The sequence below is a fragment of the Macaca nemestrina genome, chromosome 15 (assembly GCF_043159975.1).
Source record: "Macaca nemestrina isolate mMacNem1 chromosome 15, mMacNem.hap1, whole genome shotgun sequence".
In the NCBI taxonomy this organism is placed as follows: Eukaryota; Metazoa; Chordata; class Mammalia; order Primates; family Cercopithecidae; genus Macaca; species Macaca nemestrina.
In genome coordinates, this window is record NC_092139.1 from 59,293,076 (window position 1) to 59,354,023 (window position 60,948).

The 60,948-nt window shown below is 37.8% G+C and overlaps 1 protein-coding gene, 1 non-coding gene and 1 pseudogene across 3 annotated transcripts; 2 read left to right on the forward strand and 1 right to left on the reverse strand.

The window, feature by feature from the left end:
* Positions 1 to 22,657: 22,657 nt before the first annotated feature.
* Positions 22,658 to 26,088, reverse strand: LOC139358844 (cyclin-dependent kinase 2-associated protein 2 pseudogene; annotated as a pseudogene). The gene is made up of 2 exons (XR_011614366.1): positions 25,707 to 26,088; positions 22,658 to 25,266 (listed from the first exon to the last, which is right to left on the reverse strand). The product of XR_011614366.1 is annotated as a cyclin-dependent kinase 2-associated protein 2 pseudogene (transcript).
* Positions 26,089 to 28,651: 2,563 nt separating this feature from the next.
* Positions 28,652 to 59,332, forward strand: LOC105467289 (POTE ankyrin domain family member G-like). The gene is made up of 11 exons (XM_071079788.1): positions 28,652 to 29,617; positions 34,023 to 34,137; positions 34,297 to 34,470; positions 37,325 to 37,431; positions 38,762 to 38,899; positions 41,389 to 41,459; positions 47,271 to 47,341; positions 48,724 to 48,768; positions 49,815 to 49,981; positions 57,300 to 57,423; positions 59,106 to 59,332. Exons 1-11 carry the CDS (start codon positions 29,097 to 29,099, stop codon positions 59,325 to 59,327), a joined length of 1,755 nt encoding a protein of 584 aa, XP_070935889.1. The 5' UTR covers positions 28,652 to 29,096; the 3' UTR covers positions 59,328 to 59,332.
* On the forward strand, positions 40,162 to 40,268 carry LOC139358977 (U6 spliceosomal RNA). Its single transcript, XR_011614477.1, has one exon. It is a non-coding gene; the product is annotated as a U6 spliceosomal RNA (small nuclear RNA).
* Positions 59,333 to 60,948: the final 1,616 nt, after the last annotated feature.

A 60,948-nucleotide genomic window follows, 5' to 3' on the forward strand; every position in this document is an offset into this window, starting at 1 on the left:
ATTGCTTTAATTTTTTATATTTATTTATTTATTTATTTATTTATTTATTTATTTTGAGATGGAGTCTCACTCTGTTGCCCAGGGCCCAGGCTGGAGTGCAGTGAGGTGATCTCAGCTCACTGCAACCTCCACCTTCCTGGTTCAAGCAGTTCCCCTGCCTCAGTCTCCTGAGTAGCTGGGATTACAGGTGCACACCACCATGCCTGGCTGACTTTTTTTGTATTTTTAGTAGAGACGGGGTTTCACCATGTTGGCCAGACTGGTCATGAACTCCTGACCTCAAGCAATGCACCCGCCACAGCCTCCCAAAGTGCTGGGATTACAGGTGTGAGCCACCACACCCAGTGAGATTGCTTTAAATCTTTATATCACTTTTTGTGGTATGAATGTTTTAATATTAATTTATCCAATCCGTGAACACTAAGTTCTTTTTGGTCTCTTCTATAATTGCCTTTACTACTATTTTAGAGTTTTTATTGTACAAATATTTTACCGTCTTAGTTATAAGTATTATTTTTGATGTTATGGCAAATGGCATTTGCTTAATTTTTCCCATATATTTTGTTGTAAGTGTATAGAAATGCTATTTATTGTTTTGTACATTGATGTAGTATCCTGCAACATTACTGAATTAATTTATTAGTTTTAAAAGTTTTTTTCCTGTAATGATGAGCACACGGGACTGTGTTTACACATAAATTAATATTCTGTTAACATATCACAGTGCCTAAAAATGTGCTCTGTTGTATTTCTGTGGTGACAAATTTAGTGGCATCTTTTAGTCCTAATATATTTTTTTCCTTTAAAATACTTTTGTGTGGTATTTTATAATAGTGTGTCCTTTGGTTACTTTTCAATTGTGCTACACATTTATTTCCAGGCAGAGTTAGTCAAGCTTTCTAATAAAGTTATTTAATACCTTTATGTGCATTTAGTTGTTGTAAGCCAAAACAGTAGACTTTAATGATAGTTTTAAAGTTACCAAGTAAGACTGAAAATATGTCAATTTGTCACTGCTCAAGAATCCCTGTGTTCCTCATTTTAAACACTTATGTATGATGTCTCTCTGTGTGTGTGTGTGTGTGTGTGTGTGTGTGTGTGTAACGGCTTAGAATCTTACCTAACGTATTGTATGAGCTAACCAAGTACTAATTGATATGATTCATCAAATTATCATCTTTGTACCATTCTTCAAATAGAATATTATTTTCTATTTGTTCTAATTAAAAATTACGTTTCTTATTTAAATATCAATGAAAATTAAAAGGTCTACTCAGTCTGCCCTCTTGATAAAAGCCCAAGTTAAATGGCAGTTTCACTAATTTTTTAAAATTCAATACCTTATTTGCATCACAAGATAAATATAAACAGTAAGGATAAAATTATATTTTAATTACCCATCCTACAATAAAGAGACTTTGAGTCATTCACTAATAGGGCTGAAGGCTTGCTCTGTATTATTTCTGATTTTTCTATGTTTCTGATTTTTCTACGTTAACAGCCTAGAAATTTTTTTTTTATTATACTTTAAGTTCTAGGGTACATGTGCACAGTGTGCAGGTTTGTTACATATGTATACTTGTGCCATATTGGTGTGTTGCACCCATCAACTCGTCAGCACCCATCAACTCGTCATTTACATCAAGTATAACTCCCAATGCAATCCTTCCCCCTTTCCCCCTCCCCATAATAGGCCCCAGTGTGTGATGTTCCCCTTCCCGAGACAAGTGATCTCATTGTTCAATTCCCACCTATGAGTGAGAACATGCGGTGTTTGCTTTTCTGTTCTTGTGATAGTTTGCTAAGAATGATGGTTTCCAGCTGCATCCATGTCCCTACAAAGGACACGAACTCATCCTTTTTTATGGCTGCATAGTATTCCATGGTGTATATGTGCCACATTTTCTTCATCCAGTCTGTCACTGATGGACATTTGGGTTGATTCCAAGTCTTTGCTATTGTGAATAGTGCCACAATGAACATACATGTGCATGTGTCTTTATAGCAGCATGATTTATAATCCTTTGGGTATATACCCAGTAATGGGATGGCTGGGTCATATGGTATTTCTAGTTCTAGATCCTTGAGGAATCACTATACTGTTTTCCACAATGGTTGAACCAGTTTACAATCCCACCAACAGTGTAAAAGTGTTCCTATTTCTCCACATCCTCTCCAGCACCTGTTGTTTCCTGACTTTTTAATGATTGCCATTCTAACTGGTATGAGATGGTATCTCATTGTGGTTTTGATTTGCATTTCTCTGATGGCCAGTGATGACGAGCATTTTTTCATGTGTCTGTTGGCTGTATGCATGTCTTCTTTTGAGAAATGTCTATTCATCTCCTTTGCCCACTTTTTGATGGGGTTGTTTGTTTTTTTCTTGTAAATTTGTTTGAGTTCTTTGTAGGTTCTGGATATTAGCCCTTTGTCAGATGAGTAGATTGCAAAAATTTTCTCCCGTTCTGTAGGTTGCCTGTTCAGTCTGATGGTAGTTTCTTTTGCTGTGCAGAAGCTCTTTAGTTTAATTAGATCCCATTTATCAATTATGGCTTTTGTTGCCGTTGCTATTGGTGTTTTAGACATGAAGTCATTGCCCATGTCTATGTCCTGAATGGTATTACCTAGGTTTTCTTCTAGGGTTTTTATGGTATTAGGTCTAACATTTAAGTCTCTAATCCATCTTGAATTAATTTTCGTATAAGGAGTAAGGAAAGGATCCAGTTTCAGCTTTCTACTCATGGCTAGCCAACTTTCCCAGCACCATTTATTAAATAGGGAATCTTTTCCCCATTTCTTGCTTTTGTCAGGTTTGTCAAAGCTCAGATGGTGGTAGATGTGTGGTATTGTTTCTGAGGGCTCTGTTCTGTTCCATTGGTCTATATCTCTGTTTTGGTACCAGTACCATGCTGTTTTGGTTACTGTAGACTGGTAGTATAGTTTGAAGTCAGGTAGCGTGATGCCTCCAGCTTTGTTCTTTTGACTTAGGATTGTCTTGACAATGCAGGCTCTTTTTTGGTTCCATATGAATTTTAAAGTAGTTTTTTCCAATTCTGTGTAGAAAGTCATTGGTAGCTTAATGGGGATGGCATTGAATCTATAAATTACCTTGGGCAGTATGGCCATTTTCACGATATTGATTCTTCCTATCCATGAGCATGGAATGTTCTTCCATTTGTTTGTGTCCTCTTTTATTTCACTGAGCAGTGGTTTGTAGTTTTCCTTGAAGAGGTCCTTCATATCCCTTGTAAATTAGATTCCTAGGTATTTTATTATCTTTGAAGCAATTGTGAATGGAAGTTCATTCATGATTTGGCTCTCTGTCTGTCTGTTACTGGTGTATAAGAATGCTTGTGATTTTTGCACATTAGTTTTGTATCCTGAGACTTTGCTGAAGTTGCTTATCAGCTTAAGGATATTTTAGGCTGAGATGATGGGGTTTTCTAAATACACAATCACGTCATCTCCAAAGACAGACAATTTGACTTCCTTTCTTCCTATTTGAATATGCTTTATTTCTTTCTCTTGCCTGATTGCCCTAGCCAGAACTTCCAATACTATGTTAAATAGGAGTGGTAAGAGAGGTCATCCTTGTCTTGTACCAGTTTTCAAAGAGAATGCTTCCAGCTTTTGCCCATTCAGTATGATATTGGTTGTGGGTTTGTAATCAATAGCTCTTATTATTTTGAGATATGTTCTATCAATACCTATTTTATTGAGATATTTTAGCATGAGGAGGTGTCAGATTTTATCAAAAGTCTTTTCTGCATCTATTGTGATAATCATGTGGTTTTTGTCATTGTTTCTGTTTATGTGATTGATTACATTTATTGATTTGTGTATGTTGAAGCAGCCTTGCCTCCCAGGGATAAAGCTGACTTGATTGTGGTGGATAAGCTTTTTGATGTGCTGCTGTATTTGGTTTGCAGTATTTTATTGAGGATTTTTGCATCAATGTTCATCAGGAATATTGGCCTGAAATTTTCTTTTTTTGTTGTATCTCTGCCAGGTTTTCATATCAGGATCACGCTGGCCTCATAAAATGAGTTAGTGAGGAGTCCCTGTTTTTCTATTGTTTGGAATAGTTTCAGAAGGGATGATATCAGTTCTCATTTGTACCTCTAGTAGAATTCGGCTGTGAATCCATCTGGTGCTGGGTTTTTTTTGTTGTTGTTTGGTAGGCTATAAATTACTGCCTCAATTTCAGAACTTGTTATTGTTCTATTCAGGGATTTGACTTCTTCCTGGTTTAGTCTTGGGAGGGTGTATGTGTCCAGGAATTTATCAGTTTCTTCTAGGTTTTCTAATTTATTTGTGTAGAGATGTTTGTAGTATTCTCTGATGATAGTATATATTTCTGTGGAATCAGTGGTTTTATCCCCTTTATCATTTTTTTAATTGTGTCTATTTGATTATTCTCTCTTTCTTTATTAGTCTGGCTAGTGTTCTATCTATTTTGTTAATCTTATCAAAAATCAGCCCCTGGATTCGTTGATTTTTTTGAAGGGTTTTTCGTGTGTCTATCTCCTGCAGTTCTGCTCTGATCTTAGCTATTCCTTGTCTTCTGTTAGCTTTTGAATTTATTTGCTCTTGCTTCTCTAATTCTTTTAATTGCGATGTTAGGGTGTCAATTTTAGATTTTTCCTGCATTCTCCTGTGGGCATTTCAGCACTATAAATTTCCCTCTAAACACTGCTTTAAATGTGTCCCAGGAATTGTGGTAAGTTGTGTCTTTCTTCTCACTGGTTTCAAAAACTTATTTATTTCGGCCTTAATTTTGTTATTTACCCAGTAGTCATTCAGGAGCAGGTTGTTCAGTTTCCATGTAGTTGTGTGGTTTTGAGTGAGTTTCTTAATCTTGAGTTCTGATTTGATTGCACTGTGGTCTGAGATTTCCGTTATTTTGCGTTTGCTGAGGAGTATTTTACTTTCAATTATGTGCTCAATTTTAGAATAAGTGTGATGTGGTGCTAAGAAGAATGTATATTCTGTTGATTTGGGGTGGATAATTATGTAGATGTCTATTAGATCCCCTTGATGCAGAACTGAGTTCAAGTCCTGAATATCCCTGCTGATTTTCTCTCATTGATCTGTCTAATATTGACAGTGGGGTGTTAAATTCTCCTACTCTTATTGTGTGGGAGTCTAAGTCTCTTTGTAGGTCTCTATGAACTTGCTTCATGAATCTGGGTGCTCCTGTATTGGGTGCATATATATTTAGGATAGTTAGCTCTTCTTGTGGCATTGATTCCTTTGCCATTATGTAATTCCCTTCTTTGTCTTTTTTTTAATCTTTGTTGGTTTTAAATCTGTTTTATCAGAGACTAGGAGTGCAACCCTGCATGTTTTGCTTTCCTTTTGCGTGGAAAATTTTCCTCCGTCCCTTTTTTTTTTGAGCCTACTTGTGTCTTTCCACATGAGGTGAGTCTCCTGCATACAGCACACCAAATGATCTTGACTCTACCCAGTTTGCCAATCTGTGTCTTTTAATTGGGGCATTTAGCCCATTTGCATTTAAGATTAATATTGATATGTGTGAATTTGATCCTGTCATTATGACGCTAGCTGCTAATTTTGCCCATTTGTTGATTCAGTTTCTTCATAGTGTTGATGGTCCTTACAATTTGATATGTTTTTGCAGTGGCTGGTACTGGTTTTGCCTTCCTGTATTTAGTGCTTCCTTCAGGAGCTCTTGTAAGTCATGCCTGGTGGTGACAGCATCTCTCAGCATTTGCTTGTCTATAAAGGATTTTATTTCTCCTTCACTTATGAAGCACAAACTGTAGGAAAATGACATTTATGTTTTTCTTTTCTAGAGAGCATAGATTTTCCTTCCTCCCACTTTTTATTATACATCACATATACACACATATGTAAATACACATATATAATCAATTTATAGCATCTACTTGAGTATTGAACATGATATGGTACTGAGATTTAACTGGGTCAGAATAACATTAGAAGCAAAGTCAGAAATGACACTGTAAGTCATATCTACTTAACTTTATTCCTATATCCTTGCCATTCAAAATTAATAAATTACTTTTTAACTTAAATAACTAAACCAATTACAACTTTTTTTGTAAATTATAAACTTGGGAGTCTTTCTTGTCATCTTCATTAATTATATACAATGTTATCACTACTGAATTTTAAACAATATTAATGTTAACATAATAAAATATCCTATATTTAGTCTTACTATCCCTCATTGTTATTCATGTTTATAGTGGAACATCTGTTTGGCTGACATTTTAAAGTGCCTACACTAAAATAGGCTAACAAATGTCATTTAACACTTCATATAACTAAAAGTATTAAGTCTAAAAATTTGTTATAATAAAACAAGGTGCTATTTACATCATTAAAAAAAGCTATGTAAGTGGTATAAACATAATTCACTTTTAAAGACCTTATGTGACTAGAAAATACTTCTCAGCCTAGCTTAGAACTTACATATAAAAATGATCCATTCTTAATGCTCATAAAAAGTCACCCTAGAAGAAAGTGCACATTATAGTATACAATAAGAATCTGACGCAATCAATAAGGAGTAATAGTGTTTCTAAAAGGAAAAAATGGTTTATTCCAGCTTTCTATAAAGGGAAACAAATTGAATAAAATCAAAAGTAATGCCATTTACTTTACCAATGTGTGTTTCCTACATACACATGAGGAATTATTAGAATAATGACATACATTTGTGTTGTTTTATAATTTTCAATATATTTTCACATTCAATTCTAACCTCTCAGCCAAGCTTTAAGTACAGTACAGATCTGAACCCCATTTTATATGTGAGGTCACTGAAATCAGAAGAGCTTGAGTTCCAAAGTTTATTCAGGGATGAAGTTGAAGTTGCATTTCAATTTTCTCAAGCCAAGTTCCCCAAGTCTTGATTTTGAGACATTTATTAATAAATATTACCGTCCACGTACACATAATCATAAGGAAGAAAGCACATATTTCCTATTGGAACCAGCCTTCTGGAGTTCTCTGAATGTTAATGAAGATGAATAATGCTGAGGTTCAAAGGAATACCAAGTAAATATTACCACTCTTCTCTGACGAAGTGTGAAACAACAGAGAAGTATGACAAAAGATCCTGTAGTTAGGAACCAAAATATCACTTTGGTCACTAATAAATTTGGAGAACGTGGCTTGAGCATGTGCCAACAATGGATTTCCTACAATTGATGCCAGAATCAGAGCAACATAACCTCCTGGTCACCCACAGCCTTGGACCACCATAAGCCTCTCCAGGGGACGGAGCCTTTGCATTTAAATGGATCACATGCCTAAGAGCATATGACTTCTGTAGGCAAGCAGATCCCACAAATAAGGAGAAAAGGAACCAGGTTTTCATGGACAGTTTTTTCCAGTACTCAGCAATAGGTGTGTGAGGAAGTGGAGAGAGGCAGCATAACCAACTAGCGGAGCTTCCCTGCTATTTGGAAGAACCATCAGGAGTGGGAAAGAAATGTTTCTTCTCCCTAAAAATGTCCAGTCATCACGGTGACAAGAAATACATGTAAATACAGTTTAGACTTTCAAAATGTCTTGCCAAAAGTCATAAAATGTCCACATTTGCCACAAAAGGATATAAAAAATAATGTTAATGAAGAAATAGGGAAGCCCTGAGACACAGATAGTTATTTTATTCAAGTGAGATAAAATGGTGGAATCTCTTATTTATACTGGAGCTGCAATCCCCATTGGTGCATAGTAAAATAATCTGTAAAGAGAAACATACCTGATTTTTCCTGAAATCTCTTAAACTGATCTAAGGAAGGAGGTGTACAGCTTACTAAAACAACTTAATGAGACTTAATGTCATGTCCCAACTAGGTCTACCTTTAAATGGATTGTGTTCCTTCTTTTTCCCCTGCCATTGGAGGAGACACATACTGAATTTACTTACCTTGATATCTAGTTCTGACTCTTTAATGTAAGAATAAGTCTTATATCCCATAACCCCCAGGACTAGATTTTTAACTATAAACCAAATTTCCCATCTCTTCATTCACATATTGGAATGGCACAGATACTTAGCCCTTGGGACAAACTTTTGCCAGAGCTGGGACTAGAGATAGTTGAATGTATTGGTCCCCATTTGTATCGTTTTGAAAAACTTTATAGCATCAGATAGCTTTGTCTTTAGCTTGGGTCCCCCCCATTAGGTATCATCCCAGTTATTTGCCAATTTCATTTTATGTATGTATGATATGGTTTGAATATATGACCTCACTACAAATCTCATGTTGAACTGTAACCTCCAATACTGGAGGTGGAGCCTGGTGGGAGGTGTTTGGGCCATGGGGGTGGATCTTTTACAGCTCGTTGCTGTCTTCACAATAGTGAGTTCTTGAGAGATCTGGTTGTTGTAAAGGGTAATGCCTTCTCTTCTCTCTTGCTCCTGCTTTTACCATGTGACGTGCCTGCTCCAGCTTTGCCATCCACCAAAAGTAAAGGCTCCCTGAGGATGCCCCAGAAGCTGACCAGATTCCTGGGCCATGCTTCCTGTATGGCCTGCAGAAAGATACGCCAATTAAACATTTTTTTTCTTATAAATTACCCACTCTCAGATATTCATTTATAGCAGTACAAGAACAGCCTAATACATTGTACATGCCTTGATGATAAGTTTCAGGTTATCACAAGAAATATATAATAAATACTTTTCAATATATTCAGCAAACATTAAGCTCTTCCAAATTTTATTAATGTTAAATGTACATAAATAAATTGTGGTGAAATCTTGTGTGGGTGTGTGTTTTTTTTCTTAGAAAAATAAATTTATGCCAATGTGAAAAAGTAGGAATTCATGCTTTTGGAGACAAGGATGGAATAGAAAGAATACACTCTTCTCAGAACGTTTTCTTCTGACACAGAGAAAGGCTCTAACAATTATTGCACTCATGTATCACTACTGAGAGAGTGGTGTATACACCAGCAGCATCACCCAGGAACTTCCTAAAAAATGCAGAATGTTGGGCCCCACTGGACCTACTGAATTAGCCCCTGTATTTTAAGCAAATCCCCAGGCAGCACACGTGCACATTAGAATTGAAGAAGTGCTGCATCAATCCATGAATACAATTGTTCAATGAGCATTTGGAGCCTGGAGAATGCTGGGGTCAGAAGGAAAGCTTTCCGGAATGCAGAAATCATTGTTTTGCCTTTGGTCTAAACAATGGAGCCTCCACATTTGGAAAATGAGATACAGATGTTTTTTATCTTCCTCAAAAGAGAACGGAGTTGAAGAAAGTCTGGTAGTCATGGTGGCTCAGACCTGGAATCCTAGCACGTTAGGAGGACAAGGTGGGAGAATCACTTCAGGCCAGAAGTTTGAGACAAGCTTAGGGCAACATAGGTAGCCCCTGTCTCTACAAAAAATTTAAAACTTTGCCGTGCATGGTGGCACACGTCTGTAGTCTCAGCTATTGTTCTGGAGGCTGAGGTAGGAGGATTGCTTGAGACCAGGAGTCCAGGCTGCAGTGAACTATGGTCATGCCACTGCATTCCAGCCAGGGAATAGAATGAGACCCTGTCTTTGAGAAATAAATAAATAAATAATATCATATATATACATATGAGGAAGAAAGTTGAATTATTGAAGAGTTGAATTATTGAAGAGAGAGAGAGATGGCCACATGTGGAAGGGCAAAAGGATCACTCAGTCTGTGAGCATGAAAGATGAAGCAATGGTGATCAAAGTTTATACAATCATGAAAGGCGCACAGAACATGTTCACTGATATTAGTGTCAGGGAAATGCCTATGCTGGAAAAATATGTCTGTCTTTGACTATAGCAAGTGTGGATTAAGTGTGTGCTACTCAGACAGCCAGCCACCTGTTTGTAGTTATCGAGGGCTTACCTCTAAGCCAGGTTCAGTCCTTCACTGCAAATGGGGTATGAGGCCAGTCTTCAAATCAATTCTATGGAAAGAATAAAATATACTAAGTTTTAGCTTTTAACATGAAGTCTATTTTTCTTTCCACAGTGTGCAAGGAGATTTTTAGTGACTGAATAAAGGATAAAAACAAGAAGTAGCCTTATGACATCTGTATATAATGTCTCATTTTGATGATAATATCAACTGTATCTTAACATGCTTCCATAGATTTATTTTGTATTGTGAAAGGAAAATACAATACTGGGACCCCAAGCTCACTATGCCAAAAGAAAAAGTTAAGCTTGGGAACTTGGTCATGCAAAAATTGCCTTCCTTTTACTCTCAAACAGATCACTATAATTTTACATGCTTAGTTTATCATGTGTAAAATGTAGATTTACTGAGTGGGAGACAAATGCATGATTGACTTTTCCCCTGCTCCTTTCTTTTCACAGGCAAAATGTAGATTCATTGAGCATTAGAACCTCAGGAGAAAGTAACCATTCACACCATTGGCTGCCCCCTCTCTTTCTTCTTGTTCCTTTTTTCTTTCCATCTCACTTCCTCTTTTCCCCAGTAAATACTAAAGTTCTCCAAATCTTCTTTGGAAAAGTACAGGACATAGTTCCTACTGTAACTTGTGTTTCTTTTTTCCATGTGTATACTCAACCTTGGCAAAATGAATCTCTAAGTCTATTGAGATCTGCCCTCGTTACATTTTGGTTGATAGTATTTAGGTTAGTTAAGGCTAAGAAAAACTGAGAAATTGTCTTAAATGTGGCCTGTGTTAATTCATTTTGTATTGCTATAAAGGAATACCTGGGGCAGGATAATTTATAAAGAAAACTGGTTTAATTGGCTCATGGTTCTATAGGCTGTACAGGAAGTATCATGCTGGCATCTACTTCTGGTGAGGGCCTCAAGAAGCTTTCTATCAGGGTAGAAGATGAAAAAAAAAAAAAGAGGCAGTGTGTAACACGGCAAGAGCAGGAGCAAAAGGGGGCAAGTCTTAGATTCTTAAACACCAGATTTCCTGTGAACTCAGAGTGAGAACTCTGTCATTACCATGAGGATGCCACCAAGCCATTTGTGAGGGATCCACACCCATAATCCTGAAGCTCCCACCAGGCCCCACCTCCAACACTGGCGATTACATTTTAATGAGATTTTGAGGAAAGTAACATAAAATCCATATCATTCCATCCCTGGCTCCTCAAATGTCATGTTCTTTTCACATTGCAAAATAAAATTATCCTTCCAATAGTCAAAAAATGTCTAGCCTCATTCTAGCATCAACTCAAAAAGTCCAGTCTCATTTGAGACTCAAGACAAGTTCCGTCCACTTGTGAGCATATAAGATCAAAAATAAATTATTTATTTCTAAGATACAAGAGTAGCACAGTCATTGGGTAAATATTCCCATTCCAAAAGAGAGAAACTGGCAAAAAGAAAGAGGCAAAAATCCCCATGGAATTCCAAAAGCCAGATAGAAAGACATTAAATTGTAAAGCTTCAAAATAATCCCTTGACCCCATGTCCCACATCCAGGGCACACTGGTGCCAGGGGTGAACACACAAGGCCTTGTGAAGCTCTCTCCCATGATTTGGTAGCCTCCATGGCTGCAGTCACGGGTTGAAATTCTAGTTCTGTTGCCTATTCTGAGGTTTTGTTGCAGGATTCAGGAGGATGAGGGAGATACCTTTTCCATTCTGAGGTTTTGTTGCAGGATTCAGGAGGATGAGAGAGATACCTCAGGTTAAAACAGGAGGATCTTTATTGAGTGCACTCAGGCCCAGCAGACTCACTCCAAAGACTGGGCCCAGAACAAAGACAGCACTTGACTTTATACACACTTCACCAAAGGGGCGGGCTAGCTTAAAGCAAGTTTATGGTGGTGTGAAAGCAGGGATACAGAGGCAGGACAAACTCAGGATTGCACATGACCATTGCCAAGCAACACAGATGTCTGTTATTTAGATTTTGCTCTAAAGTTCCTTGCACTGGTTTATCTTGTAACCTTCACTATGATGCCCAGGCAGCTGTGTAGTCCAGGCCCACTCAGGCTTCTCATGACCTTCGTTGTACTTCTTAGATAAAACAGAACACTCGAAGTCACTAGTTACAGAGAACAGGAGTCTACAAACTCATTCCATAAAACAAAGGAAAATTTGTTTTTCTTCTCCCTGTGTTGAGGGAGTGCTGGGAGAGTCTCCAGAGCACATCAGATAATATTATCAAGACGTTTCCTGGTTCTTGGCTGTGCCTGTTGCTGCCTCTGGTACAAGTCAGCCTAAAAAAGGAAAACTTCTTTCTCTTTCTTTTTAATTTTATTTTTCTTTAATTTCTTGCCTCAGTTTCAAGATGCTGGTGGCTGTACCATGTGGGGATCTGGAAGGCAGTCGCCCTGTTCCCACAGTTCCACTAGGAAGTACACTAGTTGGAACTCTGTGTGGGGCTCCAGCTTGTGATTGGTCACCCAGACTTTCCTATACATTCTCTAGCATCTAGGTGGAAGCTGCCAAGGCTTCTTCACTCTGGCATTGTAATGGCATGTGCTGCGTGGTGGCAGCATCCACTTCTGGTTGAGGACCTCAGGAAGCTTAATCATGGCAGAAGGTAAAGAGGGATCCAGCACATCACAAGCCCTGAGCAGAAGCAAGAGAGACGGGAAAAAGTTCCCAGACTCTTTTAAATGACCAGATGTCCTGTGAACTCAGAGGAAAATCTCCCTCATTACCATGAAGATGGCACCAAGCCATTCATGAAAGATCCACCCCCGTGATCCTAACACCTTCAACCAGGCCCCACCTCCAACATTGCTGATTACATTTCAACATGCAATTTGGAGGAACAAGCATCCAAATCACATCGGGGTGAAAATGTTTTTACTGTTTTGTTTATGAAAAGGAAAAGAGGTAATAAAATATTAACTTTGCTGAAGCCTGTAATCCCAGCACTTTGGGAGGCCGAGACGATAGATCACGAGGTCAGGAGATTGAGACCATCCTGGCTAACACGGTGAAACCCCGTCTCTACTAAAAAATACAAAAAACTAGCCGGGCGCGGTTGCCGGCGCCTGTAGTCCCAGCTACTCGGGAGGCTGAGGCAGGAGAATGGCGTGAACCTGGGAGGCGGAGCTTGCAGTTAGCTGAGATCCGGCCACTGAACTCCAGCCTGGGCAACAGAGCGAGACTCCGTCTCAAAAAAAAAAAAAAAAAAAAATTACCTTTGAAAAGTGGAAGCCATATTCTGAATTTAGCTCGAGGATACTAGATTATACCAGTTTCTTGTCTGAATGAAACATGTTATAATATGACATTCTCTTAAAATTTTGAAGGAGATATGATAAACCTTTATATAAGATTTTATGAGAATAGCAAGGACAGCTATTTCTTGACTACAAAGTTCCTTAAGAAAATTTTACCACTTGTCACTCATAGAGACCAGAAATAAACACTTTTTGCCTCTTACCTTCATCATTCCCTTTGTTACGATTACAAATTGTGACTGATAATTATCACAGAAATTTTTAAATATATAGGCCCCCCTAAGGGTTATTTAACAGCAGGCTTTTAAAAAATGAAATAAATAGGCCGGGCGCGGTGGCTCAGGCCTGTAATCCCAGCACTTTGGGAGGCCGAGGCGGGCGGATCACGAGGTCAGGAGATCTAGACCATCCTGGCTAACCTGGTGAAACCCTGTCTCTACTAAAAAATACAATTAGTCGGGCGTGGTGGTGGGTGCCTGTAGTCCCAGCTACTCAGGAGGCTGAGGCAGGAGAATGATGTTAACCCGGGAGGCGGAGCTTGCGGTGAGCCGAGATCGCGCCACTGCACTGCAGCCTGGGCAACAGAGGGAGACTCTGTCTCAAAAATAAATAAATAAATAAATAAAATAAATATTCAAAGTAATTAACAGCACATTTCATGTCAAGCAACATTTTTGAACCGTAGCAGAAGAACTGAAACAATGAGGAAAAGGAAAAGAATGATATGCCCATGCTAATACAAGAAAAACCTCCTTAATTTTCAAGATTTAATTGGTCAATTCCTGGAGGTTATGGAGTCCTTGTCACTTCAATTATTTCAGTATAGGCTGGAAATACATTTATAGTACAAGGCTTTAAATATCTGTGGGATAAATTCCTAATAAGTACTCAGACCACTTTTCATAATGCTAATTTTGTATACACTTTGAAAGAAACTTGTAATTAGAGCTGGGGTTAGGGTAAGACAAAGATATAACAAGTTCATTATATGAATTACTGCTTTTAAATACACAACAAAATTGTTTGCATTAATAATATTTGATTTAATTTCCATAGCAGAATTTCTTGTATTTATTAGTTAATTTTTATTTATTCATCTGTTGCTTAACAATGTTCTTGTTCATTAAAAATAGGTTTAACATTACTCCAGTAAAACCTATATTCTGTTCTTCAAGTTTATGACCATTTTCAATTATGTATTCTGTACAGATGTCAGAGTGACTTTTACAAAACACAAAATAACTATGTCAGTCTTCCGCTAAAAATTATACAACAGCTCCATATAGTGTTTCAGATAAAGTTTAAATATGATAACTGGGACACAAAACAGTTCATGATCTAGCCCTTGATGTCTGAGCAGTACTGATTTGACAACCACTAAGGGAAAATTAGTATGCCAAAATATACTGTGCCAAACCCCACTATTTTTGCCATTTACACTAGGCAGGTCTCATTTTTTTCTGGTCTATTCTCATAACTGCATCATCTTTATCCTGAGGGCTTACCCTGACTTTCAATTGAATTCTAATTATGCCTTTCCATCTGTAGAATTTTTAATACGATCTTCAGCATTTTGCAGTATTCTGTGGTTTGGCTTACGTTTGCCTCTTTGAGGTTTTTCCATGGCTGGCTACCCCAGTATAACTTATGACCCTTTGTTCTTGCCTCCAGACCACACCCATGACATTCACTTACAAGGGGGCATTTAAATGTTATTGTTTCAGCCTCATCTTTCTACTTGCACCTCAACTTCAATTGCACAGCAGATATTACTTCTTGAATTTTAAATTCTTCTTCTCAACTTTTAAAAATAAATCTTTGTTAATCTCACTCTCTTGAAAACATTTTTTTCCTTCTCTCTCCAGGGCAATCTACTTGCTAGCTACATCAATAACTTTCTTAAGTAGACACCGACTTTGTTTCTTTTTTTAATAAATATTTATTGAGCACCTATGTTTTATATCTTTTTGGGAGTGACACTGTGGAGAGTTAATTCATCAAATCCCCACCCAGTGAATTTTGTATTTCAAAGTGTGTTAGACTTGGCATACCTCTGAATTAAATACACATGTTCCTACATGGGTTTATGATAATACAGTTCAAAGGCAGATTGCAGAGTCTGAAGGCCTCTGTCTTATCTCTTATTAATCTATTATAAATAAAAATATCTTTCTAATGATATTGTATAAGTGATGTGTGTTAGTTTCTCTATATTAATATATATTTTACAGTTGGATTTGGGATTTGGAATAAAGGTAAATATAATTAGACCTTATATAAAGCCTCTACCAATAATATAATGCTCAGGACTAAAGAAGCTGTCATTCTAGGTTAGAATTTGCAAGTCCAAATGACAAAATAAGTGCTATTTATTTATGTAAAAACTTGTAAATTGCAAATACAAAAAGACTTAGTGATAGTGATTAAAAATCAGAGGTTTTACATAAAAAACTGATATTCTAAATTCAATCCATTAGGTTGTATTCTTTCATATATGAGACATGATAATAGAAGAAACAAAACAGAAACAGAGCAAAATAAAATATGTACTTTTACTTGTAGTATGCTTTTAGGATAATTTTGAAGCTCTACTCTGATAGTTTTTGCATGTCTAAAGTTCTCTTTTAAAATAAATTTACTTGGACTAAGAATTTTTTAAATCAAGAAGTACATACTCATTGATAGTTTTTATGTAACCTTAAGATACCAATGAAATGACATGAATACATTTGTAAAATGTGCCCAAATATAAAAGATAGAAGTCACATGTCCATTAAAAAAAATGGAAGTATTAAAAGACTGAGAGCTTATCTGTTCTGAGTCATTCAGGAGGTAGAGCCTATCCATTTCAGTTTAGATGGATAATATGCAGGGAAAGAGGTGGCCTGATATTTAACTCCCTTATGAAAGCATGGTCAGTACATTAATATATAATCCTCAGGCACATAGAGTATTAAAGGTAGGCAATGTACAAGGAGGATTGACTCAGACAGGCTTAGTGGAAAACCCATTATATACCACTTAAAAATTTGTGCACATTTGGCAAATTGGTTGAATTCCCAATCCATTTATTCATGCAGCGAACAGTAACACTTACATTGTCAGAATCTGTCCAATTGGAGCTCATACTCTGGCAGGAAAAAAAAAAGATTTGAATAATTTAGTGCAGTTGTGATGAGCATTATGACAGGGTAGAGCTTAATATTCTCATGGAAGAAAAAAAGGAACCAGCAGAGTCAGTGTCCTCATTTGTAAAATGCATTTAATAGATGTAGTATACCTAATTCATAAGGCTACAGGATGATTTTTAAAATGACTGTATATAATGCAGAATATTTTAACATCTTTCACTTGGTAGCTAATTACAATCCTTTCTAAATGTAAAACATATAAATTATCAAAATGTGAGAATGAGATTTAGACAGCCGAAATAAAATCGTCAGTTAATAACTATTATGACTCAGAGGTGCATATTTCTGCTTTTCAGTGGAGACTCGGGGTGCCCTCGCCATTGGTTCCTTTAGCCTTAACAGCAGAGGTTTTTTCTTAGGGTAATTAAGACTGGGCACGTATCATAGTTAATATTCATTGATAAATTAGGTAAGTAAAACATAGAAAAAAAGCTGAACTCATGAGAAAAATTTGAGAAGACAGCACATAAACAGGACTATAATTCACAATAACTTAGGTTTTGCTAGAAAAAGAATCTCAAAATCTCAGTGACTTAATAAAGATTCAATTGGGCTACATATTTATGAAGAGTTGAGACACTGCAGAGTGCAAAGTAATCAGATTCCACCCCAGTGGAGTTTGTATTCCGATAACATGTCAGACTTCTCATACTTCTAAATCAAATATGTATGTTCTTAGATAGGCTTATGAAGATGCACTCCAATAGCAGATTGAAGAGCTTCAATTCCTTTGTCTTACCCTTATTAAGCTACCTATAAGTGAAAATAACATTCTATTGCAGTGTAAGTGATATAAGTTATACATCTCTGTATTAATATATATGTTAATTTGCTCCATATATTCTTTAATCTGGGACACAAGCTGAAAGGATAAGAAATTTCAGTTCTTAAAAGTTTGTATGCCCAAAGGTGGCACACATAATTTTCCTTCATATTTCATTAGCTAAATAATCCATATGGTCAAGGCTTTGTCCTTTCAGATAAAACATAAAATTAACTCCAAAGCTAGGAAGAAAATAAGTATAAACAATATTTGTCTAACATAAAATTATAAAATTTTCAGTGTCTAAACTAACCAAATCTACCTCATTTCATGAGGTATAAAATGTACTTTAGTATTATTTCTTTATAATTTATTAAGTATTTATGATTTTAAAGGCATGCAGAAAAAATGAAATAGAAATCTCAAGTTGCTCTGGAGCCACAAAAACAGAGTCCACATGTTCCATATGGCATATGGTACTTGCATTGAGGATATCAATGGTCGACATTAGACATGATGTATGCACATGACCTTGGGAAAATGTTGTATTTATAGAAGGTATAAAATCTTTTTCCTCTGACTTTCTTTTATAATCTTTTCAAATCAATAAGGCTGAATTATAATCATATTTTATAAATAAACTTAAATTTGAGCTTCAGTTATATAATAAATTCATTTGAGGTAATGCATTATGAAGGTATGGAACAAATATATTTAAATAAAATTAAAATGCTACTACTAATAATTATTATTATTTTGAGATGAAGTTTTGCTCTTGTTGCCCTGGCTGGAGTGCAATGGTGCGATCTCGGCTCATGGCAATCTCTGCCTCCCAGGTTCATGCGATTCTCCTGCCTCAGCCTCCCGAGTAGCTGGGATTACAGGCATACACCACCTCGCCTGGCTAATTTTTGTATTTTTAGTAGAGTCGGGTTGTCTCCATGTCGGTCAGGCTGGTCCCGAACTCCCGACCTCAAGTCATCTGCCCACCTTGGCCTCCCAAAGTGCTAGGATTACAGGTGTAAACCACTGTGCCCGGCCAAAATTATTTTTAAAAGAAAATACTAATAAAAAGAAACAATCGATATTAAATAAAATTTAACTATTAACTATAAATATGTTTCAAGAGATTTGAGTGAAAATACCATTCTATGTTAAAATAAAAAATATAACGTTCGATAAATATAGTAATAAAATGTTCTCAAAGGTTCAAGGGGCTAAAACTAATTAACAAAAGTTAATTATAAACATCTTAACATTTATCTAATTACCTGAAATAGAAACTTCTGTTCATTCCTGTGTTTCTCCATTTTCCCCATTTCTAATGTCTACTTCTATTCATTTTGTATTTACTTGTATTGAGACCATTTAAAGAGGATATGCCAGGTGTTCAGAAAGCCAAGAGCTGAATGTAAGCGTTCTAGAATCTATCTGAACTTAATTTTGTCTAAGATTTTTTTAATGTTTGAAAATTTGTTCAACTGGGCATACTAAGAGGAAACATCAGGGGCAAAGGGGATTTGGATTAAACAGATCTAACAGGATTCTTACTGAAGACAGGCCAAGCTGGTCAGAAATCATCTGGAGGGTGGTGGGAGATAACAAATTTGATCAGATATCAAAGGTGATCAGTATTGAGAGTGGGGGGTTCTTTGCAAGTTTCTTCCTAAACCTGAGAGATGTGGGCCAGACTAGGAAGAACACTGAAGACTGAGGCCTAGAGGAGGCCTAGAGGATCCTGACTAGAGTTTGCCCAAGGGGAGAGGCTTTGTCAATATAAACATGCATTCAGCAATATTACTGAGTACTGATGCATGCATATAAAAATACTGAAAGGAAATATAAGAAAATGTTTAAAAAATTGTTAGTGGCTTTATTTATCTTATGTAATTTAAATATATATATAAAATTAAGGTATACTTTGAACACAAACTAACACATTCAAAGAGTTAAGTATACATATGATAATACATAATAGTTACAAAATAAGCAAGGTCTTCCTGCAATGATTTTAGAATTTCCAAGGTTTATTATTTAGCATTTTATTAGCAGCCTGTAACTTCTTCTGCTGCCCATTCATTGCCCATTTTATCAAAAATTCCTGAAGTGGATGCATTGGAATGGAAGAAACACTGACTCTTTCCTTCAAAGAAGGAAACAAAAAACCTTGTTTGACAACCCTGGTCAAACAAGACAAGGATCAAGTGGCCAGTGGTAAAGAAAGTTGGTCAAATTAATGAACGACATTTTAGATTAAAAGTGACTTTTATTTAACCCAATTATTCTTACCCTATGCTCACAAAGTTGAGTTTAAGGTAGTTCAATGCAGACGGTCACTCCATTCCAAAGCCTGGGTCCAAATACCCTGTTTCCAGGAGGAGCCAGCTTTCTTCAGAAGGTGGCAAGAGCATTGCAAAGTACTGAGGAAAACTTTCTTTAAAGTATCTTTTTTCATCATTCCATATTTTTGCTCTTTATAATTGCAACTGCTCTCCTTATACATGTCTCTTTTGAGACTTCTCACTTCTCTAAGGTGCTATTTTCCCTCCTCATCTATTTTTTTATGTGTAGCATGTCCCTCCTTATTGTGCTAAAAAGGCTTCAGACTTGCTGTTCTTGCCAGGAAACATTTCTGCAGTGTATATGGGAGTGGAACGACTTACAGAGTGTCAGGGCAAGTCCTTACATTTGTTTCATGCTTAGGACACAACACAGAAGATAATTTTCTAAGTTAAAGATTGTATGATTTTGTCTTGACTTCAGAAACTGGTCATACTTTTTACTTTAGTTTCTAAGAACCTCAGAGCTGAACTTGAAACAACTTTAATAAATCCAATGATACATTTGTTATTTATCCTTTTTTTAAAAAGACTTCTCTAATTTAAATCATTTTATTATTGCTCTAAATTTGCCGGGTTCATTTTAGAGTTTTATAAACTGTTTTAAAACTAGTTTACGGCCAGGAGCGGTGGCTCATGCCTGTGATCCCAGCACTTTGGGAGGCCGAGATGGGAGGATCACGAGGTCAGATCAAGACCATCCTGGCTAACACGGTGAAATCCTGTCTCTACTAAAAAATACAAAAAATTAGCTGGGCATGGTGGCAGGCGCCTATGGTCCCAGCAACTCGGGAGGCTGAGGCAGGAGAATGGTGTGAACACCAGAGGCAGAGCTTGCGGTGAGCCGAGATGCGCCACTGCACTCCAGCCTGGGCAAGATCCAGACTCCGTCTCAATAAATAAATAAATAAATAAATAAATAAATAAAATAAAAATAAAAATAAACTAGTTTACATTAAGTTGGAATAAAGTTAACCAAATTAATACAAACATGTTTTATTGCACTTCTCTTTATTCACAGATATGGCCTTTTATTCTTTTATTTACAAATGAAATGTTTGTGACAACCCAGGTGAAACAAGTCTATTGGTACCATTTAATAAACAGCCTGTGCTCACTTTGTGTCTTGGTTTCACATTTTGGTATAATCCTCACAATTTTTTAAATATTTCATTATTATTATATTTGTTATGGTGATCTTTGATCAGTGATCATTAATGTTATGGGAGGCGGAGTTTGCAGTGAGCAGAGATCACTCCATTGCACTCCAACCTGGGCAACAGAGTGAGACTCCATCTCAAAAAAAAAAAAAAAAAAAAGAAGTTTTTATATGTAGGGTACAAAATAATATCTGACCTTAAGGTGTGTGCAGATTTTCCCGAATTAATTAAGACTTAAATATTAACACGAGTGATTGTTTTTGTTACAATCACCAGGTTCGATACTTTCCCCAGAAAAAAAGCATATACAAAATTTTCACATAATTTAAAAAATCCACAGATATGCAGCTATGGATTCAGTTTATGGATCAATAATTCAGCTCTTCAGAAGTAAAAGACGACATGAGAAAATATCTGATATTGAGGTGGCAAGGAATAATAATGTGGAAATGTACCTTGTTAAAAAGTGCAGACAGTTATGCCTATCTAAGACATTGTGTATTACTGAGATGCATCCATGTGCCGAGTGAGAAGACTTGTAAGAATCCGTTTGGGAATAATGAGAACATGAGCATTCCCCTCCCTACCTCCACCACTCCCCTCCTGCCATTTGGATGTTGTGAATTTACCAAACACGGTGATTTAGGTCACTTTTATTATTTCAGAAATTCCAGATACTTTACTATTCCTATTAAATAGCCCTCGAAGGGACGTTTTCCATTAATTAACATGTAATACGAAGAAAAAACCAATGTATGTGATCTGTAGTGCATAGTAATAATACAATCTGAAAAATACATTTAAAATTTTTACTCCACTTTCCAAGTAGTAAAGCATTGATTCTAAATATATTCTCTATTTGTCAAAACAAATAGAAATTATTTAGTGTTTCATTTATAAAAGAAATTAATTAATGATGTCTCTAAGTTAATTTTTTACTTCTTTCCCCCATATCATTTTTATATTATATAAGAGAGCATATTTTTCTGCTCTATCCTGGAATTAATAAACAAAATATAAAGTATGATATTTAACCCAAGGCTACCACATTTTATTCAGTGTGTTTAGTAGGCTCTCATATATCTGGAAAAGAAAACTTAAGATACAAACATAACCAAACTAAAATAACATCTTTTTTTCTTCTATTTACTTTACTTCTTGAATCCAATGATATAATATGGCTTCATCTACCTCTGAGAATACACTTAAAACTACAGAAGCAAATTAACATTCTCCCGATTCACAGGTAGTGCAATATTGAAGATTTCATCTCGTTGAACACATGTTGGATCAAATTTACAATACTAAAGCGCTCTTCTAAATACTGCAATGTGTAGATGGAAGACGAGCTAGTCAGGTGGCAGAGTGAACATCATGCTGGTAGGCCTTTTCAAGCTGTCACTTGCAAGATGTTTGACTGCTGAGAATGTTAGCCATAATTAATCACAGAGATAGGAGGCTACAAATGCGTGAGGTAATGTTCAAACGCATGGAATGAACACTAGTCATGGTAAAAGAAAACAGATGTGACCGCATTGCTTTGAGAAAATTTAGAGAATATTTTGGGTCACACGGATACATTTCTGCCTTATTTGTGAAATGTATTCAATGAAGTTACATCACACATGTAGACTTCCAGATCCTGTGTCTAACATACTTTCCTTGGCTTTGTGGGAGAACACATATTCTAATGAAGCCCATTTTAAGGCAAATATTTTTTGAAAATCTGAAGCTGATAGATATATGTATGCAGGATTCCTTCTTATATGTTTTTTATAAACAGTGAGGTGGTATTTCTCCTTCAGTGTTTAATGTGTTTCATCACATAATGTCCTAGAAGTTTTATCAAATTTTTCTGTCCACTTTTTGAAGGTGTATGAGAGCAAAAAAAATGCAGTCTGCTGCTTCACTAATAAAACTAGGACAAAGGCCATTCCGACTGAAATATGTGAAACACTCAGTTTTATTCATTTCAAGCATTTTAAACCTCTAAATTTGGACTTGAATAAAGACACTTCATAGAAAAACAAATATTTTTTATTTTTTAAATCTTTATAACTTTTAATAGTTTACAGCCACAGTGGCAGCTTTTATATGTGTACATGCATTTAAATACAGTTTCGTACCACAAATAGCCATGTGGAAAAATATCTGCCTCTAGGCAAAAAAAAAAAAAAAAATTTGCCACTACATAAACACCTTTAAGTAATACTGAAAATAGACATGAGGTAATTTTTTATCTAAAGTGACTGTAGCCTATATTAAGACATATTCACTGTAACAATTCAAGTTTTAAAATCCTTGTTTTATAACTCGAAAATGTGTCCTTTTTGGAAAACATCTTTACATTTATCGCTATTGTACATTTATTTGGTAGGAAACAGGGATGTTTGATGTCTTGCGATGATAAAACGATCATATTCAATAGAAAATTATCTGACATTCTGCATAACTTCTGAACATTCTATAAGACAATTACAGAAGTGAAAAACCAATTTGTAGATGACTGAATGAGTACGACCATTTAATAAATGTGAATAAAGGCATTTCAGAACATTTTAATGTACACTGCACTTTCCGATAGTAAGATTTTAGGTTAAAATAAGATTATACTTTAAAAAGTTGACCATTTTGAAAAAAATCATATCACTGTTGGCAATGCCATTTTCATACTTGAGATGCTAGTCCAACATATTGCTTATCCATTTGCTTCTGTTTGATTTTATTGTTATTACATTCATGATAATGCTAAAATACACACACACACAATTACTTGGGTTTTTTTTTTTTTTAATAAAAAGCCCAAAGAAAAATGTTGACAACGTTCAGTTGAAATTTTGAAACTGGGTTTTATAATTCTGACCACACAGCAAAAGCTGAAATGGTCTATGAAGATGTAGTTTTTGAAATAATGAAGCAAGTAGTAAAACTGACAAAACCGAGTGAAAATTATACAAGGAAACACAATAATAAGTTAATGAATGAAGTATATATAATACAGTTTTTCTTCATGTTGACATCATTTAATCCTTTTAAATATTTTCCCTTCTCTTATAAATAAATAAGCTTATTTGTTAATACTTTGTCTAACTCTAACTTTTATTCTGTTACCAATGTCAGTAATACTTTATTTTTCATTATTTGTCTTATAAAGTGACTTCTGATCTTGCTAGTTTGTTTAAACTATCACAAGGTCAGAAAACCAAACACTGCATGTTCTCACTCACAGGTGGGAATTAAACAATGAGAACACTTGGACACAGGGCGGGGAACATCACACACCGCGGCCTGTCATGGGGTGGGGGGGTGGAGAGGGATAGCATTAGGAGAAATACCTAATGTAAATGAGGAGTTAATGGGTGCAGCAAACCAACAGGGCATATGTGTACATATGTAACAAACCTGCACGCTGTGCACATGTACCCTAGAACTTAAAGTACACTAAAAGTAAATACGTAAATAAAATAAAATAAATAAAAAATAAATACAAACATTAATCATAAGTAAATGAAATATCTGATGATCTCATTATATCTGGTAGTAATGTCATCTAAGTATTTAAATATTCATCGATATATTCCTTTGCTAAATTTCCTTTTATTTCTCTTTTATATTAAACTTTTTTTAGAGAGCACAACTCCAAATCATCTTTTATTAATATAGAAAGATCATATTTAGCAAAAGACACAAGGCAGGGAAGTGTCAGGCCTGAGGCCTGAGCCCGTGCTGAGGGAGAAGGGGGCTCGGGGCACGAGGGAGAAGTGCTGGGAAGGGCTGAGTGGTGGGGGCCGCAGAAAGTTCCAGTGGGCAACACTGTGGGCAGGTCATGGGTGGGACTCACGGGGACCTCGCTGCTAACTCTTGTTGCGTTGGCGGGGTGGGGTGGGTGGAAGGGAGGATCCTTAGTGCTGCCACCTGGAGTGAGAGCCGCCCCTTGGTTCCTGGAGGGCACCATCAAGGGACACAGGACAGGAAGCCCAGGATGATTAGTGCAGCTAGGGATGAGGGCCAGGGAGAAGCAGGTGCTCTGGAGTGGCCGGGAAAAGTCCAGACACAGAGGCTTAGGAGCTTCCTGTTAAGTGCGTGGGTTCCGCCCCGTCTCTGCCAGGCACTCTGACTAGGGATGGATGATCTCTCTCTTCAGGCGCTCCGTGGTGCTCTTGCTGCCAGCAAAGGTGGTCCGGATCCCTTTGCCCATCTCCCCTGTGACCGACAGCAGTTCCGTGTGGGTGCTCTGGGAGCCCTGGGCGCCAGGTGGTTTCAGGACCTGCACGCAGCCGATGGAAGGCGGTCCAAAGTCGTTAAACAGCGGTCTGAAAGGGGCAGCGGCTCCTGGCACTGAGCCCGACAGGGACGGGACGCTTCCTGTAGAGACCGGGGTGCCTGGCCCGGGGATGCTGGAGCGTGGGGTGCTGCTGGGGGCAGGTGTGATGGGTTTGTAGGACATCCTCAACTCCTGGGCGCTGCGGAGCCAGCAGGCCGCTCCTCCGGGGTTGGCTGCCTGGCCGCTCAGCCGAGATCTGATTTGCAAGCTGGCTGCACACCCCCTACTAAATCTGTGTTGAACTTTTTAACTGCAATTTTTATTAATCTAAATACAGTTCAGATATTCTCGATGAAAATTTCACATTTGAGTTGAGATGTACTAAAATATAAAATACACAACGGATTTCAAAGATTTCATATGAAAAAATAATGCAAACTATCTCTAGTAATTTTTACAATGATTACATGTTGACACAGTATTTTGGGTATATTGAGTTAAAATATGCAATTATTTTTTTAAAAAAATGTATGTTACATTTTTGTTAAAAAATTTAAATAAACTATGAAATTACTTCTTGGGATAGAAAAGGGGACATTATTAAATATTTACCTAAATTTTTTTCAAAAATGTATCTTTAACAAAAACACATTTTCAAACAAAACAGAAGTATTTTAATTTTGAATAGGTAAAATAAACTTATTCCTGTTGAAATTCAATCCTGGCATGATTTCTTTTTTATGCATTTGAGGACTCTGTTTATAACCCAGATAAAACATAAAGCTTATGAAACTCCTCTGAGAATGTCGAACACAAATTACCTGTATAGATATGAGGGTGCAGATGATGCTGAGGCCGGGCTGGCTGAAGAAGAGCAGGATGAACATGCTGTACTGGCACAGGGGCTGGCCCCAGGTCACCTGCCCTTCATGTATGTGGCGATGGTCACCTGGCTCACCAGCAAAGTGAACAACAGGTCGGTGGCGGCCAGCCGCATACCAGTGTGTAGAAGGCGGTCTCCTTCTGCGCCTTGCGCAACTTGCACAGCAGCACGATGGCCACCAGGTTGCCCCCCCACCCCGAAAATGGACGGTCCCAGGCTGTCCAGCAGATTGGGCTCCAGATGAGGGACACATTGACCTGGGAAGGGGTTAACATGACGGTGGCTGGTGGTTTGCAGCCCTGGAGTGTGAAGCTGAGTCTGGGGTGATAGAAGAGAGACAAAGCCGCCGTGAGTGAAATGACCACCTGCAGGATGTCAGACCTGCACCCCAGGAAACGGGATGCTAACATGACAAGGGAGGACCTCAGTCCCATCCTCTGGATTGCAACCACTTACCAACTGCAGCCACCCAAATCTCCAGGCTCCCTCTGCTCTGCTCCTGCCTGCGGCACACCATTGCTGATCTTAATATTTATAAACTGAGCCTCCCATTCCTCTTCCTTCCCCCCCCCCCGCCCCCCCCAAGCCTATCTCACTACTCTGACATGAGCCATCTTCAGGGAAAGGTAACTCCCTAGTATTATTCCTGACAGATTCTGAGTTAATAAAATGCTCACGGAAACCCTGGAAGACAATTTGGAGAGTGTTCTCTTTCCTCCCTGGCTCCGCCGGCAGTGCCCCATCTCCACGCCTTCTACCCAATGGCCCAAATCCCATGTCACCTGTAGCGGCCCCAGTGGTGGCCTCTGCACGACCCCCCATGGTCGGCCCTCAGCTGTCCGGGACCAGCCTCCAGCCTGCCTTAACCTCGTCCCGTTCAGCCTGGAAGGTGCCGGGGCTTTGGCTTCTGAGAGCCGGGTCTCAGTGGCTGCCGATTTAGGGATCTGAGGTCAGAGTGGCCAGTTTTCAAAAACGTGGGAAACAAGAGGGCCAGCGGGATGGATCTGGAAAGAACAGTGCTGGGTTACTCGTTGGATTTTTTTCCTTCCTTCACACATGAGTCCCAGCTTTGCTGTGCCCGCCGGTGTAGGCCGCTGGAGGACAGCGTCCAGGTGTGCGCAGCAAGCGCAGGTGGCACGGAGCCTGAGTCCCGGCTCTGGCCGCCCTCTGCCCCAGCCGCTAGCAGCGTCAGCAGCTACTGAGGTTGGCGGCTGCCACTCACTGGCATTTATAAAGTACTCCACCCTTGGCTGGGCGTGGAGGCTCACGCCTGTAATCCCACCACTTTGGGAGGCCAAGGCAGGTGGATCACCTGAAGTCAAGAGTTGGAGCCCAGCCTGGCCAATATGGCAAAACCCTGCCTCTACTAAAAACACTAGAATTTGCCGGGTGTGGTGGCGGGTGCCTGTAATCCCAGCTACTTGGGAGGTGGAGGCAGGAGAATCGCTTGAATCCGGGAGGTGAAGGTTACAGTGAGCTGAGATCAGGGCATTGCATTCCACCCTGGAAAAAATAAGCGAGACTCTGCCTCAAAAAAAGAAAACAAAACAAAAACAAAACAAAACAAAAGAAAACAAAAACAAAACAAAACAAAAAAACCCCCCTGCTCCTCCACACCCTAGCATCAGAATACAGCAGAACATTTAGGTACCCACAGAACATAAACCAAGATGGTCTGTATCCTGGATTTTAACAAACATTAGAGTTTTAAAAGAACTGAAATCATGTAGAATGTATCTTCCAGCCAAAACGGCATCCAATTAAAAATAAAAAAGTAAGATAATAGCAAAATCTTAAATACTTGAAAGATAAGCAGCACACATTTTAGTTTTGTTGGTTTTTTTTTTTCATTTTTATTTATTTTAAGTTCTGGGGTACATGTGCAGGATGTGCAGGTTTGTTACATAGGTAAATTTGTGCCATGGTGGTTTGCGGTACCTATCAACCCATCGCCTCGGCATTAAACCTAGCATGCATTAACTATTTTTCCTGATGCTCTTCCTCTCCCTCCTCAATCCAGGGGCCCCATTGTGTGTTGTTTCCTACCCTGTGTCCATGTGTTCTCATTGTTCAGGTCCTACTTATAAGTGAGAACATTAGGTGTTTCGCTTTCTGTTTCTGCATTAGTTTCCTGAGGATAATGGCTTCCTGTTCCATCCATGTCCCTACAAAGGACATGATCTCATTCTTTTTTATGGCTGCATAGTATTCCATGTTGTATGTGTACCGTATTTTCTTCATCCAGTCTATCACTGATGGACATTTGGATTGATTCTATGTCTTTGCTATTGTGAACAGCGCTAAACAGCAAGCACACTCTTAAGGGAAACATCTCAAGGGAAACAATTAAATATATTAAAGTGAATAAAAATACAACACATCAAAGTTGATTTAACACAGGTAAAGCCAGTGCTGACAGTAAAATGTATTTCACTAAATGTGTATAATGGAAAAGTAGAAATTTCTCAAATAAAAATTTCAGCTATCACATCAAGAAAGTAGAAAATAGTAGCAAAATAAAATCAAAACAAATATAAGAAAGAAGCCCGAGCTCTGAGCTGCAGCTGTGGCCACTGGCAACAGCACCGCCACGAGTGTCTTGTGGGCTTTCCTCAGAGGAGCCTGTCAGCATCCTCCAGTTCCAGGCGCTCTAGCCCCAGTCCTGCTTCAAGAGGCTTTTTCCAACCAGAGGCCTCTCCTCGATGGCCTGAAGGCTCGGCCAATTCCCACGAAGTTTGCCGGGAACGCAAGGCTGTCACTGATATTCGTGGCACCAAGGCTTGTGCGCAGGTTGCATACATTGGCCACTGTCTGTGCCACGTGCAATGACGCCGACTGAGGCGCGCACACCGCACGCGCACGCGCATAACGGCTTGGCTTGCCTGTAACGGCTAGGCCTGGCTCTGCGTTCCTGGCTTGGCTCCGCGTTCCTCGCTTGGCTGGGCGTTAATCGCTTTGCCCGGTGTTTCTCGCTTGGATTGGCGTTTCTTCCCTCGCATTCCTTTGCTGGGCTTGACATTTTCTCTGCTGGGCTTGGCATTCCCTTGGCTGGGTTGGGTGTTTCCTTTGGGCGGTGGGGGGCGGGGGTTGGCCCTTCCTGGGGGGGGCGTGGGGTCACCCCGGGTGGGCGTGGGCTTTCCCCGGGTGGGTGTGGATTTTCCCTGGGTGGGGTGGGCCGGGCTCCAGTGCTGGGGTTGGCAGGTTTTGGCTGGGATTGACCTTTCTCTTCAAACAGATCGGAAACCCAGAGTTTCCTGCTAGTTGGTGAAACTGGTTGGTAGAGGCGATCTGCTCGCTACTACCGGCCTCCCCTGGCTGTTCAAAGCAGATGGTGGCTGAGGTTTCTTCAATACCCGCTGCCTCCGCTGTGAAGAAGCCATTTGGTCTCAGGAGCAAGATGGGCAAGTGGTGCTGCCACTGCTTCCCCTGCTGCAGGGGGAGGGGCAAGAGCAACGTGGGCACTTCTGGAGACCAGGACGACTCCGCTATGAAGACACTTAGGAGCAAGATGGCCAAGTGGTGCCACCACTGCTTCCCCTGCTGCAGGGGGAGTGGCGAGAGCAACGTGGGCCCTTCTGGAGACCAGGAGGACTCCGCTATGAAGACGCACAGGAGCAAGATGGCCAAGTGGTGCTGCCACTGCTTCCCCCGCTGCAAGGGGAACGGGGAGAGCAACGTGGAAGCTTGGGAAGACTACGACGACAGCGCCTTCATGGAGCCCAGGTACCACGTACGTGGAGAAGATCTGGACAAGCTCCACAGAGCTGCCTGGTGGGGTAAAGTCCCCAGAAAGGATCTCATCGTCATGCTCAGGGACACTGACGTGAACAAGACGGACAAGCAAAAGAGGTAACCGGGCCTGGGCTGGGAGGAGGCGGGACGTGGGGGGATGATGGGGACATACCCTCCTGACTGGGTAGGGGTCCTGGTTTTCTCTTCCTCCGCAGGCCTCACACCACCCTGGGTGTGGAAACCTCAGAGAGGTCAGGGCACAGGCCCTTTACGAACAGCAACACAGAAACAAAACTTTAGCTGATTTCCAATCCGATTATAATTTCCCTCACAGAACACTAATAGACTGTTTTAAAGTGACTTAACTCGCAAAATTAAATCCATGCAGCAGATTATTTTTAATGTACATATTTTAAAACAATGTTCTATACATTATAGAAAGGTGTATATTGAGAACTAAGTCCCATAATGTATCAACTTCTGGGCTAAATATTTTTCAATTAAAATCCAATATGGATTTTATATCAATGTACTCTATGTAAATATGTCCTTTACTGAGGAACCTTACAAGGAAACTGAAATGGGAAGATGGTTCGTGTCCTTGAATAGGAAGATTCATTTTTCTTAAGATGTGAGCTTTTTCTGTGTTTATCACTTTTACATAAGCCAAATAAAAATAGCAAAGTTTTAGCATTTTTAAACTGCACATCCTGTATTTTATTGCTGTAATAAATTAATTTTTTGTCACAGAATGGAAAAAGACTTGCTTTTCCAGATATCAAAATGTGAATGTGCTATTTCCACAAATTGTTTACTAACAGCTGAAAATATATCAATGAATAGAACAGAATAGGAAATCCAGAAATACCCAAATATATGTAAGAATTTAGCACTTGATAATGGTGATGTTTCATATTGATAAAGCAAGATTAATCATTAATAAATGAAATGCATGCTGTTTGGAGAAAACTAGCTAGATTTTTATGTCACAAAAGTAATTTCCTGGAGTATAGATTAAAAATTTTAAATATACAAAAGGAGAAAAGTACCAGAAGAAAACACAAAAGCCTATTTATATATGCAACTATTTATTTATTTATTTATTTTTCTGGGACAGAATCTCACTCTGTTGCCCAGGCTGGAGTTCAGTGGCGCAATATCATCTCAATACAACCTCCGCCTCCCGGGTTCGAGCAATTCTCTGCCTCAGCCTATTGAGTAGCTAGGATTACAGGTGCCCGCCACCACACCCAGCTAATTTTTTGTATTTTCAATAGAGACAGGATTTCACCATCTTGGCCAGGCTAGTCTTGAACTCCTATCCTTGTGATCCAGCCGCCTCAGCCTCCCAAAGTGCTGAGATTACAAGCCTGAGCCACTGAACCAAGCATATATGTGCAGATATAATAAATTAAGCTGAATTTGAGATTGGGCAAGGTACTTTTTTGCATATCTACCAGTGACCTGTGCACATAGGAAAATGTAGTGTTCCTGGTAAGATAAGGAAGGAATTTAATTTAGAAGAGGAAAGAAATACTGTTTTCTATTGAAGTTAGAAGAGGAATGAAAGGCCGGCTGTGGTGGCTCACGCCTGTAATCCCAGCACTTTGGGAGGCCAAGGCAGGTGGATTACGAGGTCAAGAATTTGAGACTAGCCTGGCCAGCATGGTGAAACCCCGTCTCTACTAAAAAATACAAAAAATTAGCCAGGCATGGTGGCATGCACCTGTAATCCCAGCTACTCAGGAGGCTGAGGCAGGAGAATTGCTTGAACCAGGGAGGTGGAGGTTGCAGTGAGCTGAGATTGCACCACTACACTCCAGCCTGGGTGATGGAATGAGACTTCATCTCAAAAATAAATAAATAAATAAATAATAAAAATAAATAAATAAAGGAATGAAATACTGTCTTCTATCCACAAAGTTTGTGAGGGTGAAGAACAGTGGTACTTATGTAGTTGCTGAAAGTTTAAGCCGCTGCAACTTTTCTAACACACTTTGATGATAAGAACCACATGTTAAAAATGTATATGCCTTTTACCTATCAACTCTATTATACTGAAATATCTATATGAAATAGACACATATGTTTTTCTTAGTATTGCTTAAAATAGCAGTGTATTAAGAAGAGCTCACATAAAGATTTTATGCAAAAATTTCAGTGCATCCATAGGATGGAATAACATGTAACCATTGAAGGTGTCAGTAGATACAGAGATATGTTGACATGCAAAGATGTGCTTTGCTATATCAAGTGAGGAAAAAATCAGTTTGTTATACACATACACAAACAGAATCTGCTCTTGTGTTACCTGAAAATATGTAGAAAACATAATCAAATTTATTTCTGGGGATTTGTAAGTGAAGTTCTTCCCTTTTTCTTATCTGTGATTTCTGCAATGAATATCTGAAAAGTTTTAGTTAAGTTTCATTAGTAATGAAATAATCCTTGGAAAGAGAAGGAATGTGCTACTTGCATAGATACAAATAATTTCTCACATTTTATTATTTATTTTTATTCCTGTGGATAGCTATCTTCTGTGAACTTTTACCCTCTTGAGAAGTAGAGGGTTTCTGTTTACCTGTTCCTGTAGATTTTATTGTATATACATTTTATTATAAAATTATCTTTTCATTATATATATAAACATGTGTAAAAGGTATGAATTATTTTAGTTTAGTTATATATTTATGAAAACTAAAATAGCAAATATAAATGATCATTACTATTGTAAATGTATTGCTCTGCTCAACAGGAGCATTCTTTAAAAATATTGAACTCCTAAGCTGTGTTTATGCATTCTTTCAATCCGTTTAGTCATCAAACATAAGCCAGACACCTATTATGTGGAAGGCATATTCTACCATCTCTCAGGATCCTTCCGTCTTTGAAAACTTAATATTTACCTGCTGCTCCCGAGCAAGTTGAGAGATTTAAAATTGGGGCATTAGGAGGTAATCTCAATTGAAACTTTTCCTCCCTCCTTTCAAACAAAAGCATTTCTGAAGGTAGACAATAGTAAAAGATAACCCTCAACTACCCTTCTGAAAATGTATAAGTCTTGGGTAAAGACTGTTTTAGTACTTTTAAGAACCAAAATGTGGTACACAAATTGCATGGAATACTATGCAGTCATAAAAGAAAGAACGAGAGCATGTCCTTTGCAGGGACATGGATGGTGTTGAAGGCCATTATCCTTAGCAAACTAATACAGGAACAGAAAACCAAGTACCACACGGTCTCACTTATAGGTGGGAGCTAAATGATGAGAAAGCACAGACACCTAGAGGGAAGTGACACACACTGGGGCCTATCAGAGGGTGGAGGGTGGGAGGAGGGAAAGAAGCAAGAAATAGAACTAATGGGTACTGGGCTTAACACCTGAGTAATGAAATAATTTGTACAACCAACCCCCTTGACACATTTTTACCTATGTAACAAACCTGCACCTCCTGCACCTGTACCCCTAAAAGTAAACATTGAAAAAAAGCTCCACAAATAGTTTCATAAATCCATTTTAAAAGGAGAAGAATTATAACAGTCTTAAATCCTAATATGAATGATTGGAAATATCTGATGTACATACATTGTATAAATCTTAAGTATTGATAAAAATGAGCCCATGCCATTCATTTGAATTTCAAGTTTTCTTCGCCTTAAAGTTTTTGAAAACCAAAGTAAGAAATAGATTATTTTAAAACTTTGTTTGTGTTTTCACCTCAGCCCTCTTATTCCATAGTTCTTTTAAGAACTAACATTTATCTAAATGCTAGTCATCTGACTGGAACCGCCCCAGACCTGTTATATTGTAACATATTCTACTTAATGTAAGGCACCAGGGATTGTATGATGCCCCTTTATTGTATGTCTCAATAAGAGAATTATTTAAATCCTGCCAATTATAGTTATAGTAAATCATGAATTATAAGTGGTATTTCAGTGTGAGAAATGGTAAAACATAGAGACAATGATCATCTTAGAATCACTAAAATACATCGTTACCTGTAATCTTTAAAACATACCTGAAAGTGTAGGTATAATTGTATTATCTCACTGAATTCAAATGTTGTCTTTAGTGGTATTAGTAAAAATTATAATATCTTACAATTACTGAGCTGTTATTTGTGTTAGGAACTATTCTATATCTTTTGTGTAGAGTCTTATTTAAGCATTACTGTGGTTTCCTCTGAGAAATCGACTCTTTTCATTCCCATTTTATTGATGAGGAAATTGAGAGCCAAAAAGGGTAAGCAACAGCTGGGAAGCATCAGAGCTTCAAGTAGGATTCCAGCCCACGTTGAATGCCATCCAAGGGCTCTGCTCTTCCTGTTCAAATAGGCTGCTCTTTCATTCATACAGTGAGTCATGAGGTAATAAGTAGTGTGCTTTCTTCAAAGGGAAATTAAGTTTGTTTTGAAGGCAGAGCAACAGCAGGCTATTCTGTGTTTGCAATTGCATGAATCATTGATGTAGCTGTAGATAGTGCACTACAATTTCCTAAAAAGTCTTCTCACTCTCATAGGACTGCTCTACATCTGGCCTCTGCCAATGGGAATTCAGAAATAGTAAAACTCCTGCTGGACAGACGATGTCAACTTGATGTCCTTGACAACAAAAAGAGGACAGCTCTGATCAAGGTATGCAGTAGTCAACTATATCAGCATGAGATGGCTTTGATTTCAATACATAGCATAAAAATGAGTTTTCTCATTTAAATGGAACTAGTTGGTGAAAGCTGTGGAATGTTGTTTTTAATTCCCAGGACTTATAATTTATTTTTGGTCTAATACTGACAGGCTGTACAATGCCAAGAAGATGAATGTGCATTAATGTTGCTGGAACATGGCACTGATCCAAATATTCCAGATGAGTATGGAAATACTGCTCTACACTATGCTATCTACAATGAAGATAAATTAATGGCAAAAGCACTGCTCTTATATGGTGCTGATATTGAATCAAAAAATAAGGTATAGCTCTACCAATTTTATCTTCAAAATACTGAAATGCATTCATTTTAACGTTGACCTGGGTAAGGGCCAGTTTTCCATATTTGGAAGCTCAAGCATAACCTGAATGAAAATATTTTAAAAAGACTTAATTATCTAAGACTTTGTTTTAAATATTCCTACTTTTAAAGAAGCATTAGAGGTTACAGTTTTTTTTTAATGCACTTGTGGTTAATATTTTTTTTAAAACACTGAATTTGCAAAAGGTAATACTTTTTTCTTTCAGTTTTTCCCTGCCAGGTTTTCTTTTTTTTCCCCCTAATGAATGTAAAATAACAAAATTTGCCCTGGAAATAGGTTTCACATTAAAACTCCAAGAAAACTTAAACATATTTCGGTGAATGGTAATCCTGCTACTTTGGCAAGTTCAAAAAAAAAAAAAAAAAAAAAAACAAACCAAAACAGTAATAGATATGAGGTGATGTATCTCTCAGTGGCAAGGCTTAAGATATTTCTGATTGCTTGTGAGGCAGAAGCGGAAAGGGAAAAAGACAGCAATCAGAAATATCAAGGCCAATTTGGAAATTAGGTAATGGAGGGAAAAGACTGTGAAGAAGTTTTGTGTGTGTGTATGTCTCTGCATGCGTGTGTGTGTGTGTGTGTGAGTGTGGTTGTTGTTGTTCATTCATTTGTTTCCTTTGTATGGTGAGACAAGGTTCTTTTAAATTTTAGAAAATGACAGTTTTCAGTTTGGGAGAGGGAGTTAATGGGTTGAAAAATGCCTAGAGATCAATTTCAGGAGGGCTCTGAGGATCCAGATAGGCAGTGAATAGGTGGTAATGTTGTGGGAAACCCTTGAGCAGAGGGAACGACAAGTTATTAACTGACTTAGTGTCCTATTCTGGTAAAAATGGCCAATTAGAGTCTCAACTCTGCTTTCAACTCTAGCATGTCTTGATGGGAAGGTGGGAGACAAGGGGCTTATAAGGAATGAGATCAGGTTGGATTTTGAGTTTACTAGACCTTGTTTTACTCTTACTGGGGAAAATTATGTGGTATTTTCAGCAAACGAGTCTCTCTCCTACTCTTTCCTCTTTTTGGCCAAATCCTCAAATGATAAAGGGAATTGGTTATGTGGATGAGAGATGAGACTGAAGTAATCGTCTATTGCACTAGCTTCCAGCTAGAGTTGTGCATTCCAGTTACCTCAGGAAAATTTTTAAATAGTCCACAAGTCTAGGCTTTCCCCTGAAGATTTTGATAGAGTAAGTCTAATAAAGCCTGGATATATATGTTTAAAAATGTTTCCTTGAAGCCAGGCATGGTGGTGCATGGCTGTAGTCCCAGCTGCTAGGGAGGCTGAGGTGGGAGGATTGCTTGAGCTCAGGAGTTCAAGTCTAGCCTGGTCAACATGAGACCCTCTCTCTAACAATGACAACAACAACAAATTTCTCAAAATCTGGATACACTCCTGCTTAAGAAACACTGAATACATAAGTGTAATATGTAAATTCTTATATCTCAGAAACGTAAGATATTTCTAGAAGAGTTGGAGTTGGATATGTGCTAATTCCTTTAAATCTTTCTTTTCCAATAACATTAATCTAACTTTTTTTGTTTGTTTGTTTTTGAGATGGGGTCTCAATCTGTTCCCCAGGCTGTGGTGCAGTGGTGTGATCACAGCTTACCACACCCTTGACCTCCCCAAGCTCAGGTCGTCCTCCAATCTCAGTTTTTGTATTTTTTTTTTTAGTAGAGATGAGGTTTTTGCCATGTTTCCCAGACTGATCTTGAACTCCTGGGCTCAAGCGAATCACCCACCTCAGCCTCCCAAAATGCTAGGATTACAGGTGTGAGCGACCATTCCTGCCCGATTCTGACTTTTATCAGTGGTTGAGACATTAAAATGAATATTATTGGCACTATCTATCAGCTTACGGAATAATACCTTTTCCTTTATACCTTCAGTTATTCCCTGCCATTCAGAAGGTCTTTAGAAATTTGCAGTGAGTGGTCTTTCATTAAGTAGAGAATGGCCCTCTCAGGATTTTGTGTCTCTTTGTTCACTTATTCAAGTGCTTAGGTCAGTAAGTCATTGTTAAGAGCAGAGTTTTCTCAATTAAAATTGTAGCAAATTCTAAACTTTTTCTGTCAATTGAAGCTGTATTATGGACTATCCATTATGTCTCTTAAGTTTGCAGAGGTTTGACATAATCAGGATGGCAGGTTTAAACACTAAAATCCATGGAGTTATTAAGAATACAGACAGGAATTCTGTTAGTTTCAGTAATCCTGTGAACTGATTACCTATTTAGTTAACAATCTGGAAAAATTAAATACAAATAGATTTTAAATGAATAAAAACAAAAATTCTTAAAAGGGGCAGTATGAGTATTAATAGCAATTTTTATTGCACATTGGAGCTTGAACTTTTGGTAAAACATGTGAAACTAAAGAAATATTTTACATTCAAATTCTTGCTTTATACACAAGAATTTTGTCTTAGGGTTGGATAATATAGAGATAAAAGATACATCCCCTGCCCTCAAGAAGCTCTTTGTTTAAATGGAAAAAAAATCATCATCCAAAAGTGCCATGCCAAATGCTGGGTTAGAAGCAAAGAGTCTTGGAAGCAGTAAATGTTGAAAGTGAGTTTTTGAGATGATCAGAGTTGATGTGGTCAGGCAGCGAAGGGGTGTTTCCAAGGGAAGCAGCAGCATGTGGGAAAGCACAGAAGAGTGAGATGGAAGCAGCTACATTTGATTTACTTTCTATGAGTGTAAGTCCATGGGATCTTATATAAAGTTTCCAGTTCAGCTGAGAAATACATAATTTTTTGAATTACATATTGTTTTTATTTTATATTGTTTTACAGCATGGCCTCACACCACTTTTGCTTGGCGTACGTGGACAAAAACAGCAAGTGGTGAAATTTTTAATCAAGAAAAAAGCTAATTTAAATGCACGTGACAGATGTGGAAGGTATAGTTATTTCTTTTAATCTGTGTGTTGTTCTAGATTGATAGCAGTCACTCAAGTCATAAATAATAAATTAATAAGATTAAATTATACTTATTGGGACATAGTGATCAGTATCAACACAAATCAGTTAAGCAGAAAAATAATTATTTGGACTGGGCAACATGAAGAACAGTTTTAGTAGGATTCATCTTCTCTTATTGTATTGACTGATGTTATTTGTTGTATGACATTTTGGTTACCTGATATTATGTTAGCTAAAGGGATTTCATATTAATTTTATGAAATGTAAACTTTAACTTTTAGTTTACTTTATGACTCAGTATTGAACTTCTTAACCCTTTCTAGTGGTTTTTAACCTGTGTCTTCTATGCTTTTCTGATAAATATGCTGTATGGAACATAAATAGGAGTTGAGAATCCTTTTGTCTTTTCAATGACTCTACTTTAAGTTGCCTTGTTTGAAGAATATTAATGTTAGCTTATCCCTACATGACAATTAATTGCTATTCCCACACACTATGGGTTCACAGCTTTTTTCCTTTTTTATTGCCAGTGTATTTTGATGTTTTTATTTTTAATTGGTATGGAGAGAGGGAGTGAAGATAGTTTTAAGTGGATACACTTTTCCTTTAATGAAGGCAAGCCGTAGGTGGGTGATAAAGAGAAAAGAGCTAGGCTTTGGATTCACACAAGACTGGGTTTAATCCCTAGCTTTCTTACTTGCTAGGTGTGTGACCTTGGGAATCTTATTTACCACCACACATGTTGTCATATATGAAAAGTAGGAGCATACATCCTTCAAAGTTGGCTGTGCATAAGTAAGGAAGATATATATGGCATTTAATTCAGTGCCTAGCACATGCTTATTGGCATCAACTGAAACTCCTATGACTACTATTCTTACCATTATTATTAATATTACTGCTTTCAGCAAGCAGAGAGCCCTTATTTATCTTACCCCCTAGCTGATTTTCTATTACAGCATATCAGTCTAGGGAAGCTGTAAGGAAATCTTCACTTAAACCTTTGTCCACTTCAGATAAGTGACACTAGCATTGTTTCTTGCCCATTAAAGGACTTTAAATTAATGTCTTCTACTACGCAATACCCCACTGAGATAAGAGGTTTCCTTGTTGTCCCTTCCTTTAAACCTTGTTGGTATTTTACAAAGATGAACACTTAAGCACCCCAGACGCTTATGTGTTTTAGTGCATGTAAATCTTTAATTCTGCATGGACAGGCAAGATGTTAAATTGATAAAGTATATAAAATTAGCTTTTAAAATAAGTTTATTACAGTTCCTAAGGGAGAAATTATCTCTGTCATTTTAGAAATGCTCTCATACTTGCTGTACGTTGTGGATCAGCAAGTATAGTCAGCCTTCTACTTGAGCAAAATATTGATGTCTCTTCTAAAGATCTATCTGGACAGATGGCCAGAGACTATGCTGTTTCTAGTCATCATAATGTGTAAGTGTTTACATTAAAAGGCTAGTTAATGCTAAATTGAGGATTAAAGTAATTATAACAATCGCATCTTACATATGAGGTGACATGTCATAGTGTGGTTCAGGTAGTTTTAGAGTGGCAGTCAGTTAGTCCCCTTTATCAGCCAGAAATCAGACAAAAAGCAAGACAAGTTAGAGGTACCAATGGGTACAGGATTCTTTATCTCAGGACTTTTAGACCTTGATACTTAGAGATCCCAACATCGTTCATTTCATCCAAGTATAACACCTATGCATGGGATTAAAGAATAGTGTCATATCTTTGATTTTTCTGATTAGTTATTTGGGTCTTGAAATGTCCAGTTTAACAGAAAGCCTTGGACTGTCTTCTGGGTATCATCTCCTACATACTCCTTGAGTTTTTCAATAACTGAAGGGATTCACTAAATCCAAGGAAGACAGTCCCTTTTATCAAGTCAGAAGGAGGAGGGAAAAAAAGGACATTCCAGTCATTCTGATGTTTCACTTGCTCCTGTTGCTGCATTGTTGCCACTCAAATGGTCCTGCTGCCTGGTAATGGTTGATCTTTGACACAAAGATGCCCTTACTGATTCAGAGTCCTCAAGTCTTCATGGCAAGTCATACAGCGACTTTGAAGTTACAACGTTTGTATGTTCCCATACCCATGCTTATTTGCTCAGCCATTGTTCCCAAAGCACCAGCACCCTGCTCTGGCCGCTGAGCATCCTGCCTTTATCCGCAGACAAAGAGAGCAAATTGACCCTTCCCCCTATATTCAGAACCTAATGTGGAACCCGCGTCTTAGCCAAGAGTTAGCTGAGACCTTCATGGTACGAGATCCTTTGAGGCCGTTGTTGGTCTTTTCTCTGGCAGATATTAATTGGGCTTGTTCTAAAGGGTCAGAGGGGTTCAAATAATATGGCAGAAAGAGATCAGTGTTTGTTTCTTCTTTGCTACCAGATCTGTACTGTGAGGCACCTGTATATCCTGTAGAGAACCTTAGGCAGTAGAAAGTTCCATATGAATCTTCCCTGAGCAGTGGCTCCCAGTTGTGGTGGGCCCCTTGAGTGATTTGTTTTACACGGTAATGAAAATCCTCCAAGCTACTTTCATCTGTAGCTCAATATTTTAAAATATTTTTAAATTCTACCTCACAGGAAGCCATTGAAGAGAATTCTCAGAGTCTCAAGTAGGTTAGTTGGACTTAACAGAGCCAAGCCCTGTCCATGACTCATCACTAATCATGTGTAAAAGTAGGGCTTTGTGCTTGCTTCAGCAGCACATATCCTAAAATGGGAACAATACAGAGAAAATTAGCATGGCTTCTGCGTAAGGAAGCAGCACAAATTTTTGAAGTGCTCTATATTTTGGGCAGTCACTGGAAGGTTATTTGATTATTTGCTGACTAGCTCTAAGGAAACAGTGTGAATCAAAGCAACATGGGTGCCACCAAAATAATGAAATTGTGATTTGCACTAAAAAAATAGTCATGTAAGATGGTCTATGAGATGACTTGGAGCTGAATAACATGTTCAGTGCAAAATATGTTGTTAGTATGTATGTCAAAAATTAGAGAATGTCAACTTGCAACTTCTTCATGGAAACTAAAAAAAAAAATAAAGATAGAGTTTTGGTCTCCATGTCAGCTGCAATTGAACATCAATATAAAGCATTATCTTAACAAACATCTGCTGGCTCAGAGTTGGAGTCAGTAGAGAAGGATCATTGGTTCAAGCCAGGTCTTAACATCTATTGGTTTTTCTGCCCTTGGTGTGATTGGTCAACTCTGTAATAGTGGACAATCACATTAGCTACTTTAATGAGATATTTATGAGTAAATTTAGTTACAAACTATGACATAGTTGGGATGTCCTGAATTATAAGCCATAAGGAGCAGAACAACTAAGAAGTAGAATTAGGACTTAATAACATTTTCTGAAAACTACAACATTTGCATATTAGAATCTATGAACAAAATACACACTGGGTTTTATTTGGGATTCCGAGATAATTTCAGTCATGAAGTTTAGGAACAGATTATTCCATTGCTTTACTATTTCTCTGAGCATTTAAAAAATGTCACCTTGTTAAATCATTATAACAGCCTAGTGAAATAAGGCAGCAAAGCCGTCACTTTGTAGAAGAAGACATTGAGCCTAAGAGAAGCAAGTTGTCCAAGAACAAATAGCTGTTCATTATGGAGCCAGGACTTAAGCAGAGTTGGAACGCTTTCTATTATGTCATGCTAATGCAAGCTAATTTGCTGGATCATACTGCTCTCGATTTGTGAGCATTTCACCTTACATTTTTTTCTTCTTTAATTAGAAGCTTCAAGAGAAGTTTATAGAATGTACTCATAAGTGGATGGGATAATACTGTTAAGTTCTGATATTATGATATTGTTTGAAATACTCTAAGAATTTTACATTTGCTAAGTTTTTTATATCAGTATTAAAATAGTAATTTGGTTTATTACATTTTTATATATAGAATTTGCCAATTACTTTCTGACTACAAAGAAAAACAGATGCTAACAATCTCTTCTGAAAACAGCAATCCAGGTAAGACTTGTGATAGTGAATTCCATTAGGTCAGTTGTCCCCAACCTCTCTGGCACCAGGGACCGGTTTTGTGGAAGACAATCTTTCCATGGGCTGGGGGAAGGTGGGGATGGTTTCAGGATTATTCAATCATGTTACATTTATTGTGCTACTTTATTTATATTATGATTACATTGTAATATATAATGAAATAATTATACAACTTACCATCATGTAGAATCCGTGGAAGCTCTGAGCTTATTTTTCTGCAACCAGATGGTCTCATCTGGGGGCAGAGCAATGTGAGACAGTGACAGATCATCAGGCATTAGATTCTCATACGAAGCACACAACCTACATTCCTCAGATGGGCAGTTCACAACAGGGTTCATGCTCCAATGAGTATCTAATGCTATCACTGATCTGACTGGAGGCAGAATTCAGGCGGTAGTACAAGCCATGGGGCTGGCTGTAAGTACAGGTGAAGCCTCCCTGGCTTGCCTGCTGCTCCCCTCCTCCTGTGTGGTGCGGTTCCTAATAATCCATGGACTGGTACAAGTCTGTAGACTGGGAGTTGTGGACCCCTGCTCTGGGTGGTCCTACCATAGATAAAAAAGTAACAGTAAGGAATTTTTGATCACAAAAGAACGCTGAAGCACAAGTCATGTTACATATGCTTGTCCCCACAAGGTCTCACTATTACTGACTTCATTCCTCCTCATTTGAAGTTGGAAAGAGACACATTTACTTCGTTGGAACAAGGTTAATTGGTTAATTGTCATGATAACAGTAATTTTGTTAGAACAAGATGCTGTGCTACCATTTGCCAAAAGATTGTCAAAATAAATATACAAATTGCCCAACTCTAGGCTCAGGAGATTATAATAAAAGTAGAAAAATGTTTCACAATAACAAAAATGCTAGTATGCTACCTGGTTGTGGACACCTAATACATTGTATAACCGAAACGGTGTGAGGACAACTTTAATTTAGCCACCTATTTATCAAAGAGCTTTTGTAAGTTAGGTTTTATTAGTTTCAGGAGACAAAGATGAAATAGATGTAGTTTTGATCCTTAAGGTGTTCGTAATAGAGCTGTCTCCATTTCATTTCTGTGCTTTTTCAACAGAATTTACAAAGAAAACATTTCTATTTATGTTTTCACTTGTCCACTTAACAAATAACTATCAAATGTCTTTTAGATACTAACCACTTGTCTAACGCTATGAAACACAAACAATTAAAAATACAGACAGGAGCTTGTTATTATCATTGTCATTTTTTAAAATTTTACTACTTCATTCAGTGCTTACTGTGTGCTAGATGCCCACTGGAATCTTATAATTATAATTTATTATATATTGATTATGTGCCAGACATATGTGATGAGGAATGAAAGTTTTGAAAAAAAAAAAGTAGGTATGATTCAAGGGAAGCATGCAGAGTGAAAAGAATTTTTCTAGGTAAAGAAGCAGAAGAATAATGTTTGGCAGAAGGAACATGCAACAAGATTGTGTGTTGGCCAGAAGGAACATCTAAGGAGATTGCCTGTTTGGCAGGAAGAGCAGCAAGTGCAAAAGACAAGATGCTTGAGTGAACTTTGCAGGGTTTCTGAGCAGTTCACTTTTGCTAGCACCAAAAGTGTGAGATACCAGAGGTTGGGAATGAGGTGAATACTTAGCTAAGGCAAGTTTATGACAGACTTTTTAATACTACAGAAATGAGCAGGTCTTATCCTGTGGGCCATGAGAAGTTTACCAGGTGGAATGCTTTGGACTGCAAATACTGATGAGCAGTGGCGAAAACAGTAGGAACCAGAGTTGTTTTGTTTGTTAAGTGATATCCTAGGGATCCCTCTTGTCCCTCTTTCTGTGCTGTTGACAGTGTTTTATTCATGTCTCCTTTCATGGTTGGCTAATCTGCAACAGCTCCAAACATCTTGTTCTCACAACACAACATCTCAAGGGCTTCTTTTCTTCACCTGTTTCTTCTAAACAGGCAGAAAACTTAGAAGCACACAAGGGGCTTCCTGTAATATTTCATTGGCTGTGTTACACTACCTGCTCATTCCCAAACCAGGTACTGGGAATGCAAATATGTGAGTAGCTTAGAATTAATGTTTCTCTTTCTGAGGCTGAGGAGGGAGATTGGGATAATAAATATCCCAATAGACTTGTGTTTCTTCAGCAAGAAAGAATAAGGAATGGCTATTGGTAGGGAGCCGACAATGTTTGCTGCAGGGGCTCATTGGAGACATGGGAGCAGGGGAGTCACAAGATTAAATTTGAGTATTAAGGCATTCTGGTTATGGTGTAAAATGGGTTAGCAAGCTTTTTCTGTAAAGGACCAGGTGAGAAATATTTGAGACTATGTGGTCTCCGTCATATCTACTTACCCCTGCTGTTGTCTGCTGTTGTAGTGTGAAAGCCACCATGATTCTTTGTAAGCAAACAGGCCTGACTGAGCTCCTATAAAACTTTATTTACAAAGCCATGAGGCAGATTGGATTTGGACTGTGGCCTATAGTTTGCTGGGATTGATGGAATATAACCTTGTAAAGAAACCAGGAGACAAAGGAAACTTTTGCAGTAGTCAGCTATAGTTTGCTTGTCACACATCCTTGGACTAGTATCAATGTATTATAAGGTTTTCACCCATCCGTGGTGAAATAAAGTTAGGAATCTCAGTTACTCATTTTAATATGTTGGCCTTTGTTTTTATTGTGTTATGCCTTTTTTATTTGTTTTGCTTACTTTTTATTTCATGTAAGAGCTAACATTAATAGCTGGCGGTTTTCTTTTAAATAAGAGCCATTTTGTAAAGTTTATGTACCCAGTGGCAGTGGGAATATAAAGCAGAGGCAGAAGAGAGGTATAATTAATATGATTTAGTGATAATTGAATGAGAAAGGCTTGGGGGACCGAGAGAAATGTCAGATGATTTACAGGTTTCCAGGTCGTACACTAGTATTTAACCTGGACATGAGGAAGGAGTAGGAAATTTTCTGGTGAATACAGAAGAGCAAAGAGCTGCAGGTCAGCAGGAATGACCATTTTTTTCCTATGCATGTTTAATGGAATATTCATGTAGGATATTTTGAGTAGGTAATTGGATAACCAGCATTTATAACTCACATCCTACTAGTTTGACTCTCAGTAACAAGACTTGTCAAAGACCCAAGAATCTGAAAGTTGATGAAAATGTCCATGTGTATCACCATCAGTGACCGAAAGTCAGCATCCACAGAACACAGAATTGGGACACATGATCCTAGTAGATAAAGATGAATATCAGAGTTATGTTCCTCTTAGGGAATGATAGTCTCCATGACCTGTGTGAGTCATGGCTGCCAGAAAAGAAAGAGATCAAGGAGTGTATCAAAGAAGCACAGCAAATTCAGCCCTAGAGTGCCCTGCTTGACTTCATGTCATAGTTCTGACTTCTAAAATACCATTTTCTGCAAAATATGCTTTCTGTTTTTCCCCTCTTGACGCCTGCAACCAAACAGAATCCCTTTAGCAGGGCATTTTTGTGTTCTTTCTTTAAGCAAAGCAACATATAAATAACAAAAAGAAGTAAGAGAAAGAGTGTTTTTTGTATAGGCTAGTAATTAATGTAAACTTGAGAGTGAGTACCAGGATTATACTTAGGATTTACAGACTGGGTAGGAAGACTAGGTAGAAATCTAAAGATCATTGACTCAAACACATCATGGTTTCATTGCTTTATTGTCACAGCTCTGAATCCACAACTATGAGTTATATTCATATGCACTATAACTTTAGAAAGCACCTTCCCAAACCAAATATTAAGTGATTTATTGTAATTTCTTTGACTTATTATAGAATTGACTTTCCAAGTGTTCATGAGAATTATTGAGAATTTGCTACATAGTAACATCTCAGCTGTGTCCACATGAACTATCTGTCACCTTGTCTTAAGGAATAACAGCTCACTAGGAATATTGGTTTTGGCATTAAAATGATCTTTATCTAAATGCAGATAGGACCAGGGATCACTCTTGAACATTAATGTCCAAGCATCTTAAAATTACACATAAGGCTTTCATAATCTGACTTCTGCCCCACTCTTCATCTTTAGCCCTTTTCCCTGTGCGCCCTTTCTCTGGCATTACTGAGCTGCTGGTAATGTCCTACTCACTCGTTCACTCTTTCAGGCCTCACTCCTGCTCTTGCTGCTGTGTGGAATGCTGTTACCCTTTCCTGCCCTCTACCGCTTTTAATCTGGCTAGCCTCAATATTTCAGTCTCTGCTTGGGCATGTGTTCTAGAAAAGCCATCTGTGATATGCTTTATTTTCATTGTTTTTAAACCCTAATGCCTAGCATGTATGTAGCAGGACTCAATAAGAAATATCTGAGTAAAATAAAGACTGTTTTTACAAATATGATGTGCAAGACTGTCCCCTGCAGTCTTGGAGCAGAGGGGACAGACATGTGGGGGAATAATGTACAGTTCAGGTGGTAAAGATGCAGTAGAAAAATCAGTGAAGTACGAAGGCAGCCTCAAGGAAGGAGGTACCTTTTTATCTAGGGAAAGACATGCAGAATCAAGGAAGACTTCACACAGCATTGCTCTTAAAAGATGAAAATAAGGCTTGTTGTGGTGGCTGACACCTGGAATCCCAGCATTTTTGGGGGCCTAAAGAGGTGGATCATAAGGTCAAAAGATCAGGATCATCTTGGCCAATCGTGAAACACCATCTCTACTAAAAAAATGAAAACTAGCTGGGCATGATGGTGAATGCCTGTAATCCCAGCTTCTTGGGAGACTGAGATAGGAGAATCGCTTAAACCAGGGAGTCAGAGGTTGCAGTGAGCTGAGATTGTGCCACTGCACTCCAGCCTGGTGACAGAGAAAGACCCTGGCTCAAAACAAAAAAAAAGAAGAAAAAAAAGAAAAGAAAATAAATTTGTCAGAATAGTGGAGGGAAACATTTTAGATATTAGGAAGACATTGTACACTAATAAAGGCATTAGTAGTAATTTTGCAAATCATTTATAAGGTACTATTGTTGCAGAAAACAGGAGGTAGGAGAGACCCAGTGGGTGAAACAGGAGGATTTTATTTAGGTGCACAGCAGCTCAGCAGATTTGCTTCCAACAACTGAGTCCTGAACAAAGGCAGAGCTTGGCTTATAAAGGCAAGCTTACAGAAGCAGAACAAAGGTGGTTAATCATATAGTGACAGTTTTGCAACCTCAGCATAGCTTGTGACTTTGCAACTACATTGAAGGAAAACAGAAACTTGCAAAATATATGCATTTGTAAAAATAGCTATGAGTAAATGCTGCGGGGAAGGGAGGATGGTAAAGGAGTTTGTTTTCTTAACCTTGCTCTGGGATGTCTGGACCCATACCTGTGGGCTCTGGCTTCTTGGACAGGGTCAACACGACCTTACCTGGGCCCTGCCTGTTACTATCCTTAGAGTCAGAGTAGCTAAGTGCAGGAAAACTTGTTTCTCTTTAAAACTAAATTTCCTTCTCATTACATTTTCTGCTTCATGATTAAGAAGTGGAGAACAACACACTGTGTTACCTTATATGTTTCTACTGTATTTTAAAGTTGTGTTTCTGGTGGTTTTGTTCATTTATGTTGGGTGGATGAATTTGTGAGTGAATCTTATCAGGTGTCTCCCCAAGTGGTTTGTTGAAGTCTTACAGAATGATTTCCTAAGTAACTATTTCATGAAACACTAAACACTCAATTTATAAGATAAAATAAAATGTTGTCTTAAATCTATTTTTATAAAGGCAATAGTTTTTAACTGTTCTAAGTGGTTCATTTTAACTGAATATATGGATTTCTCAACAGAACAAGACTTAAAGCTGACATCAGAGGAAGAGTCACAAAGGCTTAAAGGCAGTGAAAATAGCCAGCCAGAGGCATGGAGAATTTTAAATTTAAATTTTTGATTTAATGTTATTTTCTTTGCTTTAGTAATATTAGATAGTTCAAAGGAAATTACCTTTCAGACTAGGTTTTGAGAATCAATAGATTCTTTTTTCTAAGAACTTTTTAATAGAATCTTAAAATTTAATAAATTCGCAATCTCATTAACAGAAGAATCAATAGATTCTAATTTAGCATTTGAAATTTAACTTAAAAACATAACCACTATAAAATTTAAAGTACTCTTATTTTACAATATTCTTATTTGAAATATTCTTATCTACCTTTTTGATTAGCTTATAGGTAATCTTTCCTTTTGGAATAGAGGCAAAAGAAATTCCAGAACTTTGTTCTTTTATTCTTACAACACCCTAACATGATAAAGAAAGTAACATCAATTATTGGATTATATTATTAAGCAATGGAATTATGAACAATGTAACACTGATGGTCCCTGACCTGGATTCATGGTTAAAGAGTAATCATGGCCAGCGCTTGAAAATCTGCAGTTTTATATTGCAGTCACTGATAGCAAGGTGAAAGATATATTCTGCCTTGTGGTCTTTCACTGACCTCAGCATTTCTCTTCAGGGAGGGAACCAGGTCATAAAAGCAACCCAAATGCCTATTACAAGAATCATATCTTGCAGAGTGGGACCTTTGGTATTAGTACAGAAACACAATAACATTCGAACTTACTTCAGTCGCAGAAAATCAGTACAGATTATTAAAATTTTTATCCACTGTAATTAGTACACATTAGAATATATTAGAACTGGACTTAAGGAGATCATCTAGATACATAACACTATCATATTACAACATGTAATTTCAATTAACATTTAAGAATTTACATTTCTTTCTGTTTGGTGTAGATTTCAGCTCCTAATAATTGAAAGCATGCCTACAATCCAGTTAGTAATCTGTAGAGGCTCACTGGTTAGGGTTTGGTGAGGTAAACTCTTTTCAAGTGAGGAAGATTTTGCAACACTACAAATCATCTGCTGATGCATTTTTGGTAGATTTAACACAGAACAAATTAAGTTTAGTCCAAACAAATGGTGACAAAGTTAAGTTTGCTGGTTCATGTTTTTCTTCTCCCTTTGATTAAGGTGAAATATTTTTCACATGTTAGTCAGAAGCCAGTGATGTGGCAGTAGCTGAATGTAGATTAAAAATTTAATTTTTAATTTTAATTAATTATTTATTTATTTAACTATTTTGACAGTTAAATTTTAATTTTAGTTATTTTCTAATTTTTCTTTGTCCATACTTGATTGCTTAAAATAAAATTATTTTAAAAACATGCATTCCAAGAGAGGAGACATCACAGAAATACAACAAGCAAATTAACCTTCTATTTTTGCATTTACAGGAAATATCTCAAGAACAAGAAATAAACAAGGATTGTGATAGAGAGGTATACCTTTATATTCAAATGTTTCTGTTGAATTCAATTTTTACATTATGTTGTTTAACAAAGTGTACTAAGTGTAGGCATACATGATCCTATCATGTAAGTAGCATAAATCATCAGTGAAAAATTTAATATTTAACTCAGAACGAATTCTGTACATTGAGGTTTAAAGAGATACAAACCCTAGAGATACTCTTTCATTATTCTCAAATAATCCTGAATGGTGCTGTAAAATGCTAGGTCATGCCACTTTAGGAGCTTTGGATCAATCGTTTTATCTTTTTTGGTTTTAGTCTGATTATCAATAGATAATGTGGCTAAAGAAGATAATTTCTTATTCTGTGTATCTTCCAGCTAGAAAATTGTATGACTATTGAATGTGAAATTTGGGGAGCATCTCATTTTCTGGGATTCCATGCTCCTACCTCAGCAGTTTCACTCTGCTCCTTGTGTTGTGGCAAACTTTGGTTCCCATGTTTCAGTGAGAACCATCATGTTTTTGATAACCCAGGAACCAAATGAAAAAAGAATGGTCAAAGGCAGTGGGGGAGAAGAAAATCTCAGTGCAGAAAAGGGCAATCTTCCTTTCTATTCCTGAAGCCCCACAGTGTCTCATCCTCTAAATCTAACTGCTTAATGTAAGATCTAGGTGGTAAAGACAGAAGAGGACACATTTTGCGTCTTTGTCTTTTTATTTGTGTGTTCCCATGAGTCAAATGGGGTAAATACATATATAAGATTCTGAAGAGTGGTTGGGAATAAAAGCACAAAATGAAGGAGGGCCCTTTTTGAATTTTGGAAAATTCTATTTTATTCAGTCAAACAGAAATAAAGCAAACTTTACAAATATTTCAATGATACACTAATGATATGATAATTGCATCTTAAAATTATATGGTAATAGTTATGTATATATGATCAAACTTAAGCGTGAAATATTTTTAATGACTAAAATAATGATACACTGAGTCAATTGATAAAATCAATTAAAAAGTTTCTTTTTATTCAATAAAGTGATAACCATCCTTAATATCAAACTTCCACTCAAGGTTGAAGAAGTAATGAAGAAGCACGGAAGTAATCATGTGAGATTACCAGAAAACCTGACTAATGATGCCACTGCTGGCAATGGTGATGATGGATTAAATCCACAAAGCAAGAGCAGAACACCGGAAAGTCAGCAATTTCCTGACACTGAGAATGAAGAGTATCACAGGTAAGCCTATGGCAACATTTAACAGGAGACAACCATGTGCTGTCAAACTAATCCTAATTTGGCTAATATTCATGATTAACAAATTTTGTACTTTTGCTAGGATATTCAGCCTCACCTGGTAATCAGAAAAATGATAATCAGCAAAAAACGAGTTACCATTTTTTCTAGTCATAAATTTATTTGAGAAATAACCAGTATTGGCAAATTTGAGGGGAAAGGCATTTTCTTTTCTTTTTAGTTAACTTTTATTTTAGCTTCAGGGGTACATGTGCAGGTTTGTTACATAGGTAAACTGTATCATGGAGGTTTGGGCTACAGATTATTTCATCAGCCACATAATAAGCAAAAGACCCAAAAGGCAGTTTTTTGGTCATCTGCCTCCTGCCACGCTCCACTCTCAAGTAGACCCTGGTGTCTGTTACTCTCCTCTTTGTGTCCATGAGTTCTCATTGTTTAGTTCCCACTAATGAGCAAGAATATGTGGCATTTGATTTTCTGTTCCTGCATTGGTTTGTTCAGGATAATGGTCTCCAGCTTGATCTGTGTTGCTGCAAAGGAAATGGTCTCATTGAAAAAGACATTTCGCACACTGTTGGTGAACACATTTCAAACATTAATTTAGTAGCATATTCACACACATATATAACATAGTAAGGATATATATGTATGTTAAGGATATTTATATAGATTTGTTACATATATACTTATGTATAAGGACATTTATTACAGCATCATTATATCAAAAAGGTGAATCCTTTTCAGTAGGAAATTATCATTATCAAAAGTAAATCCTTACCAATAGGAAATAACTCAATTTTCATTCCCAGAAAATAATGTAGTATGCAACCATTTTTTTTTACAAATGAGGTTAGATATAAACTGATTATTTCACAATTAAAATGTATTTAAAGCCTTTAGTTTTAGATAACACATCTTAAGATAATTTTGTTAGAATTCTTGTAATATCTGCTGTGTTGCAAATGGAAGCTACATGCTACATTTACACTCTACCTTGATTGCTAGTTATTAAATTTTTGTTGTCAGTGCCTGAGTGCTGAAATATTGGATCTTCAATCTGAATATTGCCAAGGGATTGTACATAGGGATCTATATTTAATATAAATGTTTCAGTATATTGGGTAAAACTTTTATTAAAATATATCAAAGGATCTTTCATCTACTAAACCAGGAGTTGGCCAGATTTTTCTGCAAAGAACCAGTTAGTAAATATTTTAGGGTTTGCAAACTCTCTCTCTCTCTATATATATATATATATGTGTGTGTGTGTATATATATATATTTGAGTATTTGAGACAAGGTCTCTGTTGCCCAGGCTGGAGTGCAGTTGTATGATCATGGCTCACTGCAGCCTCAACTTTCTAGGTTCTAGTGATCCTCTCACCTCAGCCTCTCTACTAGCTGGGACCACAGATGTGCAGCATCACACCCAGCTAATTGACTCTGTGGACTGTAGAGTGAATAAGCATGGCTGCATTCCAAGATACTTGACTTACAAAAACAGGCAGTGGGCTGGATTTGGCCCACAGGTGCTAATGTGCTGACCTTGTGCTAAAAGGAAGGTGCTGCGAATGCAGTAACTCTTACTCATAAAAGTGTCCTGCATGTGTGACATTATCCTTCCTTTGAGAAAAGGATATATTTCAGTATTCACCACACCATAGTTTTCCACAGTGACTTCATATAATTTTAAAAATTTCATTTATAAAATAAGATTATTTTCAGCATTTCTACCACTTTATTCCTGTTGATAGAACTCAGTAGTTTACTGTGATCAATTACTTTGTATATTTGATGAGTATCAACTGTTCTAGAATTGGCTGATTTTTATCAAGCAAGAAATACTCTCCTTGAAACGTTTAGTGTTTCTTGGTCTTTACGTGTAAGCATGAACAAAGTGATATTCAGTTTATGGAATCTAGAAATGTTCAAGGTAACTTTTAGTTCTATAGTTTTAAGAATTTAACACCTCAGTCTGGCATTTTTAATGCCACATGTGTATAATTTTATAATCTTTAAAATATATAATTGTTATGTAAAATTTGAAGACTACACCTGTTATATAAAATTTAAAACTAATTGTCTATTACTTTTCCATGACTGTGGAAGAAAATGACAACATTCTCAGTCATGATTTCTAAGTATGGTGTCCTTAAAAGAACTGTCTACACTCATGAACTCAATTTTCTTTTCATTCACTCTTAATCTCACACCAGTAAGTCTTCAGTTTCAGCACTCCTCCAACATTGTTTTTCCTCAAGATTATCACTAATTTTTTTCTGTAATAAATCTAGGCATTTCTCTTACACTTCATTTTATTTAGTCTGTCAACAGTATTTGAGCCAATGGAGGACATCTCCTCTCTAACAGCGTCTTCAACTTGGCTTTCAGGACCTCACTCCCTCAGGCTTTTCCTCCTGCCTCTCTAGTCCATTCATCATGATCTGTTTTGCTTGCTCCTCGTCATCTTTCTCCATTTTGACATTATTTTTTTCCCAGGGCTCAGTCCTCAATCTTCTCTCTCATTACTTTTTCTTTTTTTGAGACAGAGTTTCACTCTGTCACCCAGGCTAGAGTTCAGTGGTGTGATCTCGGCTCACTGCAACCTCTGCCTCCTGGGTTCAAGCGATTCTCCTGCTTCAGCCTCCTGAGTAGCTGGCATTACAGGTTCGTGCCACCATGCTCAGCTAATTTTTGTATTTTTAGTAGAGACAGCATTTCCCCATGTTGTCCAGCCTGGTCTCAAACTCCTGACCTCAGGTGATCTGTCTGCCTTGGCCTCACAAAGTGTTGAGATTACAGGCATGAGCCACTGCACCCAGCCCCTCATGACTTTTTCTACTATGTATATGCTAGCGATTTCAAAATGTATGTCTCTCGCTCAGATCTCTCTCCCTAATTCCAGATTTCCATATCAGCCTGCCTACTTGACATCTCTATTTGGTTAGCTATTGGGTATCACACACTTGTCAGACCCAAAATTGGGCTACTGATGGCCTTCCTGAAATCTACACCTCATGTAGTCGTTCCTACTTTGTGTAAGGGCAACTCTTCCAGTTGCTCTGCCAAAAATCTCAGTGTCATTCTTGACTCATCTCTCTCTCTCTCTGACACCTCACATCTAATCTCTCAGTAAATCTTGTCAGGTCTACCTGAAGAATATGTCCAGAAGCCAGTCATATCTTCTACATCTGAGCCACCCTCATCTGCAGTCTACATGAGTGTCATAGACTGACAATTGATAGTTCTGGCTTTTAAAAACTTCCCTTTTCATCAATTCTTAACTCAGTGGTTGTACTTAAAATATAAGTCAAATTGTGTCAGTCCTGTGCCCCAGCCCTTCTGATTGCCTCCCATTTCACTCTGAGTATGTGTCAAAGTTCCTCCTAATTATCTCCCTTGCTCTGCTTCAGCCTCACTGAAATTCTTGCCATCCCTTATCTACCCCTAGTGCTTAAAGACTCCAAGCACACCTCTGTACTTGGCAGTTCCCTGTGTCTGGAATGCTTTTTCCCCAGATATCCTCCTAGCTTACTCTTTCCATTCCTTCAGTTCTTTATTTAAAACCTCCTTTCCCGAGTCCAAGTGATCTCATTGTTCAGTTCCCACCTATGAGTGAGAACATGCGGTGTTTGGTTTTCTGTTCTTGTGATAGTTTGCTAAGAATGATGGTTTCCAGCTGCATCCATGTCCCTACAAAGGACACAAACTCGGAAGGGGAACATCACACACCGGGGCCTATCATGGGGAGGGGGGAGGGGGGAGGGATTGCATTGGGAGTTATACCTGATGTAAATGACGAGTTGATGGGTGCTGATGAGTTGATGGGTGCAGCACAGCAACATGGCACAAGTATACATATGTAACAAACCTGCACGTTATGCACATGTGCCCTAGAACTTAAAGTATAATAATAATAATTTTAAAAAAATAAAACCTCCTTTCTACTAAGAAGTAGAAAAAGGGTGAAAAGAAACACATTATGGAACAACCACTTTCTGAGGAAGAACCATGTACTACCTGGACGCATCATGCTTAAGATTCGGAGTGTACCAGGGAGGCTCTCTAATGCAACCAAGGGAAGGTTCAATGAAACAAAGTGACTTATCATCTCTAACTTCAAACCCATTTGTATCTTGACATCAACACTGTTAACCTTATGTCATCATTTCTTAGAGTCTTTGATATACAAATAAAAGGTTTTTTGTATTAGAAAAAAAAAATCCCCTTTGTCAGCAGAGACTTTTCTGACCATCTCAACTTTCCCACCACCCTCCCCATCAAACACGTAAACATTTCATTTTCCTGCTTTAGTTTTTCTCCTCTAATGTACTGTATATTTTGTCTTCTGTGTCCATTATTATTGTGTGTTTACCTCACTCTCATGCATTGGGATTTTATTTTTCACTACCATATCCACACTGCCTAGAAAAAGGCCTAGCATACTGGATGTAGCTACCTAATAAATCCTTATTAAATGAGTGAATGGAGTTTATCCTGGGTATATTGTTTGATTGATTCTCACTTTTAAAAAGTTTGACGTGGTTCACTCTAATAGTTTTGCCTGCTAATTATATGCATTTAAAAAATTGTTTTGGCTCTTTATAATAAGCTACATTCTTTATACTATTTTTTTTTATTTAGGGTGAAAAGCCCAATATTGTGGTTATTCATTATTTATTCTTTTACTAGTAATCATAATTGTAATTATGGTAAACTGAGTCAGAGGACTTGCAAACTTTACTAGTATTTGATTTGATTTGATTTTTGAGATGGAGTCTCACTCTGTCACCCAGGCTGGAGTGCAGTGGTGGGGTCTCAGTTCACTGCACCCTCCGCCTCCTGGGTTCATGTATTTCTCCTGCCTTAGCCTCATGAGGAGCTGGGATTACAGGGGCATGCCACCACGCCTGGCTAATTTCTGTATTTTTAGTAGAGACAGGGTTTCACCATGTTGGACAGGCTGGCCTCACACTCTTTACCTCAGGTGATCCACCCACTTCGGCCCTTCAAAGTGCTAGGATTACAGGCGTGAGCCACTGCACCCAGCCACTCACTTTTTATTTTTTTAAAAATTGGGGTGGCACATTTAATGGACTTACAAATTCTTTTCAAGGGATTATGAACCTTTGGTATTTGAAATAAAAAGACAGAGTTGGAATTTTTTTGCTTCCTATAGTAAGAAGAATACTGGTCAGGCACTGGCTCTTCTGATGGAGCAGGTACTGCTGCTTGGCTGTATTTCAGAAGCAAGCTGCTCACATCTGTAGTGGTTGGTGAGCAAGACCAGTGGTCATTGATTGGTTAACTAGTTTTCAAACTGGCTCTGGGTGGCTTCTTGTTACCATTGGTACAGGTCATTTCTTTCCTAAGTTAGACTCAACTTTAACTGAACATTTTTGGTTTAAAAGTTGCCTTCAATTAACTATGGTCAAAATGAATCTATTTTATATTGCAGAATTTTACACCTCATTTTAAAATTTTGGTCAAGATGAATTGGTTAATAATAGCTCTCAGGAAGATCTGTTTTCTTTTTTTAAAATACATATTTCTCTGTAAAATTTATTCCTTAAAATTATTTGTCTTGTTTCTGTTTTTAGTATTTCTAGAAGCTTTTGCTCAAGTCTTAACATAATCTCCAGTAGGAGATTTTAGTCTGTCAGTTAATATATGTATATGGTAGTGATATTCTCTTTTTAAATTCCTTTTCTTTTCTTGTTCACTGTCTTCTCTGTACAGTAACAGTGATATTCTTATACATTTTTACCTCATTAAAAATAATTACAGTTTTCAGGTCATGTGATGCCAACATGTTTGTTCCTTTTGTTCTGTGTGTGCTGCTATTCGGGCTCTTTTGTGGTTCTACATGAATGGCAGCTTTTTAAAATAACTCTGTGAAGAATGACATTGGTACTTGGATAGAAATTGTATTGGATCTGTAGACTGCTTTGGGCACTATGGTCATTTTCACAATATTAATGCTTTCAGTCCAGGAGCATAGGATGTATGTTCATTTATTTGTGTCATCTCTGATTTTCTTCAGTGGTGTTTTCCAGTTATCCTTTTATAGCTGACTCACCTGCTTCGTTAAGTATTTTCCTAGGTATTTTACTCTTTTGCAGCCATTGTCAAAGGGACTGGGTTCTTGTTGTGATGCACAGCTTGGCTGTAGGTGGTGTATAGTGGTACTACTCATTGGTATTTGTACATTTTGTAGTCTCTGAGACTTTACTGAATTTATTTATCAAGTCTAAGAGTGTTTTGTAGGAGTCTTTAGGGTTTTCTAGGGATAAGATCATATAATTGATGAAGAGATAGTGTGATTTTCTTTTTTCCAATTTGGATGTCCTTTATTTCTCTTGCCCAGTTGCTCTGCCTAGGACTTCCCAGTTTTATTCTTAATATGCATGAAATAAAAGTAAAATTGAAAGTGATTAAGGATTAGTTTATTTCACATCTCTGTCGCATACACAGATAAAATTAATTCAAAGTTGTATGTTAAAAACACAATATTAGACCCTGTCTTGTTCCAAAAGGAATTTCTAAGTTGTCTATAAAATACAGAGGAATCAAGAATATAAGTGGAAAGTGTTTCCAAAAAATAAAGATAAAAAGTATGGGTTAACACAGGGCTGGCTTCCCAATCCCCAGGCCATGCACCCAGTACCAGTCCCTGGCCTGTTGGGACCTGGGCCACACAGCAGGAGGCTAGTGGCAGGTGAGCAAGCAAAGCTTCATCTGTTTAAAGCCACTCTCTGTCACTCACATTACTGCCTGAGCTCCTCTTCCTGTCAAATCGGTGGTGGCATTAGATTGTCATAGGAGTGTGACTCAAACCCTCTTGTAAGCTGCTTACACAGGGGATCTAGGTTGTTCACTCCTTATGAGAATCTAATCCTTTATGATCTGTCACCATCTCCTGTCACCCCCAGATGGGACCATCTAGTTGCAGGAAAACAAGCTAAGGCTCCCAGTGATTCTACATTATGGTGAGTTATATAATTATTTCATTATATATAAGTAATAATAGAAATAATGTGCACAATGAATGTTATGTGCTTGAATCATCCTGCAACCATCCCTCAACTCAGGTCCACAGAAAAATCACCTTCCACAAAACCAGTCCCTGGTGCCAACATGGTTGGGGAGAGCTGGGTTAACGGATGTGAGATCCTTTTGCCTTGTCTTGGATTAATGTGCAGATATACATTGTGTGAATGGCATCTGATGGCACCATCTTGCCCTGTAGATCATTTTAGGGATACCTCCAGTATTTCATGAAAATCAAAATTTCTTCTAGTGATGAACAAAATGATACCCAGAAGCAAGTTTTGGAAGAACAGATCGCTGGAATGTCACAAGAAGAGATTCTGACTAATAAACAAGAGCAGATGGAAGTGGCTGAAAAGGAAATGAATTCTGAGGTATTTTCTTTAGTCATTTTCAAATGTTTTAATATATGTATTTGTTTAAAAAATAACTTTATGTATTTTGGAAAGGATAAAGGATTTTTAAAACATATATATACACACATATGTGTGTATATATATACACAGACACTCCATATATCCTTTATCATATCCTGTACATACAGGATAAAACCATGTTCTTAATTCAGCTACATTTGACTGCAACAGTCAAGTAGTGATCCTCACAATGGCCTCAATCCAAAGGAGAAGCATTTCATATTTTTCATAAGAATTGATGATTTTTCCAATATCAAAAATAAGTTTTGCTACTGACAACAGATTTTCTAGTTTTTGGACATTAGTTCATCTTTTAAAAATATTGATAGAGAAATCAGTTTGTTATTTTCACTAATAGGAAAGTAGGAAATATATAGCTGGGTCAGAGGCCATATTGTGGATGTCATTATCCTTACTTTTGAGGAGAGTAACAGTTTGCTCCAAGAAGTTTCTCATTTCAATGCAAAGAGTTTTGAATACAATGGCATGCCATGATATACATTGAGTGATAATTTATTGATAAGCATTTTGTTCCCAGAGAAATATTTCAGTGTATTTTCCTTATTTCACACTTATTACTATTTCAAACATTATAAAGAGGAAAGAAAAGTTATTGCAATGGCAAATAATCTCACAATTTCTAAGAAAAACATTGTAAGTTGTATCTTATTTACCATTTGTATTTTGAAATATAAGGCTTCTGTTGTATTAACACATTTACACCACAAAAGTAACAGTGATTTTATGAAGTTGCCCATGCTGGAGTGCAATGGCACGATCTCAGCTCAATGCAACCTCTGCCTCCCAAGTTCACACGATTCTCCTGCCTCAGCCTCCTGAGTAGCTGGGTTTACAGGTGCACACCACCACATCCAGCTAATTTTTTGTATTTTTACTAGAGACAGGGTTTCACTATGTTGGCCAGACTGGTCTCAAACTCCTGACCTCATGATCTCCGCCCACCTCAGCCTCCCAAAGTGCTGGGATTACAGGTGTGAGCCACTGCTCCTGGCTGCATATATTTTTTGACCTCTCCTTTTAAGAATCGTGATCTTAAATGAGTTCAGTGTTGTTTGTAGAAGTGCAATGTTTAGATGCCGATGTGTACATTGTGGAAGGACACAATGCTTAAACAGTTATGAATAAATGCAATTCTTATAACTGACTGTAAAAATATTAGAAAAGCAGTATATTGATAAAATATTCTTCAGAAAAAGGAACTTAAAGAACTTTAAGAAATGGCTTCTGTCCAAATATATGCATAGCTAAGGCTCTTACAAGGGTGTGGTTGATAGGTTAGATATCAGAGTATAAACCCAATTTTAAAAATATACTCAAGCATATTAATCTTATATTTTATGCATCTGGTTGTTTTTATAATTCAGAGAAAGGCTTTTCCAATTCTGAAATTCTTAAAAATACTCTAGGGATTTATTTTTCATGGTCTTTAAATAAATATTTCAACTTTTTGGAATTTACACTGTTTTAGATTTGAAGTTTTGTCCAACATTTTTCCAGTTAGATATCCACTATGGAAATTCTTTCATTATACAAATATAAATGTCATTCTTTAATTTCAGAAGAAATCATGATATGTCATTCTCTTGAGTGCTAACTAAAAGTTCCCTTTCTTTACTTAGGTTTCTCTTAGCCATAAGAAAGAAAAAGATCTCTTGCATGAAAATTGCATGTTGCAGGAAGAAATTGCCATGCTGAAACTGGAAGTAGACAAAATAAAACAGCAGAGCCAGCTAAGGGAAAGGAAACTTTTGGAGGAAATTGAAAGTGTGAAAGCAAAGAATGATAAACTTCTAAAGGCTGTAAAATTGAGGGAGGAAACAATAACAAAAATCAATATTTAAGTACAATGGACAGCTTAGCATTTTGACAACTGAGAAAAATGATAAACTTCTAAAGGCTGTAAAATTGAATGAGGAAGCATTAGCAAAAATCAGTATTTCAGTAGAGTGGACAGCTTAGGGTTTTGACCACTGAGAATGCTCAGTTCTGAACTGCAGGATGTAAGACACAGCTAGGAAACACTGGAAATGGAAATCCTATCATGTCGTTTTAGACTGACTACTGCTCTACCTGACTGTGATCAATGTCAAATAGATGAAAGAGACTTCTTTCCAGAGAACAAACATGAACAAGTTTATTTACAGGAGAAAATGAATTCTCATATATCTAACCTAAAAGATAACAGTGAGATTCTTTCTGAACAACTCTAATGCTGACAGTAAAATTAACAGCCTAAACATTAAGCTGTATCACAGAGGATAAATTCTGAGAGACAAGATGGGGCAGACCCCCATCTTTCCTGTTCAGGCAACTTAGTCATTCTAGTGTGTGGGCTTTGGAGACTACAAACCCACCAGGTGCAGAAGAGATCCTGTGGCACAGCACAGCTGCTTTACAAAATCATGGCCAGACTGCTTCTGTAAGCAGGCTCCTGATCCTGTTCCCCCTCACTGGACAAGACCTCCCACCTAAGGCCTCCAGCTACCCCCACTAGTGTTCCCTGGCCAACAGAGATTTGAAACCTTCCTGGGACAGAGTTCCCAGAGAGAGGGGAGGGCCACCACCTTTGATGTTTGGGCACCTAGCTGTTCTGGCCCATGGGCTTTGGATAGCCCACACTGACCAGGGGCTGAAGTGGTGTCTCAGTGCAGCACAGCCACCCTGCAAAAGCATGGCCAGACTCTTGTTTAAGTCAGTCCCTGAACACATTTCTAGTCACTGGGTGCAGGCTTTCAACCAGGGTCTCCAGCCACCTTCACTGCTGTTCTCTGGCTGACAGAGGTTTCAGGCCTCCCTGAGTCAGAGCTCCCAGGGGAAGGACCAGACTGTCATCTTTGCTGTTTGGACGACTTAGCCATTTGACCCTTCACGTTTCAGAGTGTCTGAGGTGACCAGGGGCTGAAGTGAACCCCCAGCACAGCATAGGCACTCTACAAAAATGTGACCAGGCTTCTTTTATAAGTAAGTCCCTGTTCCTGTTCCTCCTGACTAGGCAAGACTTCTCAACTTGCCTCCAGCCACATCCTACAGGTGTGTACAGATTGGCAACCGGTTCATACCTCCGAGGGTGCAGAGGTCCCAGAGGAAGGGGCAGGCTATCATCTTTGCCTTTTTGCAGACTTCACTGCTGATACTTTCAGGCACTGGAAAATAGGAGCCAATTGGGGACTGGAGTGGACCCCCAGCATACCACAGCAGCCCCACGGAAAAGTGGCCAGACTGTTAAGTGGGTGTCCATTTCCATATCTTATCTCCTCGATGGGCAGGCCCTCCTGACCTGGGTCTCCAGCCAGCCCCCCTCTGGAACTATCAAGCCTGTAGCGACTTGGCAATTCCCTGGACTGAGCTTCCAGGAGCAACTGAAATCCTCTGTGCCACTGCCTCTGCAGTGGAACTGCCCTTGCTTCCCTCAGAATATCAAGGGAGCAAAGACCCTAAGTGCCATATCGACACCTCCAACAA

Excerpts from the sequence above, each read along its gene's own strand:
- LOC105467289 (XM_071079788.1), top strand. The coding sequence starts at position 29,097 with ATGGTGGCTGAGGTTTCTTCAATACCCGCTGCCTCCGCTGTGAAGAAG. Across the intron at positions 34,138-34,296 it reads AGAGGACAGCTCTGATCAAG|GCTGTACAATGCCAAGAAGA; the intron begins GTATGCAGTAGT and ends TAATACTGACAG. Across the intron at positions 57,424-59,105 it reads AAAAGGAAATGAATTCTGAG|GTTTCTCTTAGCCATAAGAA; the intron begins GTATTTTCTTTA and ends TTCTTTACTTAG.